General features: G+C 37.0%; 1 long non-coding RNA gene and 1 pseudogene across 1 annotated transcript; one reads left to right on the top strand and one right to left on the bottom strand.

The window, feature by feature from the left end:
* Positions 1 to 27,444: 27,444 nt before the first annotated feature.
* Positions 27,445 to 45,407, bottom strand: LOC113967047. Its single transcript, XR_003534071.1, has 3 exons — positions 44,634 to 45,407; positions 44,427 to 44,435; positions 27,445 to 27,455 (listed from the first exon to the last, which is right to left on the bottom strand). It is a non-coding gene; the product is annotated as an uncharacterized LOC113967047 (long non-coding RNA).
* Positions 45,408 to 45,444: 37 nt separating this feature from the next.
* LOC113967001 lies at positions 45,445 to 46,339 on the top strand (annotated as a pseudogene).
* Positions 46,340 to 72,089: the final 25,750 nt, after the last annotated feature.

Genomic DNA, 72,089 nt, shown 5'->3' with positions numbered 1-72,089 from the left:
GCAATTGATTCCAGGTTGCAAAAATCTCTTGCTTCCCACAACACACAGGCACTGAGACAAAATGCAAGGACTTACCAGCCTTCTTCCTAAGTTATAATGCAACTGAAGGGTATATACTGCTTTTAGATACAATAAATTTTCTTCATGGTAGTTGTATGGAGGTGGCTGAACACCTGCCTGCTGATGGGAAGTAATGAATTAATTCCTTATTTTACTTTGCTTGCAAATACAGGTTTTTTGCTTTACCTATGTAACTGTTTTTATCTCAACCCACAAGTTTTCCACTTCTTCCGTTTCTCAATGCAACCATTTGAGGGGAAGTGAGCAAGCCCTTTTGTGGGGCTTAACTGCTACTGGAGTTAAACCACAGGAGGGGTAAAGTGAGTACCTTGATTGGCATGTTTGAATGTCTGAGTATCATTATCTAACTCTCTTCATTTGAGAATTTTCAGAAAAACATGGAGATGGCCTTGTGACTTTGAATGTCCATTAACAGAATCAGATCCATACTCTGAGATGGGAGGGACCCACAAGGATCGAGTCCAACTCTGAAGTGAATGGCCCACACAGGGATCAAACCCACAGTCTTGGTGTTATTAGCACCATATTCTAACCAACTGAGCTAATCTCCATCAGAATATTGAAATAGAGGCATTAAAAGCAATCTAACTCAAGACTTTATCTGCCAGATTTCACTCTGCATCTTCCCCTAAGTCTTTTTATAAAGGAAATAGTTGTATATTCAAATATGTCTTTTTCTCTAGTACTAAATTAATCAAAATTAAATTGTAATATTTTTTAATTTAATCAATTTACTTTCTCTGTTCACGAATGACAGCTAATACCTAGATTTGAAAGCAACCATCTTTGCTTGTGACACAGAACCCTCCATTTTCCCCCTCCATCACCGTTAAAAACTTTTTCAAAGGCAGCCTTGAAGTGTAAATGTTCTTTGTGAACACTAAAATGTCATTTCAGTGCTTGTCTGGGTATTATTGATTTCATCTAACAAGTAGGTGAAAGTCTCCAGGGACCAGTGCTGTGTAATTGCCACTGTGACACAGCCAGCCAACACCACCCTGGCCAGAAGCTTTTTTATCATAATCAATACCAAGTCTACTTCTTTCATACTCAAATTTCCTTCAATAAAATATGGACATGGATGACATCAAACTGGCAGGTGATATAATTTCCACTTTGACAGCCAGACCCTCATATCACCTCATTAAGAAGTTTGAAATTTGAAGTGACATGTGCCTCTTTTCCCTTACATCAGCCTCACTTTTTAACTCATTGAAAGCTTTGTCTTTTAGCCTGCATGTTGTTTGATGCCCTAAATTGATTTCATTTTCAATTTCAGCAAATTACCTGAGTTTCCATTTCCTATTTGGAAAGAATGGAAGAAAGCAGTTTCAACAGCAAAATATAAAACCGTAAAATCAGTGGTAGTTTGGCATCTTTCCACAGTGAGGAACAGACGAAAGACTATGAATTTCACTTCTATTACAGTAAGGGGTTAAATACACATATGTATGTATATATTTGGGAAGCTAGAGTAGTAGGAGGGTGCTAATGAAGTTGTCATATGTATTTATGAATGAAAGAGGGAGAAAAATGAAGTGTCACAGTTTTTTCCAGGATAGAGATTGGAGTAAAACCAGTGTATATATTTGTGAGAAATAAATTCTTAGTTTTTCTCAGTAAATATCTGCTAAAATATTTTATGTATTCAAAAAATCTTTTTTTCTTCAGAATTTCACATTGTCTCTCCTGAGTCAAACTTGCATAAACACACTTGTTTCCAGGCAAGCTTTTAGAATAAAAATTATGTCCCTGAAACAAAAGTAATGAAATGAACCCATAATATCCCATCTGTTCACTGTCCATCAGAAAGTCAAAGACTGAAAAACAACATAGCAGGATATACAACCCTGCAAATTCTAATCTTTTGATCTAAAGCACTCATGATAGATTGGTGATGAATCATGGCCTTTGTCTCTGGATTCAAGCTGGACATATCTTAGGCTGAAGTCTAAAGTTAGGATTAACTTTAACTCATACTCAGCTCTCACTGGAGTCAATGGAGAATAATGAAAATATGTGCTGCTCAAGATACCCCTGACTTTGGCTGTCTTGACTAGTAAAGGAGCTTACCTTGACATTTACCCTACTGTAGACAAGGAGGGGTGAATCTAGGCTTTTCCATTGCACCAACTGCAGATTTGGCTGGGATGGGGATATGTGGTGTCCATATTTCAGCTTTTAAAGGATTATCTATGGTTATGAAAACAAAATTAATAGTGAATTTACTCCCTCCTGTACTACACATTACTTCTAGAACAGGGAACAGATTCAAAACCCTCCATGTGATGTGGTCTTCCAGGCTCCTTTACCTATAGCCATGAAAAATAACTTGTAAAAATAGGTATATGTTACAGTATCACATGTGACATGTGTGACTCTGTTAGAAGAAAAAAAACGTTTTTTTCTGCTACATCTCAACATTGCATTTAGGCTATCAAATTGAAAAGAAAATTATGAGACTTCTTCCTTCTTTTTGACACATACAAATAAGCTTACGAAGTGTCTTTTTCTTTCTTCACTTTTAAGGATCATTAGGCGTTCATATTGCACATTTTGTTACACAGCTCGGCAAGATTAACAGGTCTAAAAAGAAAGAAACTTCAGACAGAGAGAACCATAGCTTTTCTAAGATTTGATGAGCATCCTTCTGACATAATACATTTTTTGTCAGCAATGTGAGAATCTCAACAGTAGACATTTCTTTTCCAGTTTTTTCTGGAACTTCAGTTTTTTTATTCTCTGTGTTTTATGACTCAAAATCTGGCAAGATGCTGGGTTTGTATGGGACTGTAGAGGAAGTCACTATTTAACCTATCAGTGGGATGCCCCTAATAAACTAATGCCATACTTAATGCTGAACTTCTGTGAATAGGTGGTGGATTAAAGGCATTCCTACAAATACAAAATCCTACGTGCAATGGACCTATTTCTGCTTAAAAAAAATTTGGCTAATTTCTTTGACAAATTTCAAGAGTCTGACAAAGCTGAGTACGTACTTCTTTTATATACAAAACAATGAAATTATGGCTTTAGCATGTCAGGTTTCCAACATTACAGATACTAATACCAAGTTGATGTATGTATATGAGATTATGATACTGCTGAAAGCAATTTCTAATATTTACAAATCAGTAAACAGTCACAGTGCTTAAAAGGGCCTAGTTGCAATTCTTCTTTTTTTGATTCAGTTTTAGCTTCTAACTTGGCATTTCTTTGTTCAGTATCAGCTAGTTGGAGAAATAACTGTATTGTCTCCTCTTCCCAAAAACTCTAGGGAAACTGGCTCAGAAACTTCAAACTATGTGTTGTATTCTAACCGTCTTCCAAACTAACCCATCCAGCGACAAAATGCTGCTCACAACTGAGTACTCTTTAGTGTGTTAATTCCATTCGGGATTGTTGATAATTATATCCCAGTATGATTTCCTCAAAGATATCCTATAGACCCTTGATATATAGCTAAGGAGAAAAATCAGGGATTAAGTGTAATTATAGCAAAGTGGTTTGCTATTAAACTAATAGAATAAAAAGTAATTGGATTATGTATGATCTGCAGCAGCTCCTAGACTTTAAACATTAATTAAATTACCATACTTCTCATTCAAAAATGGACTGGTTGAACATTAGCTATTTTGACACTACTAAAGCAAGAGAAACAGTACAAAATATTTGTGCTGAATGTAATGCTCAGTGTTACTATAGCACAGAAACAAAGGCCCAGTTTAGTTATGATGAACTTATTTTTCATTTACATTCTAGTTAATTATTGCTTACTGATGGGAAAATTCATGATAATTGGCAAAATTTTCTTCTTGTTAACCAAATAACACTATTACATCCAATAAGAAAAACCTGATTGGTTTTTCAAAAGTAGGCAACTGACTATTGGGTCCAGCTGCCTCATTTCCAGTGGGTAACTTTGTCCAGAAGTTTTTCAAATGGAAATATGCAGAAATTACACTGTGTGTTGGACCAAATAGAGACATAAATTTGGTTGTTTTACTATACTATTAGACAATGAATATACTATGTATAAAATACTACTATTTTAAAATATACTGTTATTAAAATATATATATTTAATTAATTTTCTCCAAAGAAATAGTTTTTGAAAACACTTTTTCAATGTCAAATTGACATGGAGGCTTGATGACATATACTTCCTTTAAAATGATACCATTAAATACAATTAAAATAAATGTTATTTGAGGTAAGATAAATATTAAGAAAAATTCCTGAAACAAAAATACATTTCTCCCGAATACCTTGAAGTAGCTTTCAAATAATAATACTGATAATTATGATGATGGTGATAGTAATTAATAATAAAAATAATAGTAATAATGTGATTGCATTATTGGTTCAGACTAAATAATCCAACACAAATGCAGAAAAAATCTCAAAGAAAGATTTAACTTGAGCATTCAGAGAAGTAAGTATTTTGTGTATATACCAAGTTGTCTGTAAATTTACAGGTACTGAGGTTAGGGTTTCGTTATATCTTTGTGCCTTTCTTTATGGCTATCCCTAAATGCCAAAGTGTGTATGAAGTGGGTTATTCTGAAACGATTGTAACCTCAGAAAAAAACTCTCTTTCATAAAGACTCAACTTTTTTCATATTATGGGTGTTGTAAATTCTGATGTATAATCAATAAAGGCGAGGGGAAAAGGTAATATTGTTGATGACACTGTCTAGAACAGTTAGACAGGGCCATTGAGGCACTGTTGGAAAAAAAGAATAAAAGATATAACACACTCAAAGGATTGTTCAAAATTTACGTTTTGATCTCTGTATCTGTGAAAGGCTCTAATGACATAATGAACTGTCTTGGCTGAAGCAGTAAACAAAAACGGGATGGAAGATAAAGGCATTAGTCATAACTGAAAGTGGAGGCAATCAGAATTTTTGGATTATAACATTTTTCACTGTTTCTGCCTAGTTCTGAGTGGAAAATGCTCTCTGAGGTGGACTCCTCGTGATTCAACTCGAAGTGAGGCAGCTGGACCCCATGGTCATTTGCCTACCTCTGAAAATAATTTTTATGAATCTAAAAGCAAATCTAGTATATACAGAGCCTGTGCTCAGGCTCATATTCTAAGCTTCCGTGGAGGGATAGTCAGCCCACAATGCACCTATCAACATTTCCATCACATCTATTAGGTGGTATAAAAAAATGAATACAAACATTTAATTCACTTCATCATTACTTTGCCTTAATTGATCCATATTTCTTCTTTTAATGTCTCTTCAGCAATTTCAGCATTATAAGCCCAGCATTCACCAGGCTCATGGAAGTTCCCTAGAGTTGACCTGGCACAGAATCCTCCACAGTAGTTGCCCTAAATAAGGGAGCTAGACCACAGCAAGCAGGTATGCTGAGCTTCTTAACCAGGATCCAGTGCCCTAACAGGGTTAAACTACCTAAACTGTCAGCCTGATTTATTCATCCACTTAAATCCATAAAGTATTTTACAGATAAAGTCTGTATAATCACTGTTGAGCTATTCCGTGTCATCTCCACACGTGGCTTAAAGCCCATCCACATCCTTCTAACACTTCATCACAGGCCCCTAATATCTGAGGGTTACTGACAGATAACACTGTGTGGAAGTGGAAGTATTCCATAACTTGGGAACCATTAAAAATCCATGAAAAATAGGTCTTAGAAAAGATTGCAGAGATAATGAACACATATTAAAATCAAGCAAGACCTTAATAACAAGAAAAGGAGGTGAACACATGCAATCAGTTCTGGGAAATGGAGCAGTTAAACTGATTCAAGAGTCAATCAAGTTTACTGCATAGAGATAATGAGTAAAGATTTCTCATTGCATGATACATATTATTTTATAGGGGTTCATGTTTCAATCTGAAGGAAAAAAGAGTTAATTTTCCTGCATCATTTACCTATATTCTCTGATCACATAGCTAGGGGAGTGTCAATTTGGCCCTTTTCTCCAGAGAAAATTTGTCTAGTACTTCTAACACGGGCAGTAAATTTTCAAAGTTTATGCCATACTCATATGGAAGTGAATGTAATGAGACCCCCAAACTATCCAAAGCATACCGATCAATTTGTCAAGCAGAGCTGCTTAGAATGTTACAACAGATTGAGACATTATAAAAAAGCCCATTAACTTTTCAGAAGCATATTTGAAATACAAGGTAAGACCAACTCAGTGTTTCTCAGACAGCAGAAGGCAGATTGAACTGGTACTTTGAAGACCAGTTCAAAGATGAACCAAGAATAAAAATAACACATCTGGATAACAAAAAATTCTTCAAGGTGTCAAACATAATTCATCAAAATAATTTACAAAAGTAGATACAGTTCCAAGCTTTTTAGAGCCACATGGAAGTACTTCAGGTGAGTTCAACCCTTAACTTTCTTTGTTGGCTCCTTTGATGTTTATTAAACAAAGCCTCAAATATCATCTCATTCTACTGAAATTGTCATTAGCATCTGATGCAGGACATCTGATACCTAATCAACAATGACTAGATCAAATTTAACTTTTAAAACGTGTCTTCACTCTGCAATATTCTGATTTTACATTTGGGAGGTTAAAACAGAAAGATTATATATTTAGCCAGTACCAGATAGTGATACATGAAAAGTTGTGTCCTAGTACAAGCACCAGTGGTTAGCTTCCATTCAGAAGTGAGTTTTGTCTGGAAGTTTTGTAAGTGGCGTTATTAAGAATGAGTGAACTTTTCTGCTCTGTATTTAAAATATGTAATAATATCACAGTTATGAAAAACATCTGAAAAGGAAGAAGCAAGTACAATAGTTATTTTTCAATTTCTAACTATATGTTCTTTAGGAGCAAATATAAACATTTGCATAATTTGTATTACTTTCTTTAATTTGTCAAATATATTGATCATTTAAATTGACTGGCTTGGAGAACTATGACCTTGCTGAGTTTATAGCAACTTTTACAGTTGAGTTATCACCTCTTGAAGAATGGCATTATAATGAAACTGCTGACACAACCTTTACTATAGCAATGCTTCTGCAAGAAAATTTATAGTGGGTAATCATCCCCTGGGATGTCTCAGGCACTGTCATCTCTTGATGCATTTCTTGGTACTAAAACGGATCAAAAGGGTGACGATCAGATGATTATATTATTGTAATCGCTTATCAAAGCAATGCTGGAAAGAACACTGAAACGATTTAATTTTGAACATCTTTTTATTGTTTCTTTGAGAAATACAAAATTATGTAATTCTTATTGAAAAGAAAAGGTAAGAATTGAACTGAGGAATGGTGACCCATGAAAACTACATATTTATCATTACCTCTGATTCTCACCAAATGTCATGGCCTAAAGTATTAAACTACCAATAGGTTCTTTAGAAAATAGTAATCAAAGATGTATATAATACTGAATTTTTACTTAAAAGGAAATAAGTACTAGTGCACAAAGGAGGAAAATGTTAATCATATGGTGATAGCATATCCTCTCAGATACTTCATTCAATTCATTCCAGAGAAAGAAGTAAGGAATACATTACTGGCAGTAGGAAATATATGAATTGGGAAGGTAAACATTATGTCTTCCTTTTGAAGTAAGATTGTTAGGAGATGCAGACAGGTTACTTAGTATACAGTTTAAATTAAAGAACATCATAACAATAAATGCTGACTGAGAATAATCCCATTTGCTATTCAGAATAAAAAAAAAAGTAAATGCATGAAATTTGTGTATAAGATGAACTACTAGAAAGATGACAAAGAAGAGTTCTCTTTTTTCGGAAGTCAACTCTTAATATATTTTAGGTTCCTCCTGGACACTCTCCTGTAAAATTTCCTATATATACTTATGCATTCAGTTGGAAGCCTGTATTTATGAATAAGAAGACATAAAACTATAATGTCCCACATTTCGTGTGGTTGAAAACAAACATCTCTACTACCATAACTAGTATTGGAAAGCTTTTAATGTCTTATATCACTAAGAAATTAAATTACTTTAAGCATAATTAAAGTACTAAACCTCAGATTAAGTACATTTTCAATTCCTTGAGTGCTTGAAGAAATCCACATTTTGTCTGTGTCCCTTGCCACATGTAGATGGAGAACTGACAATTTTTCTATGTAATTTAAAAATGCTAAAAGAAATAAAGTTAGTGAATTAAATGATAATCAGACAAGATCAGAATTCAGCTTATCTCAGGAAAATAGTGGGTTTGCACTGTAAAATGCAGTGGGGTCTATTAAAAGTCCTTTGGTTTCACTGAAAGCAAGTGCAGATTAGCTGTTGATGAGCGTCTTACTGAACAGATTTAGAGTTTCTGCGATGCTGCTCTCATCTGAACATATCTTTGATTAATGGTGAAGATCTGATAAATCACCTACAACCAAGCACAGAAAGTCTACTAATATGTATACATACATTTTGTAGCATCATGTATATGACTCCAACTTTATACTGTAATCATGTTCAAACAACAGTTAAAACAACTCCAACATAGCTCCAGACAAAGGGTCCATGTAGATCAGTGTTTGGTGTTGCACGATCTGCACAGAGTTCGTGCTGAACTAGCTGGTGAATTCTGAAGACACATCCTTATAGGTATGTCCTTGTCACAGATGCTCAGGCTGAATAATTTGAACACATCACTGAACTTCTTATAATACCCTGAAAGGTCTGCAAAATTCAACCTCGTGGTATCCTTCTTGGCTTTTATACCAGATCCCCACAAACTACAATCAAGAAATGTTGCTACTTTTTCTGAAATGCACATATTTTTTGGTTTTGTGTAAGTACACAGCTTTTAATCTAGTGTGTTATGTTGCATGTTTTGGGTATGATGTGGCAGTGTCTGCCTAATGAAGCCGCCAAGTATCAAGTCATTGTCATATAATTTATGAACTAAATCAGCATATTTCCATTTCTAGTTTGCAAATCTTATCAAATTCCTGATCGTGAAGTAGATCCTGAGGGAAAAACAAAAACAGATCTGCACCAAAGATATTGTATGTAACTAGCATGTTGGGTTTTCTACTTTGATAAATCAATTTTTAAAAAAGTTGAAAGCCATCATGTTAGTAAATTATAAACATTCACCATGCCTGGAAGTTAAGATGACAATAAGAATGACAATTGGAGGGAAATAATAAATGAACAAGCAAGTAAATGGCTAGTGTAACATGAGTGTTAAGGGTTGGGGCTTTTTGCCATGCACTGAGAAGCTACAACAGTATGAATATTTTTCTCTGAAGAAACACTAAAATGTTTCTTAAATCGTTAATTTATTATGTTATTTGAATATTTTTTCATGCATTCATACCCTAAGGAATGAATATGTACACAGTGATAGAAAAGACAAATTTCCAGAAGTAAAGTTCTGAGATTAATCCTCTCTTAAAGAGAAACAATATCATAATTAGCTTCCTAACTTGAGCTAAAACACTCCAAACCATGTATTTTATTTATAGGAGTGTGGGGGATAGAATTAGTACAATCAAAATTACATCAGTTCCTAAGACTGAATCTGAATGAGGTTGTTGAACTAAATAGAATTCCATCTATGAAAATTAAATCAGAGAACTGACAAATATAGAAGTAAAAGATCTAAGCTTTGCCCATTGGTATTCTGTCTGTTTAAAGATGAGGTAAAGTACCTTTTTCAACTAATGCATTTCAAGGGGTAACTGAAATTTCAATTCAAAGTTAAAGGTTCAACAAGAAAACCATTTTTTGTAACTGAAGAAACAATGTTCAGAAAAAGAGACTTACTCTTGTTTGTCATCTTGGTGAACATTTAAGTTCACATTTGGGAAAAACGTTGCAGTAGATATGTTTTGTACTTGAGCTTTTGCAGTCCCTGGGACATATCAGCATTCCCAGGCATGAAGAAAGAAAAGAAAAGAACCACATCTGGTTCTGAAATAATTTACAAAATGTTAGTTTTCTAGAAATACTCATGCACTTATAGCTTCTAGGATGGTCATGTGGGAACTCTTTCAACTCAGAATGAATAGCTCTACCTTGCAATCTTCACATCATATAGACCTTCAGGGAGAGATTGATTGTCCTTGCGTGATTTGCAGTTCACAACCTTTTCTACAAGACTGGAAGAACAGATTACATTCTCCTTCCAAAGCAGGGTTGAATGTGTGATGATGAGAACAAGAGAGCCAAGCCTGTCCTTCCCACAAACAGAGATTATAGGGCATCTGTTGACTGAAACAGAGACTGTCTATGAAAGCAGCTGTTCTATCACCTGTTTTGGGGAAATGTAATACACAAACATAAAACACCTTGAACATAAATCATCAGAATAGGAAAGTAAGCCACCACTGATGGTGGGTTCAGATAAGCAGTTACCCATTTGAAACTATTCCGCTGCTGACATCTGGTTGAAGGATTATCTAAGAGTTTGCATATGAAGTTAGATGCATTCTAGGCAGCAGTTTGGCTACCTCTTTGTCTGTCACTCTCCTTCTCCAATAACTTCTGTTAACCCATTGGAAACAAATCCAAGAAAGGCATTTAGGTGTTGAAAAATGTTAAATTCTCATACTTTTCTTTCACAGCACAGTGAATGAAATTAAGAATTATCCTTTTTAAGCTTCCTGTCTAGAATAGCCAGCCAATAGCACAATTCTTAGGTTTGTCACTAGGGACGGTAGATTGTGTCCTTTTAAAATGTCAGCTGAGTAGAAAAAGAGAAGGTGTCTTCTTGTTTGTCTACGCTGAAGGGAATGTGGTTCAAGTGGAGAAGATCCTTTCCGGAACAGATGGCTCTTTCTCTGAAAGCAACAAGGCTGAGAACAGGCAAGCCAGACTTCTCCAGTACGACATAGACTGAGAGACTATGAAAAGGGCAGGGGGCAGACATATGGTCTAACTTAACACTAGGAGAAAACAGGTGATTTTTTTTCAAAAATCCAGATGCGATTGAAAAATGGTTGCAACCATTTTTGAGAGCTTTTCAAGGACCTAATAGAAGAAGGAAGGATGTTTTTCAAAGCCTTTCTATCTCATCACAGCCTTTAAGTTATCATTATTCATAAGATTTTCTTGTACAGACTATGTTAAATTAAACCTATTCTAACCTGTAACCTGTAACTCCTTTCAGTGACCTCAGCATGCTCTAAAAAGGCGACCATGGTAGTGATTTCATTGGAAACCCATGGAAAAAAATAGCTTGAAAGATGTACAAACTGATGTATTTTATAATACTGCATCTAATGTTGCAGAAGGATTTGTCGATTAAGTCCTGGCAGAAAAACAGGCAGAACATCTAGAAAACTGTAATATGCAACATATCAGCTGGTCACAATTAAAGAATGTAAATAGTTATGATAACTATCTGTCCTTCCAGAGCTGTGTTCATTTGTGTCTTGGGACTATAAGAACTAACAACAGAAAATGAAATACCTCCATAAAGTATTAAGAAGAGAAAATATGTTGCCTGAAGTAGGGTTAACTAGTAGCTCTTGAAGAGAAGTATGGTTAGCTGTACATGCACAAGTTTGTTTGTACTTGAGAAACAAATTTTGTCCCAAGTAGAAGTGCTTCAGTGAAATAATAGCCACCAAATCTCTGCAGGCTCTTTTCAGTGCCTTTGACAACGTGGCAAGATTGATAACAATTCATCTCACCTTGAAGAATGTTCCCTGTCTGTAATTCCCTTTTAGGTATCTCAGAGGAACTGCAGAGCTCCTATTTGAAGGTGTGTCCGGAGGCACTTCTTTTGGATAAAAATATGAGTTTTTCACCAGCAGATATAATGGCAATGTTTGGGTACTTTTTGAATCCTTATTATTTTTTCTTTTTTTTTTTAATCCCGATATAGTGCAAAATATTGTTATGATAAGATCTCTAGCCATTTCTTTTATGTTTTGGATATAATCTGTTGATCATCTAATAGTGCATTCATTTCTTTTGGAATCTAATTGAATCTTTGTCACATTTTACTGCAGCAATATTCTTGTACTTAGGCCAGAAATGGATACTTTGGGTTATGTTTTGTCCCAATCAACACAATCAATTTACAGGACTTTTACAACTCAAATTCTGTCTCTAACTCCTCTTTAACTGCTAATCAATTCTTCTTACAAAGACACAGGATTTGACACAAGTTTTATTTCAAACAGCATGCCCCTTGTTCATTCAATCTTGTGACCTGGCATTGCCATTGGGCCGTTACCCTTTTTCTGTAGTTCCCCTTTTAACTCATGTCATTCAATGTATTGACACCAGCCTCCATCCCTGGAATTGCTTGCAAATTCCAGGGCTTAAACTCCTGACCAAGTTACTGCAGCTTAACTTTGTCTAATATGCAGTAACTGTTCATTTGTACATATTTTGTATGCAGCAATGCAAGTTAATGCATTTCAGGAGCTGTAGTACTAATGTTTCATCCACTTTCATTGTTAAATTAAGACACTTTATTCCCCATTGTTAGTGATCTAAAACTCTACGCATAGGTTATGTTCAACTAATGTATGACAAAGTTTTAAGCATAATAACTGGATCAAGACTTTATTAATTTATTTGAATCAAGTATCTAATGAACTTACCCACCTTATTTGAATGGTAATCTGTATCTCTACTCCACACTTCAGTTCTGCTCCATGGGCAAAACTATTTAGGTCAGAAAGACTAAGTTGTATACAAGGGGAACCAGATTTTCAGTCCTCAAGAACTCATTGCCATTTTCATTTTGATGACCACAACTGAGATCTAACATTTTTAGCTGCAAGATCTGTTTGTTGATTGCCTTAAGTAGATCTAAAGAAATAACCATAAAAATTGACATCAGGACTTTGAGAAAAATGAGAACAAGAATCTCTGTATTATTAATAGTCTGATTTTATAAATGATAGTTCATGGTTGATCCTGCTTCTGACATACAGGTCCTTTCCTGTCCATCCCTTACAGCTTCCTAATAGTACAGACTTATTCTTTAACCTCCCATATCTTTCTGTCAAATGTTGCCTTACAGGAAAATAAAGCCACTATTTTTAACTCTTCCCACTCTTCTGTTCTCATTACCTTTATCAGCCTCCTTGCTGTGTTATGCTAAAAAGGCTCTCTGCCTTGTCTCTGACAAGAAATGTAGTTCTGCATTAAATCATTAAATTTTACGTTAGAACATTTAATGCATGGTTTCAAAGTGCTACTTTGATTATGTGTATCAGAGGTTAAAATACAGAAGAAAAGGATAAAGGGAAAAGAAGGATTTTTTTGTCAGCTTTCAACATACACCTTACTAGATATCTTAAAGAAAAATATTTCTTTTCCATTTGAATATGCATGCAACGATAAGTCATAGGCAAAAAGCCTATGCAAGGTAAAGTCCTTTTGAAAAAGGTCAGTCTTAAGTAGAAAACCCCACAGTTTCAAATCCTAAAACTGGAATTTTACATCTTTATTTACCAGGAAACTAAAATAGCCATTCTATACTTATCTATTTGAATATATGACAGTGTTGAAAAAAATTGCACCATTAATTGCACAATGGAGAACTGCTATTTAAATCACACTGAGATCTCTCATGACCCTTCCTGCAAGAGTACTAAAAAAAAATACTCTTTTTCTTTTTAGTAGAAGGAAAGTCTTCAAATCTACTTACACATAAGAAGTTTCAGCTCCATGATATAGCATATAGTGAAGGGTAAAGCATTGTTTCTCTTTATTCTGAATTTCTGGAAACCAGGTTCCATTCTGCTTTATGGCTCAAGTTTCTGCTGAATTTGCTAAGCAAAATTACATTTCAAAACATTGATAATTAAGTCTATTTTCAATGCAATATGCCTCTTAATTCCATTTCCATTTGAAAATTATTTAATAGGCCACTGTTTAGCAAGGTGTGCAATAGTTCATTGTTTTGCTCCTGGCCTATATATACGTTATTTACATTCATCTCTGTAACTATAGAACTGCAGTTGCATAGCTATATTTACAGGGGAAAAACAAATTATATTTGTTACTTCTGCAGACTATTAATTAACCTTTGACGCACTTTGTGAATATCTGATGGCATTATTTGGTTTCCAAAAGTAACATACACATTAAGCATTGTGAGACCAGAAAGATGCATACCATATCTTTATATAAGTTGTCCACTGTCGTCTTATAATCAGAAGTATTCACATGAAATATATTGTCTGGAAAAACAATACAAACTTGTTATTATCCTAAATGGTCATTAGGTGCCATTATCTTTGTTACCTGGAAATATGGCCAGCAATAGCCTTACATGTCTTGCAGCAGCTCTTATTTAAGACAGTTTTTTGTTCCAGATAAAATTTATGAATTTTACATTTCCAAAATTGTATCTGAGCAGATATTCTTGGGACTGATCCAAAAAGGCTAAAAACAGTTAACAGGAATAAATCAATGGCACAAATGGAAGAGAAGAAAAACAAGGAAATCCTCATGCCATACCTATAATTACCTTGATTTGTATAGACTATGGATCGCAGAATCGCAGAATCGCAGAATCACAGAATATACTGAGATGGAAGGGACCCACAAGGATCATCAAGTCCAGCTCTTAGCTCTGCACAGGAGTACCCCCAAGAGTCACACCATGTGCCTGAAAGTATCATCCAAATGTTTCTGAACTATGGCAGACTTGGTGCTGTGACCACTTCCCTGGGGACCTGTTCCAGTGCCCAACCATCCTCTGGGTGAAGAAAGAACTTTTTTCTAATATCAAATCTAAACCTCCTCTGGCACAACTTCAGGCCATTCCCTCAGGTCCTGTCACTGGTCACCACAGAGAAGAGATCAGTGTTTGTCCCTCCTCTTCCTCTCACGAGGAAGTTGTAGACTGCAATGAGGCCTCCCCTCAGTCCTCTCATCTGTAGGCTGAACAGACCAAGTGACCTCAGCCACTCCTGATACGGCTTCCCCTTCATCATATTTGTTGCCCTCCTTTGGACACTCTTAATATTTTTTAATATTTTTCTTATATTGTGGTGCCCAAAACTGCACAAAATATTTAAGGTGAGGCCTTCCCAGCGCAGAGCAGAGCAGGACAATCATCTCCCTCAACTGGCTGGTGATGCTTTGCCTTATGCACCCCAGGACATGTTTGGCCCTCCTGGTTGCCAGGTCACTGCTGACTCATCTTCAACTTACCATTGATCAGAACCCCCTACTGAGACAGTGGATCAGTAAAAGTATTACTTTGTTATTGGGTTGCAACCAACTCCTGTGTGTATGTGGAGAGAAAGGCAGCCCCAGGACCCACACAGCAGACATGGACCTCACATGGGTGGGTTGGAGCCCACAGGGAGTAGCTGCTCAATCAAAAGGGCAACTTGGTAGCCCGCCCACACTATGCCTTCTGGAACTCCTAACACCTCCTCTCACTCCATCTGCGAGGCACTGAGTGGTCAGTGCCAGATGTCCCAGCTGGAAGGATTGGCCACAGGTGGCCAAAGCACATAAATACACTGCACAGGGTCTCCACTTCCTCTTTTTTCTCAGGAGCCTGTTGTCACCATGTAAGAATCTCGGTGGTAGCTCTTATTCTAATCTCTTTCTTGACTCTTTTTTCTTAATCTCTTTTCTTATTTAATATTTTGGGGAACTTAAACCCCTGGGTTGGATTCTGCTAAGTTGTGTGTGTGTTGGCGTGTGCTGGAGTAGTGCTTTGTGGAATGCTCTACTTGGCTGTTTGTTACTCCTTTTGCCAAAATCCTTGTTTCCTCCTAAAGCTAAAAAATATCTCCTGGGAAAACATGTGGAGCATTTCACTGTTTACGCTATTTCAAGGTATATAACAAGTAAAGGATCTGCAGATGTTTGGTGGCTGAAATTTTTTGGAGTCTTGTATATTTTTAGAAATAATACCCCCAGTTAAGCTTTGTCTTAAGGACTGGGGTCTTAAACCCCTAGGTCCCTTTCTGCGACCCTGCTTTCCAACATCTCATTCCCCAGTCTATAACAAACACTCAGAGTTGCCCCATCTGTGTGCAAAATCTGGCAGGTGCAAAATCACACCCAGGTGCAAAATCTGGCACAATCCCTTGCTGAACTTCATATGGTTGGTGATTGCCCGGTCCTCTGATTTGTTAGGGTCTCTCTGCAGGGCCTCCCTGCCTTTGAGGGAGTCAACAGCTCCTCCCAGTTTTGTGTCAGCTGCAAACTTGCTTAGTATCCCTTCCAGTCCTGCGTCCAAGTCATTTATAAAGATGTTGAAGAGCACAGCTTAAGATGGAGCCCTGTGGAACCCCATTAGTGACAGGTCACCATTCACTATTACTCTCTGTGCTCGATTCGTAAGCCAATTGCTCACCCACCACGTGATGTGTTTATCCAGCTGTGTGCTGGACATTTTGTACAGAAGAATCCTGTGAGACACACTACCAAAAGCTTTACTGAAATACAAAAAGAACACATCATCTGACTTCCCTTGATCAGCTAGGTGGGTTACCTTGTCATAAAAGGAAATCAGGTTTGATAAGCAGGACTTTCCTCTCATGAAGCCGTCCTGGCTGTGACCAACGATGGTGTTGTCTTTCAGGTGTTTTTCAATACTTTCCAGAATAATCTTCTCCATAACTTTACCAGGCACTGAAGTAAGACTGATAGGCCTGTAGTTTCTGGGGTCCTCCTTCTTACCCCATTGACAATCAGGATAACATTTGCCAGCCTCCAGTCAGCTGGGACCTCTCTGGATTCCCAAGACCTCTTAACAATCAGCAAGAGAGATTTTGCAGTGACATCAGCCAGGTCTTTGAGGATTCTGGGATGAATCACATCAGGCCCCATAGATTTGTAGGGATCCAGATGGAGCAGCAGATCCATACAATTTCAGGGTCAGTTGATCATTCTTGCAGTCATGGTCCTCCAGCTCAGGGCACTACGACTCCCTTGGTCCATCATCTGTGTTGAAGACAGAGGCAAAGAAAGCATTAAACACCTCTGCCTTGTCTCTGTCCCTGTTTGTGAGGTGACCATCCTCATCCTGTAACGGGACAATGCTATTTCTATGCTGCCTATTGCCACTAATATATTTGAAAAAACTCTTTTTATTGTCCCCCAAGTTTCTGGCCAGCTTCTACTCTAGTTGAGCTTTGACCACATGGATTTTCTCCCTACAGTGGCAAGCAGCATCTCTGAATTCTTGCCATTTCACTTGACCTTGCTTCCACTGGGCATACACTTAAGCCCATTAGACCACTTCTAAGACCTCAAATAATGACCTTAGTTCTTCTTTTAACATGGAAAACTATTAATTTTAATTTTATACATTGAGAATAAAACAAAGAAACAAATGACAACCAACTGAGCAACAAGGCTTGGAATAGTATATTTCTCTGTAGAGAAACTTCTCTGTTTGAGATAGGAAATTTATCTGTAAATTAAACATGGAAGGTTGTTTCAGAAACTATCTTGGGACCCTACAACTTCTCTGAGGAAAGTACAGACTGACTGGCCTCCCAAAGCAACAGCCTGCTGCCTCCATGTACTTTGACATCCCTTTGAGCTCTACTGTCCCTTTCTCAACCTGTATGTAAAATTAAAACAGCACTCAGCTAAGCCTCTCCAAAGTCTTTAGTAGAGAAAGAATGGTTGAATAATTTCACAACAGCAAACCATTCCTTATACATATATTTTGACAGAAGAATAGAGTTTTTTTATATTATGTATGAGTATTGCACCTCTTCATAAAACAGGGGAGTGACTTTCACGCTGTAAGAATTTAAGCTCTTGAAGAGAATAAATGGATTATCTCTCCAGTTGTGTCCAAGAATGAAACATTTCCAATAGTCATCCTTTCTTTTAAAATATAGCAGTGTTTTAAAGCCATCCTTAAAAAAATTATATTAAACATCAAGTAAGCTGTCTTTTAAAACAAAACCAGTGACAGAATAATTTTGTAGTTTTTCCTGCATAAAATCTTTCCTCTATGGCTCTGTTTAGCCACTCATGACAAAAGAGGAGGGATCCAAACTGTTTTTCCTAGATTGTAGCATTCTTTAAATCTACATAAACAGAAAGCACACAAACTCTTTTTTTGTTTGGCAAAGTAGAAGGGAAAAAAGTATGATTACAGGCAGTGTCTGTGATGATATTGCCAGCAAACTCAGAAAAAAATTGAATGGGCACAGAGATTACTCCCACTGCTGAATGACCTGATCAAAGCAAGGCTGAGGTCCACTGGAGGAATGACAGTAAGCCATGTGGATTTGGGGTAGAATCCCTGCAAAGTCCTTTTGTGACTTTGGGATACTTAACTCTAAAAAAAGAACTCCAAACAAAGAACTCCACAAACCTGAACATGTCTGTGTTCTTCAGAACTAAGTTCACCAACAGTAATGAATTGTTTTGCTGCATGGATCCAGAACTATTTTCCACAAATATGGTAGTATTTTCAGATGTACTACTTCATGGTGCTTAAAATGTACCTAATATATCGTGTGCATGATATATCTCCTCAACTGTCATGGGAGCACAAGTCAAGAAATGGGAAAAGTAGATATTTTATTTCCCATATATTCCTGCTTCCAACAAATTGCTATTTTTCTGTCTCTGCAAGAAATAATATTTGCCACCATTTCAAGGTGATGATATAAAATTATTTTTCCTTTCATCCTCTGTCTTTTCAAAGGTTTGGTTGTTGCTGGAGGTTTTTCCCCTTTTTTTAAGCCCATGTGGTACAAAAATCATATCTAATGCTGGTGATTAAAACTGAGACATTTCATAGTGAAGCTTCTGCAAAGAAGGAAATTGCACAAACAAGCAGAGTTATCTGTCACCACATGACAAAGTTCAAGTCTAAGAAGCTTCTTATCAAATACAATCGAGAGATAGATTAGATCTTAATAGCAGAAAAAGTCAACTATAAACCATAGCCTTCTCTTACAATATAAAAGGCTCTCCTTCTTTACACTCTATTATAAAATGCAATAAAAATTGGTAGTGGGAGAAACAGCGATGTTTCTTCTTTACTCAGAATACAGTGAAGTGGTTAATATTTTTATTGTTCACTTTCTATCAAGGTGAATTTATTTTTATTATTGTTGTTATGAAAAGGCAACCTAGACAAAAATATATCTGGCCACTTTCTTGATTTCTGTAAGGTTAGTAATGTTTCATAACCTCTCTCTAATTCTTAATCTTGTAAGTAGCTTTGACAATAATTGCTTTGTATATTTTTCAGTTAGGTTATTTAAATGTTTCTCCTGAATGATGTTAAATATATTGTCTTCTATTGGAAAAAAAAATATATAGAATACAATTTATAACTAAAATGCGAGTTTAGAGAAGAATTGGATTTCTATAGTTTAGGAAGCACCTATTTTTAGTTTGCCCCCCCCACCGTAACCGCGTGGCCCGAGGAGGGGTCACCCCCCCTGCCAGAACCACGTGGCCTGGGGCCGCCCCTGGGCCTGCACGGGGCCGTCCCCAGTACGGGAAAGGAGAGGGGGAGCCTCACCGGCGCGGCTTTGTGCCGTCGTGCGAGAGAAGAGGTGAGGCCTCAGAGCACACAGAGGTTTGCCGGCCCGGTTTGGAGGAGGGGAAGGGTGCCGGGCGGGCTGTGGGTGGACCGCGGGGTTCCTTCGGACTGGTGGGCAGGCAGGAGGGAGGGTTGGGCAGCCCTGCATGAAGTGTCACAGGTAAGTGGTGCATGGGAAGATATGAGGTAACACGGTGGAGGGAGGACAAGGTCAGGGTGGATAATGGTTTCTTCTGGGGGGTTGGGGGTATCGACTGGGCTAGGGCCTTGAGAAGTACTCGAGCCCTGGGTGGGTATGGGGGCCGAAACGGTTTTGTTCGTTCGTTTGGTTTTGGCTCACCTGCAGCTACTGCCAAGGCTCAGTATGTTCTGGATATATTTGTTACATTCGCAAGGGCGGTCAGGACAAAGGGTTGTTCCTGGGTATTTCCTTGAGATTGAATATAGATAGATGGCAGAAAAGTAGGAAGTGAAAGACTTGCCCTAATTGTTTTAATAGTAATGTAGCCTGTGTAACCCTATATTTTTGCGAGCTATGCTGGCGATGGTACATGCCTTCGGTAGGGTCACCCATACCAGACAGGTCAAAACCGTAGGGTCAGATGCGATACATACTTGGGCAGGATGAGCTCGTTCGCCTTCTGGCAGTCATCCTAGGAGAAGGACAACTCTAATCCCAAACCGGGGCGGATGGAGCTCGCTTAGCCCTGTAAGGCCATCCATCTAAGAGAAGGACACTCTAATTAAACCTACATCCTGAGGACCTCGCTGCCACCATCCAAACTCGCTCAGCCCTGGCAGATGAACCCTAGGATTAAAGGGTGGGCCCAGTTCAGCGCATCCTGCGTCTCACCTAAAAAACCCACTGCACAGGCTCAAAGGCTTTACCCACATTCACAAAGCCCGAGGGTTGAAACGGCAGGTGAAAGATGCACTGGAAGCCATAGACCTACCTCTGCATGCAGGCAGTTCAGGATATTGGTCATTTGAGACTGACCGGAGATGACAGTCTCTTGGGGCAGCACCCTGAACGTCCAAGCAGCCTTTTCAAGGAGAGTGCTGCTTGTTCCACTTGGAGAGGGGCCTAGAAAAGGTGACCTAAACAAAGCTCATCTCCACCTTCACCCGGTTGGTTAACCACAGACCAACAGGCATCTTCTTCCAATGCGGTCACACAAAGGTCAAGAGACAAAGGCATACACCTGCCTCCAAAGGTGTAACCAAACTGACTCTAGCATGCTGGAACATCAGAACCATGCTTAATTCTGCGAATAGTGGACGCCCTGAGCGTCACTCTGCCCTAATCGCTCACGAACTATCACGTCTCAGCATCGACATAGCTGCTCTCAGTGAAGTCCGTCTTCACGAGGAAGGCAGCCTTAGAGAACATGGTGCCGGTTACACACTATTTTGGTCAGGTAAACCTAGAACCAAAAGGCATCTCTTGGGAGTAGGTTTCATGATCAAAAACTCTATTGTTCCTAAACTCAAAAATCTGCTGACAGGTCATTCTGACCGCATTATCTCCCTACGCCTTCCACTACAAAACAAGCAACATGTTGTCATCTTTAGTATATATGCTCCAACTCTCCAAGCTGACTCTGTCAAAAAAGATAAATTTTACACTGACCTGCGCTGCCTTACCCAAAAGGTTCCTGCAGGTGATAAGATCATTATTCTTGGTGATTTCAACGCCAGAGTAGGTAAGAACTTTGAAGCCTGGAAAGGAGTATTAGGCAAGCATGGTGTTGGAAACTGCAACGATAATGGTTGCCTTCTGCTAGAATTCTGTGCGGAGCAACAACTCACCATCACTAATACTATCCTTCAATAGAAAAATAGTCTGAAGACAATCTGGATGCATCCTAGATCTAAGCATTGGCATCTTATTGATTATGTCTTGGTGCGACGGAGGGATGTTCGCGATGTCCATTACACCCATGTGATGCCTAGTGCAGAATGCCAAACAGACCATCGACTTGTGCGCTGCAAACTTAATTTCAATCTTAAGTTCAAACCAAAAAGGGGCAGCATCCCAAGGAGGAGACTCCAAGTTAACAATCTCCAATCAGCCACAGTGAGAGACAGATTCCAGGCAAATCTTCAAACTAGGCTTGAAAATCATTCTATAGATTCCTTAGATCCCTCTCCTGAAACACTCTGGCACCATATTAAAAACAGCATCCAGCAGTCCTCCTTCAAGAAGAACAAGGACTGGTTTGATGAAAACAATCAAGAGATCCAGGAATTGTTGAGGAAGAAGAGAACTGCTTACCAAGCACACCTTGCACTGCCATCCTGTCACGTGAGAAAAGCAGCCTTTCGTCTTGCATGCAGCAAGCTCCAACAGAAACTCTGTGACATCCAGAACAAGTGGTGGATCAATCTAGCTGAGAAAACTCAATTATGCGCAGATACAGGTGATCACAGAGGATTCTATGAGGCCTTGAAAACAGCACACGGGCCTACATACCAGGTCCAAAGCCCTCTACTCAACACAGATGGTCAAATGCTTCTGACAGATAAAACCTCCATTCTGAATCGTTGATCTGAACACTTTCAGACTCCCTTCAGTACTAGCCGTATAGTTCAAGATTCAGCAATTCAGTCCATCTCCCAACAACCGGTGAAGAACTAATTGGATATTGCCCCCACTTTAGGAGAAACCCTTAAGGCCATACAGCAGGTGAAAACTGGTAAGGCAGCTGGGGTTGATGGAATTCCACCTGAAATCTGAAAACATGGGGGCCCTGCACTCCATGCTAAATTTCATGGGTTTGTGGTGTGCTGTTGGGAACTAGGCGAACTACCATCAGACCTTCGTGATGCAGTCATCATCACTTTGTATAAGAAGAAAGGAGTTAAATCAGACTGTTCAAATTACCATGGTATTACTCTGCTCTCCATTGCTGGCAAAATCCTGGCAAGAATACTTTTGAACAGATTAATACCTGCTATAGCAGAAGGAATTCTGCCTGAAAGCCAATGTGGTTTCAGAGCCAACAGGAGTACCACAGACATGGTATTTGTTCTCAGACAACTGCAAGGCAAGTGTAGGGAACAGAATAAAGGTCTCTATGTAACCTTTGTTGATCTCACCAAAGCTTTCGATACTGTGAGCAGAAAAGGTCTCTGGCAGATTTTGGAACGTTTAGGATGTCCCCCACAAGTTCCTTAAAATGATCATCTCACTTCATGAGGATCAGCACGGCCAAGTCAGATATGGTGATGCACTTTCTGAGCCCTTTCTAACTACCAGTGGTGTGAAACAAAGCTGCATTCTTGCACCAACTCTATTCACAATCATTTTCAGCATGATGCTCCAAAGGGCCACTGCAGACCTCAATGATTAAGATGGTATCTACATTCAGTACTGTACTGATGGAAGCCTATTCAACCTAAGGCGACTGATGGCCCATACTAAGACCTTAAATCTTCTTGTCTGGGAGCTGCTTTATGCTGATGACGCCGCCTTTGTGGCCCACACAGAAGCAGCTCTGCAGCATTTAACATCCTGATTTGCAGACGCTGCTGAGCTCTTTGGGCTGGAAGTCAACTTAAAGAATCTATCAACCAGTACCTCAGGAAGTCTTCCATCATCCCCATATCACCATTGGCCAATCAGAGCTTAAATCAGTCCAGCAGTTTAATTGCCTAGGTAGCCTCATCTCCTCAGATGGTAAGATTGACGGAGAGATAGACAACAGGTTAGCAAAGACATATAGTGCTTTCGGAAAACTCCATAAAAGAGTATGGCATAATAAACACTTGAAGAAAAGTACAAAGATCAGCGTTTACAAAGCCATTGTGCTGTCTACTCTTTTATATGGTTCCGAATCATGGGTCATCTACCGCCACCACCTGCGTCTTCTAGAACGCTTCCATCAATGCTGTCTCCGTACAATCCTTAACATCCACTGGTCAGATTATGTGACCAGTACATCTGTTGTAGAACAAGCAGCAGTCACAAGTATTGAGGCCATGTTGCTGAGAACACAGCTGCGTTGGGCAGGACACGCCTCAAGGATGAAGGACCACCACCTCCCTAAGATCTTGCTCTATGGTGAACTTGCCACTGGCTGCTGCAAGAGAGGTGCCTTGAAGAAAAGATACAAGGACTCCCTGAAAAAACATTTCAGCCTCGGCCATATTGATCAACATAACTGGTCTACTCTGGCCTCAAATCGGGAGGCCTGGAGACACACTATCTGTAATGCTACTGATGCCTTTGAGATAGCACGCAGGATCACTCTTGGGAGAAAAGACAACGCAGAAAGAACTGTGTCTTGCAGAATATACCAGCTAAGGAGTCTTTCTGTTGTGCCTTTTGCAATTGTACATGTCTATTTCGTATTGGCCTTACTAGCCACCAGCATGCTTGTAACAAATGTGGATAGAGCCTTTCCCAAATCTTTGTTCGTGAAGTCTAGCCATGATGATGATGATTTTTAGTTTATTTCCATTCTGAAATGTAAAGAATGTTTTTCTTCAGTTCTTCAGAAAAATAAAATCCCCCAGTATCGTATCAGGCAGAATATATTATTTGAAACTTCAAAATATTCCTTCTTGATTAACATACATTACTATTTATAGTATGCAATAAATATGGATATATTATACTGTTGTCCTAAGATGTTTTTTAAGAACTCCTGAGTGGTCGTTTAGTTCATATTATTTTCTCAAGGCTCCTTTGACAAGCACTTCAAAGGACAGTGAAATGTCATGTAAGCATGAGGTCACAGAAGGTATCTCAATTCCTTCTTATTTCATTAATTTAAATTTTATTATCTCACGAGATTTATATTATTTTTAGCATTATTCTTTGATTTTACTGAAACGTTAGGCTGTGACGTTTTTACATATTTGCCAAATATATTACCAAATACATTTCTAACTGAAAGAATAAATAGCATACTGTAACTTAGATGTCACAAATTCAAGTTTTAGGGGAGATTTTGTAGCCTAGTCTGTCCTTTTACGCATCAGCGTAGCTCCGTAATAACTTCTTGGTTTAGTATTTACAGCTAGAAAAACATCTCTAGGCTCAAGCAAAATGCTTGCCTCTAATTGATCTTTGCAAAATGCAGGAAGACAGTGCAGTCTGAAGACTGGAGTGTCAGACTAGTACTCCTGGTAACTATTCACAACTTTGTTATGGATCTGCGGTGTGATGTTGAACAAGCTCCTTTCTTGTGTTCCTACTGCCTTTACACAAAAAAAAGTATGAAGTAACAGCTACCCCCTTTGAGAAGCTGTAGTGGTTTGAACCAGGTTTTCCCCCTGAAGATAAGAAAGTGGTAATCCCCAGGGGGTGGTGACCCTTGAGATTTGAACCAATCTGCGCTTCTGCAAAATATAAACCTATCTCTAGACCGGAAAAGAAGAAGTTGTACTTGTTGTTGAAGAAGAAGTGGCCATGTTGTAGAGCCACGAGGAGCCGGGGCGGGAGCCCCTGGGGGCTCTGCCCCCCGCCCCAGCCCCCAGCTGGGGTCATAGAAACTCAGAAACAGTGTCACACTGGACTGAGGTCTGTGACTTGAGAAGCTGAAGGAGTTTTCTCCACCGTGAGTGGGCAGACGGAGCAGCAGCAGAGACACCAGCGTCCGAAGAGCAGTGGCAAAGAGCCAAGTAGATAAGAGTAAGCAGCAGAGCTGCCGAGCAGGAAGACACAGAGATCTCTGATGGAGAGAGACAGAGAGAGGGTTTGGGTAAGAACTGAACAACCAGAACTCCCCAAACTCCTTTGAGACCCCTCCGACAGAGAGGAGGAGGTGGTGGACTCCCACCTGAGAGGAGTCCTAAAGTGCAGTATGCACTGCAGAGAGGAGCTTAAGAAGCTCAGACTGCCCTGGGAGCTGAGCCAGGACGGCCAAAGGAATGTGTGGAGGGGGTGACCTTGGGCCACCCCCCCTTGCTGCAGCTTCAGAGGAGCTAGCAGCCATCTTGGGGCAGGGTACAGAAGCTCTGTAAAGGGGCTTGGATCCCCTGAAGATACCAGACCGTCACGAAGGCTTCTGCACTTCGTTGATATGACCATGGTGGAGCAACCTTTATCTGGGGTAACGCAGCCCACGGAAAGACCGAGAGAGACTTGGAGACTCCCTCGTCTGTACTGGCAAAAGTCCAACGACTGCTGCTTCATGAAAGACACAGAGAGACTGCTGCTCCAGAGTGAACTGCTGCTCAGAGACTGGAAGGGGTCTTTTCTTCTTCTTCCCTCCTGGGCTTTTATTTGGAAGGGAGAAGAGATTTGGCCCATTGTAAATATATTATGTCATGGTAGAGATAGAGTTAAGATTGTATGTAGTGTATTATAGTATTTATTTATGTGTACACTCACTGTAATATATACCCTTCCCCCCATATTGAGTCTTGTGTTTTTGTCTGGAAAACCCATCTCACACTGGGTTGAGATGTGGGAGAGGGGCTAAGAATCAGGAATTGGATTTTTGGGCTCTAAAACCATGACAGAAGCATTTTGAAATCACTGGCTATTGAATAGAGCAGTAGATCTGGGGATTGATTCTTTACCAAGACTTTATGGACCTTCATAAAAGTTGGCTAAACATCTGGTCAAGCATTATTACCCCTGCAGTTGTGAGATCTGCCCTCCCAAGCACAGATCTTCTGAGTGATATGGGAAGAGCTGTATGAGCTCTGAAGGAAGAACACAGAGTGGGCACGGGAAGTTCCAGGTAAACTGCTGGAATTAATACTGGAACAGAAATAAAAGTAATTGAAAAGACTTATCAGAATTTAATTTGAATGTTTCTTAAATAGGTTAGAATGACTGCTTATAAAATTGTACTAATCTCAATGTTTGGTAAACTATGTATGCCATTACATTTTCATGTTTGATACTGACATTTCTGACAATGTTTAGGGACCTTAAAAAAAAAGATGTAGAAAGGTCACAGTTATGAAATGTAATTCCTCTTTTGAAAAGGTGTGAGAATTCTACAACTCCACTATACTTCTAGTACCTCCTCTATATGAACTCCTAGGGTCTTATTAGAGATACAGGAGAGAAACAATTTGCAGATCGTCAGATATTATCCCTTCTATTTGTATGATAAAGCTCCAAATAAAATCTTTTATGCAATAAACAAGTGTTATTTGAAAACTGGTCAAGCTTCTTCTAAAACCCTCTGAAGATTAATACTCATAAGTTTATTTATATGCTAAATTAATTTATTTCAAGTGTATATTTTTATAGCTGTATTGGTTTTGAGTGTTGAGCTCTTCTGTATCTTCAGCCATTTTTCCCAGTTGGTAGACAACAATTACATTTCTGCTCATTTTTCTATTGCCGCATCATATGAGTTTTCAGTCCTCTTTGAGAGAATATGCTAAAATGGTCTTCCTGAAATTAATTTTGCACACTTTGTGAATGTCGTCTTTCTGCTTTTTTAAGCATTTACTACCTGTCACGTAAAGAGTAGCTCAGATGAGCTCTCATCACCCCTTTTTCAAAAGTATTGATGATTTCATTCACCAAGAAATATTTACCTGGTAAATCTTCACACTACATTTCCCTTTTTCATGGTAGCTTTACAGTGACAGTACAACATCACCTGTTCTCTGTGATATCCTATTGATGTATCGACAGTTAAATCTTTTCATTTTCCAGGTTTTTGGGCTTTAGGGGTAGATTGGTTTGTTTGTTTTTGCTATTTGTTTACAGATACTTAACCTTGCACATTATATTCTTATCTCAGTTCCCTTATCCCTCGAGAAGCATATGTTTCTGTCTTGGGATTTAAGCATTACAAACACTAAATTAGAAGAATCAAACTTTTTTACCCTTTGAGTGCATTCCCTTTCTAACCTGTACATCAAAACACCCTTTTAATGCATATAAAAACATTCAGTAACAAAGCAGAAGAAATTTATTCTCCCATGACAGAAATTACTGTGAAAACTGGGTCACTGAACTATTATTCCATATTTATATCCATTGAGAAGATCTTAATAGAAAAATGTCAGGAAGAAGTTTGAGAAGAAAACAGGGGGTGGGGTAGGGGGTGGGGTGGTGAAAAGTCATGTTATTTCATTCCTAAGTGATGTTATTTCTGTATTAAAAGATGCCACAAATGAGCTACTGTAGACTACTTAATGGTATTCCTGCCATATTCCATTGAAACTTAATAGGGCAAGTTGCTAAATCAATGAACCTTCAATGGTTTCCTGGAACACCATATTAAATGAAACATATAGAGCTGGCACAACTAACCTTGTGTGGGTATCCAGACACTCCATGGCTCTCATTTGGCAACAACAGTGAATAGTTGTTATGCTTACAGATTCAGAAATCTTTTTATTAAATCAGGTCATCATTAGTGTAACATGTGTGGGGAAGGTCCCGAGGAGAAAAAACTAGCTGAATTTCAGTGATTCTGGTCCTTCAAGTTGAGCTTTTAAATGGATTTGCAGCCCTGAACTTTTTGTCATGACCTTTTTCCCAACTGCTATGGAATCTACAACTTTAGGCTTTGCATCAGAAAATGTCTGCATTTTATGCCATCACAGAGCACAGCTACAGTCACATCTGACAATATCCGCTGAAAAATCTGAATTAGAATGCATGGAGTTCATATGAAAACCTGACAACTTGCTTAAACAGTGGTGGGGATTGACAGATTTTGCAAAAACCCCTTTCCCATTCACACTGAGAGGTAAGCTATCAAATTGTTAAAGAAATTGCCAAAGCAGGTAAGTGCCGAGCAACCCTATAGTGGATTTACAGAGGTCCTACATAGGCTGGAGTGGCTATATATGAACAGATCAATTGTAACACCAGGGACCTTGTCCTCACAACTCCTGGACATACCAGTGTCAGCATGTCTACATATATATTCACTATCGTAAGCCCTAAAATGCACTTTAGAGTTGTTGTTTCTTTTACAGTTTCATTTTCTGGGAACACAGTAAGACAAATGTTGGAGGTATAGAAAATCTCAGTCTAATAAATTTATAGAAAAATAAAGAAAGGATTAGCTTTATAGCAACACAACTAGAAACACTTTAATCAGGAATAGTTTCAACACAAAGCAACAGGAAGTATGGAAATAGTTCATATTCTTTTTGACCATGAACATTCTATCCTTGTCACATCAGCTGGTTAGAGTATTTGGGCTTTTGACCCAATAGGAATGGCATATGGGTCACAAGCTTCCAATTTTTCACTGCTTGAAATATCTTCATTCCAGTAAAGAGAGTTTCCTCAAGTCTATCATGAATAGAAACATGGACAGATTAGCCTCTCATATGCATAACCACGCTTTGATAGAAATAGGATGAAGTGTGTGAATCTGAAGTGCTCTGAACAGACTTAAATCTGCATCTAGAACATCTAATGTGGTTAGCGACTTCCTTAGTGAAAAAAACAAATAACTAAACAAAATAAGAATAAAATTGTGAAAGAAAACAAATCCAGAATAGCAAATTATAGAAATAGGAATAAATTGGAGCTACAACTTCAGACATGATTAAAATTTTTTAAAAAATCTTTCTCATCTGTCAAAAGGGAACGGAAACTTGCATGCACTGAGAACACTATCTCTTTGTGGCATCTTTTGTCACTTTTCTACACTTTTAGGAATGATGGCATAATATACTACCATTAAGTGTTTTAGGAAAGGAGGCCGCTGCAAATAGATGCATTAAATTCACCTGCCAAAGCGATGGTTTCATATATTAAAATGTCAAGACCTTGCACTACAGCCAAATGAATTCACAGTAGATTAGTGACACCTAAATTGCCAGTTGCAAGCAATTGTGACATATTTTCCCATGATTTTTTTTTCCTCCTACAATAATGAACATGCACATGATTTGTAAAAATTATAAAACATCTTAGTAGTCTATCTTGAAATTTTTCCTGAAATCATGTTCTCTATAGAGTGATTTAGTGTGAGTTCAGGATTAGATTAGGTCAGAAAGGGTATTACCACTGGGGTAGATAAAATATGCAAGAGCAAGCCCTCTGTTTGCACTACTTCCTTATACCAGACAGACTCTGACAGAATCATTACTCCTTTCAATATTTTCTAGTCAGCTTCTGAGCTCTCCAGCAGAGGTAACCTTTTAAAAAAAGCCAGTGGAGTAATGCAACAGATGGTGCTTATCTCTGTCAGAAAGGTTCTCTAGGCAGTGTTTCAGCACTGTCTTTTGCCTCTCTATAAAGAGTAAGGCCTGGAAAGAAGAGTTGGCAGCACACCTGAACATGATGAGACTGAGAGGGGTCTGGAGAAGTCAGGTGCAACAGAAAATGTGACTACATCCTCACAGAGAAAGTTATTAGCTAGCAAGGCTGTGAAAGAGATTTAAATTATCAGAAAATAGAACAAAATATGGCTGTCACAGTTAAGACAGAGTTGCCATATGTGAATTGTAGGTTTGTTATATGTTTGACTAATTAATGAAATGGCCTTTAGGATTCTCTAGTAGACTTCTTCAGTAAAAAAAAAACCCAACCAACCAACCAACCAAACAAACAAAACAAAAAACAACTCATAGTGAAGGACATCCTGAGCAAGACTTGCTGAAAAATTATGCAAGTAATTTGCTTTGGGATTTTCACAACTAGTCTCCTCCCACCTGAACATCTTTTTATCCAGCATGTGGAAATGATATGTCAAAGGTCTAACAAATATTTGAAATGTCATCTGGGAAAGAGGAACACCGAAATGGAATATATATCTAGTTAAAAATTCTTTCTGAAATAAAACTTTTTTTTTTGTTATATTTTTTTTTCATTATTATGCCATCCACGTTCTAGAGCTGTCAGGGCCCTGCAGATATTGAGTTCCATGTGAACAATAAAGATAAAGAGAGGTCTGGGAATCTAGGTATGCCAAGTATTGTTAATTGTTTTTATCTTCAAATAAAAAGTATTCAGGAAAAAAGCAGGGATGTGAGGTAAATTTTGTGTCTGTGTATGTTTGTGTGTGTATGTAAACTTATTGGATTACTATTATTAGCAACTGGTTACTGCTTCTACAAATCTAGAGCTGCAGTTCTTATTCACCTAACCCAAACATACAGTAACTACAGCAAGAAGAAAAATAGAAAATGGATAATCCAAATGAATTTTAAGGTGAGTTTGCAGCATAAAAACTAGACTGAAACCTAAGAAGCAAGGTGCTCTTAAGGAAGTCAAAAGATATCACATGTACTTTCAACAAACTGCTTTTTACTTACCAGCCAGTCTCAGGGGATGATAGAGGTGAAAGGGTTTCAGAAAGGAGAAACATAAATAAGTGTATAGTCACAGAAGAAGAAGAAACAAAACATATGGTGAAGCAATGAAAATAAATCCATGCTGTAAAATAACACCCAAAGAAAGCAGACAGCTAGGAAAAAAGAATAATACCAATATGATTTTCAAGAGGAAAAAAAAAGCTCTCTAAAAGGAAAGATGTTTGTATGCTGTTTAAACAAAAAAAATCAACTTCGAGCCTGCCTGTTTTTTTCAGTAGGGTATGGTGGTTAGGGTATGCTAATTTCTCTACCAAATGCTACCCAAACTAGTGATGCAACAAAGGTTAAGTCTTTGAGTTACAAAGTGATCTGACTAGGAACCCATTTAAATCTGGGAGCTGGAAACAGAGTCTCAGTAAGACAAATAGATATTATGAAAAAGATTTTTTAAAGAATGGTTGTGAAATATTATTATCTTTATAAATATTAAAAAAGGGGCAGGAATACTTTAAAATATTATGTCATTTCAAATAGAACATTTGATCATTTAGTCTCTATATGATTTGTAAATAATACTGTTTTACATAATTTGACAAAGAATATCCGTGTTGAAAATTTCTGTATTTGATGTTCAATGCATATTATTAAGAGGGGGGGGAAAACATATAATTGGAAAAGAAAAACAGAGGAAAATGCAAGAATTTTACTGAAGTCCAAATATAGAGTTAACTTTCAGAATGCAGATGTCTGAAGTTCTAATAAAATAGATTTAATTACAATTTTCAGTGTTTATATCTATATGTCTAGACTATTATTCTATTAAATTGGATTAGTAGGAAAAATTTTTTGATTGTTCAGCCCATGAAATTCACCTTTGCCTCTGAAATTTGCTATTTGTTGAGTGAAAGGGTGTTCATCTTTTTTTCCTGTGATAATTTCTAACTCACACATCGTGATTTGGTTTACCCTTGCCTTAATTCTAGGAACAAGTGGTTGGCTAATACAGTGACATATACAACAGCCTAAAGAAATCAGCCAGTCTAAGGGGGGGAAAAAACAGATCATTATGATCTGGACCTCCAGCTGAGATCATTGTAAACATGTATTTCACTTCTTTTCTTGTACAATTCTAAGGTATCCCATTAATTCCCTATAAATGGGCCAGTCTTCTACAGTCTTCATTGTAAAGTATATTTTCTGACTTGGAAAGATCAGCATGGTATTTGGCATTTTTAGAATCTCAGAAACTTCATCATGCACAGATACTCAAATGTTAGTCTCTGAAAGCACTTCCTGAAAACCCACTGAATGAAGTGCAGCAAGGCTTAGAGAGAAAAGGTTTAGAAGAGTTCCTGAGAAGAACATTGTGTAAAAAAGACATCATTAACAGAGCAAAACTAGCCTACAAGTTTTCACATTATTTTCCAATTTTGTGGACACAGTAACTGAAATGCAGCAACAAATAATATATATTTTCTTATACATAAAATAATAAAATATCATTCTTAATTTTATTTTACAACCATGGAGTGTACACAATCTGAAAGTTCAGAGAATTTAAGTTGTTTTTCCTAGTTATGACTGCTGTAAGACATAAAAGACTTTAAAGTCTTTGAAACTTTGTTTCCTGACAGTTTAGAATGTTTGAGAAGTAATCAAGAGAACATTAAGTTGTTGTTTTACCACATGTAAGTACCTGCACTGAAAAAATATTGTATTTTATGATAGCATAGCAATATGTTATTTACAATAAAATATAACTGCCATATAGTTATATCTATATAAAGATAAACTTTATAATAGTGTGATCCATAAATAATGGAAAGTCTATATTGTGAATACTGCATCAGAAGAGCTTTTTACAAGAATAACATAATCCTACACTAATCTCAAATAACTACTGAGAAATGGTGTGACAAAAATTATCTGTAGTAGCATTTTTATTTTGGCTCCTTTTGAAATCAGTAGTTAAGTACTCACATTGATAAATACAGAATATTACAGTAACACGAGAGTTGGAGCGGTAAACAAGCCTCGGTGGAGACTATTAAACACAGGTCCCTGAGACACCAGCACATCGTCATCGTCTCTAGTGCTTCCCCGGGACAAAACACCAACACTTTTAGATTTCACTTTGACCTCATGGTCTCCCATCACTGTGGATGCAGAAATATTTGGCTGTACTCCCACAGGTGAAAAATGTTTCCAAAGAGAGGCATACATCCCTCCCAAGCACACACTGACTTCGCATCATTCCTTCAGGCTCATCCAGAGAACTACTAGTTCAGAGAGGTGTGTCTCTCATGTTTAGACGCCGAAAAGTTAGACATTCAGTCTAAGATAGCCAGGTGGGCTCCATGGGCAGCTGAGCCAGAGACAGGGCAAATTCAGCACTTTCTAGCAATAGTTGCCACAGCAGGGGCATTCACTGAAAGAGGGTTCTGGGGTGGGAGGGTTCTGTGCAGGGGTTCCCAATACCACCAACACCCAAGCAGCAACCTTGTGAGGACTCGGGAGCCCTTATCAGACAACCAGGCAAAGAGAGGGTGGTGTTGAGAGCAATTGAGGGACTTTCAATGGCTCCAGGGAGCGCAAGTGACCCCAGGTGCAATGAAGAGGAGTGGCATGTCAGTGACACAACAGGTTGCACAGCAGTTCACACAGCAGTTCGTGCAGGCAGGGCGAGCAGGAAAGGCTTTTCTCTGACCATCTGGGAGCAGCCAATAGAGTCAGAAAACAGATTCAGTACCTCATAAGGAAGAGCAAGAACATCCTTCCAGCCCACATCTTATTAGCATACTAGTTTAAGCTTCCTCAGTTATAGTTTTGGCACCGTAAAGCTCAATCCCTTGTAACTGCAAGGGTCACTGAACCAGCCATGTCAGAGGCCTCCGGACAGACAGATCTTCTGATGGCAGACACAGCTCTCCAGGTCACAGGTTGCCAGAATACCCTATGTGAGACTGGGGCAGACAAACAGGTATTTTGCAGAAAGTGTGCTGTGGTTGAAGAGCTCTGTCAGCAGGTGAAGGAGCTACAGGAAGAAGTGAACAGGTTTCCTAGTGTTCGGGTAAACAAGTTAGAAAAAGACCAATTATTTTCAGAGACACTATAGTCTCAAGACTCCTGGGAATCTCGAACTTCCATTGTTCTCCAATGTGGAGAAGTGGACTCAATGTGGAGAAGCAAGTGGACTCAGAACCCTACAGGGTGATTAGCGTCATTGACACTGTTAATGACATTTCCCCAAGTTCTTGCTCTAGCTAGTATTCACTGCTTTGGCTTTTTCCACATTACACTGCATCATTGGGGGGGTGGGGCAGGGAAGAAAAAAAAGAAAAAAGTTGAATTGCAGAACTCTACTTTTGATCTGAAAAATTTATCAAATAATTTGTTTTATGAAGCCATGGAGTTTCTTTTCCAAATAAGCCTGCCAATCACACCAAAAATGTCTTGGTGTTGGACTAGTGGTAATACATGAAGAGTAAATGCCATAGGAAAGCAGAGAACTTTTTTCTTTTTTCTTTGCTTTTAATGAGCAGGCACTGAAGTAAAATAAAAAGTCCAGAGATATTAGCACCTCTCTAGCAATAAAGGTACACAGTTTAAATTGTGCTTCAATGTTACCGAACTCCTTCTGAAATTACTATGGCTGTGTATATGAAAGGTAGAATGTCGTTAAAAATAAGTCTTCATTTTATCTGCTTCTAGCCATTCATAGGTGTTCAGTCTAGGCTGGTTATCTAATCAATTTGCAGAGTCAGTAGAACAAGTTAAACACTTCCAGAGGGGGAGTCAGTCCTCTTGTGTAGGTGTCTAAAACAGGGTGGGGATAAATTACCAGCTAAAGATGCCTTGCTTTTTTGAATGACAAAACCAAGAAACGAATGAAATAGCTTAGACCGGATGCCAAACCTTAGACAACTAAAGTTAAGTCAATCTCACGCTGAGTACCTGTATAAACAGGAAAAATAAATTGAGGAATCAGTATTGTTATGACCAAATTTGCTTTAATTTAGTGAGTTTTTTCCTCTTCCAGGTCTCTTAAAAGATGTAAAGATGAACAGACTTTTATTTTACTGTGCACCTTATGTTTCAACCATTACTTCTTATAACAGTAATAAAGTGACAGGAAGAGTTTGTTTTGAGTTACTCACTTTTTTTTACTGAAAAAATCAGATTTTGCTTTGGCCATGTTACTCACTGATCTTATTCACACATTTGCAAAAGCCCACCATTACACTTCAGAACTGCAGCGAGAAGTCTGGAATGTTTGAAGGTTTCCAGGAATTTTTGAAAACGTGTTCTGGTGACCCCTTTCCAGAGCCTACGGGAGTCCCTGGAATTTTTTGCATGTACTTCAAAAGGCTGTGGATCAAATCACACCCACTCCACCTCTCATACACATAACTATGCTTTTTTCAAAAAGAATTTTGTAATATAGAATTGAAGGAAAATTTAAATAGACTACAAAGAGATACTAAATGTCCCCAGACTCTCTGATTAAGCTGAGAATATATGAGCTCCACCATGTCTCTATACTGAAATTTGCTTTGCTATTCCATGCTAGAAAGAAATGTATGTTTAACATTCTGTAGATGTCTATGCCATGCTGATCTTCAGCCAGAATGAATAATTCTAAAAGGCTGATGTTTGAACACATACTACAGCACAGCAGAATTAAAGGTGAAAGTTCAAGTGCTGCAATTTCAAACTATTGATCAATGGTAATTTTTGGCACCCTTGGGTTACTCATGCTGGCATATGGCAAGCAAGCAAACCATGAAGGTTAAATATGAATCATCAGTACTGATGTAACTCACCTTCTTCAGTTTCCTTTCTTTACTAAACTGTTGCTATTAGGTGGTCTTTTACCTGCATGCTTTTGTGTACCACAGCAGGGCATATTTTGTAGACCATGTCTTCTGAGCAAATCAAATTAGAGAGAATGTTGAAAAGGAAAGCTGCTTGTCTGTTTATTGTCAGATGAAGAACTGTTTGCTCAGCTGGTAGGGAAAATACAATGCTTGTTCTGGTGCCTCTTCGCCTCTAAACAGATTTTCAGCATAAAAACTAGTGGCTAAACAATGTCCTTACTAAAGCTGAAGATTAAACCTTACTACTTACCCATTAATAAAAATAATGGGACACATGTACACTAGTTATACGATTTTGTTTCTAGGAAATTCACTTTACCTGAGAGACATCTCAGTGACGCTTTGATTATTTCTTCACTTGTCTTACAATCATCATGCTTTAGGGGAAAGATATGCTGTGACAACATGGCATCCAAATACAGTTTGAAAGAAAAATATCTTTAAACGTATATTGAGTGGCTTTATTTCAGAGTTGCAAATAAAAATGGAAGTTTTCATTGCACCTAAACAGGAGAGATATACTGTTTATAATTACAAAGCAACAGAAGTAGGTTTAATATGTGTCTAAGAGAACTTTTAAGTCACAATTTATATTTCAAATCCCATCTGGAAGTTTTAGGGAAGGGTATTTTTTCTTTTGTTCTGGTTCTTTCTTAAAGAATTGTATGTGACATCAGCAAAGAATAGTAATTGACTGAAGCAAATGGAATGTGGGATAAAAAAAAGTATGCATGGGAAATGAAAATAAAATTGTTTTGTCTTTCCATAGTTCCACCAGGGAGGGGAAAGTAAAAAAAAAAAAGAGGGAGAGAGAAAAAGGAAATGCAAGTCCATTTTCATATACACAGACTTGTCTTACATAATTTTTTGCATTTTAAGAAAAATATCACTAATGGTAGCAAAAAATGGATTTTTACTGGTGTCAGAGACTGAAACGGTTAATGATTTATACGTTCTAGGATTGCCAAGGGACTTTTGCAGGCTTCTACAGGACTTTTGCATTATATTCTACAGGACTTTTGCATTATACCTCTGATGGACAGTTGGGCCCATCCCTCTCTCCAGTGCTGAAGGTGTCAAGCCCTGAAAAGGCAGGAAGAGCCCAGTTTCAGGCTTTGGACTTTTGCATTATACCTCTGATGGCCCATCAAAGCCCATCCCCCCCTCTACCAATCTTGTAAGGCGGGAACCAGGCCAGGCACAAAAACTCTGCACAGGCCCAGGGAGAGGTTGGAGGCTCAAGGCATGGCCCATGACACTAACCATAGATATAATAACTCGTAACTTCTTGGAGTGTGGGGGCTTCCCTCCTTCACCCCCAGCAGATCAAGGCCACCACTTCAACTGACAGAAATGGAAGTGGCAACTACCAAGTGTCATCGCTGGACCCCGTGGGCTGTGACTATATACATCTTTCCACTCTCATCTTTTCTTTCCCTTATTCTCCCTTACCCTTATTCTGTCTTTCCTTTCTCTCTCTTATGCATTTTCCCCCCCAGAGGTTATCCCCATGCCATATTGCTATAGATGATATAGATGATAACACCCAAAATGCTAACATACTTGTTGAAACAGAATTGTTAAAATGAACCCTACCTATATATGTTTAAAATAAACCCTTACCTATATATGTTTTCAAACACCAATTATTCAGTGTCGTTTCACTCTAATCCACCCCAAGGGAATTATTGATCAGAACCTGGGTTACCCCCTCCCCTTTTTCTGGGGGGGTCGTAACAACTGGATAAAAGTTACAATTGTTCATGTAATGGGATAAGTGTGGACACAGGAAAGTCAAAACCCCAAATTTAATTTTTTCAAAGAGCCAATGTATTCATCATAGTTACTTGACTATTGAAGTCTCTGGTGTCTCATGTGCAGTGCCTTAACAGTGTTCTTTTCTACATCATAATATTAATTATTATTAATTTCCTTAATTCACAAGCACGCTCTCTCTCTCTCTCTCTCTCCAGTCACATGGTCCAAGATGGAGAGAATGCCACTTCCTCTTCAGCAGCCAGGACTACTGGCATGCACTCCTTCTCAGCCCTCCCCCTGCCCCTCACCCAGCTCCAGCAAGGGGTTTCCTCTTAAAGGAAGAGTTTCTCCAAAATAATGTTGGAAAAAGGTAATAAAATACAAAACTGACTATAACTGTGACCGACACATTTACCTAATGAATGTGATGACATAGGATTGAGGTATTATAGCTCGATCTGGAAAAATAAAAAATTAAATAAATTAAAATAAAATACAAAAAATTTCAAAAGATTGAAAAAACCCTATCCTTTCCTTGACAGAATTCCAAAGACATATACCTAAAGTAACACATTGAGTAACTTTTTTCATAGGCATGTAGGAGAAATAAATTAGAAGTTATTTTTAATCTCTGTGAAATTGTTTAGAATAATTTTTCTCCCAATTCTTGGGAAAAATTTCCTAACAATTTCCTTTTTTTCCTTTAATCCTTTTCCTTTTTGAAGAAAGAATTTACTTATCTTTTTCCTTTCATTAAAATCTTTATTCTTCAAGGATTCAGCACTACAATTCCCCTCTCTTTGAAGAATGTCTTCATTACTGTGTTATAAAACTTTCTGAGCAGATGAGATGGGGTGAGGAGATGTTTCTTCCTACATCACCACAGAAGTGTACAAGGAGGATAAAACTAAATCCAGATGGTGTCTTCTGCCAAAAGAAGACCACATCTATTGAATGTTAAGAGTCATATACACTTGCCTCCCTTCCTTTCTCTCTTAATTCATATAACGTAGAAGAAAATCATCTGTGACAGTTTGTTCTACTACTGCAAGCCTAAAGGTTAGCATATACTGGTTAAAAAAGTGAATCAAATCCTATCAGGAAGAAAATTATATTAATCCCTACATTCCTGTACTGTGGATATGTGCCCTAGCTCAAGAAGATTATGGCACTAAAGAAGATGTAGTAAATTACATGCTAGCAGCAGGTGCAAGTCTCAGGTAGGTTCATAACTAATCTAAGTCCATATCTCTTACTCTACTGACTTTAGTTTGAGAATTCTACTTTCACACTGGGTAAGTATTTGAGGTCCTGCTCAGTGCAAGGCACAAATCCTTTCATTTCTACACACAATGCTACCTGAACAGCATTCTAGTTACTTAAAACACTTTTTCATAAACTGTCCAAGTGGCTAACATACTGACAAAGGCTAAAAGTAGCTGCTGCTTAGACTCTATTCATGAAAGTCTCCTTTCCCATTTATCTGTATAATCTTTCCCATAAATACAAAGAATCCAAAGAAAGAGATTTAACACAAAAAGAGTTAGCAAAGATAACAGCAATCATCTCATATTGTGTAGGATGACTGTTGAAACGGTATGTTTTATTGCAAGTTATATGAAATCTCTTTCATTGTCCTGCAGTGAAACAAATGGTTTTTCATCCTCCTACTAGGAAAGATCTACAGCCAACTCTCTCTTCCATCTCTGTCCAAAGCAGTTAGTAGAGAGAGCACAGCTTGCAATCTTCCTAGGCATTTGGAAGCCTATATACATTGTAACTCTCAAATTCTTCAGAACTTAAAGGAGGCACTGAACAAGCACAGACTATAATCTGGAATATGTTTGACACATTCCTATGATTAACGTATTCTGGAAGATTGTGGTTTCAAAGGGAAAAAATAAAAGGGAAAAAAATGGAAAAAAAAATTGAGAAAAAGATGAGGAGGGAGAGAAAAGAAAAGAAAGAAAGAAAGGAAAGAAAGAAAGAAAGAAAGAAAGAAAGAAAGAAAGAAAGAAAGAAAAATATCAGTATCCTTGTTTTTCTTTCCTGTGAATGAAGAAGTCCTTAGGAGTATTTCTGTCTGCTGTACTCTACAATCATCCAGGAACTGAAGGTTTTATAATGTAAGATGACTCCCTAGCCCTAGTTGATGAATGGCTACAATTTTCCATTGGACATCCTGAATCATCTAGCTTGCCACGGCAAGGAAGCTCTCTAACTCTGAGTTGAAGCTATAATTCTAAAATGTAAGACTCCACTGTGGAAGAATCCTTGTTCATAAATCCTTGACATCTGAGCACTGTTGAGGAAAAAAACCACAACTAATATTATTTATCTATAGAAAAGAGGATCCTGAGTGAACTTAGTCATTTTAATGCTGAGCACAAAAACCTAATTGAGGTTCAAAAGAAGATATACAACAGGACAGAGCAGAACCCAGCAATGTGTAGTACCACAGATCTGCAATGTAAAAACATTATCAAGCATAGACAACACTAAACAGGTCAAGAGATATTGATCTACATTAATAACAAGGGAGTAGTTTTATGGAGCTCTAAAATCCAGGTAAAGAAATTCCTACTCTCCTTCTTCCCCAGAATTGGGAATGTGGATGAAAGAGGCTGAAATAAAGGGATCACTCTGAAAAAATAATTAAAGTTTACGTATAAAACACTACAAAACTGTAGCATTAGCAGAACAAAATACAAAAAAACATTGTTCTTCCTAACTGAAACTTGTTTTGGAGATTGCAGTGGGACTTATAGTTGTAACTTAGTGACAGTAACCAGAATAATATCTGACAGAGAAAAAGAACAATGGCAGTACTTTGTGAGATGAAAATAAAGATGAGGACTACGGTGACATGCAAATGTGTAATCAAGATAACCTTGTGAGAGGAGGGAGGTATGGTATAGTTAGGTCACTGGACTACCTCATTGAAGATCTGAGTTTTTTTGCTGGAGCACAACAGGCTAAATCTTCTATACCCTGACAATTGCTGAAGTCCATGGTCCATGTTCTGTGACTGTGACCAATGCAGGACAAGTACCAAAATCTCTCAGTGCTTCAGTTCCTAGCTCTACAGTAAAAAATGCTGCTTTTCTATAAGCTGCAGGTGCACCTGTGACCATGTGTGTGTTTCTGGGATACATGTTCACATTTGTTATTGGTTAGACCTGAAAACAGGAATACAGCAGTCATATCCCTAAACCTGGTCAGATGTCCTCAGTTCCTGTGGCAGTGGGCTGGACTCCAGCAGCCAGGCAGGATGTTCTGGGCCAGAGTAGTTGGAGATATTTCCTATGAAATACAAATCCCCATGTAAACTACATGAGAAATCCTGAGCCCACTAAAATCAGTGACAGAGATCCTATCACATGGCTTGAACCAGGATTTTACCACTCATGTATTTTCCATTAATTTAAAAAGCTAGAAATCCACACAGAATTAATAGAGAATAAAACAATCCAGATTTAAGTGGATATGAGTTATTTTTTACCAAGTAGGACAGTGGTCTTTTTTGACTACTAGTCAGCTGGTCAACTGTTTATTGATTCACAAACTAAATGCCAACTTCAGCTTGGTAAGTATTGAATGCCCCAAGATCCTGGCAAGCAAGTCACACTTGGCAGATTTTCAATCTGCCAAATCAGGCAAGTGAGAAAATAAACACTAAGCCTACTTTTTCCCAAGTACTAACTAGATTTTTTAGGAAGTGTAAAGTGTTATTATCAATTATAAGCCTTAATCTAGCATGTTCAAAATACAGTTGCAACTAGAGCTATGTGGTTGGACTGCCAAATACTCATTCAGTTTCCATTTGAGGGCAGTGAGAAAATCTTTTTTTCCTAAGTGTCAATAAATTTGTGGCCAACTCTATAAATAAGCACCAAATGGATTTTGTGGGATGGTTCGATTTCCATTAGGTTCCATCTTCAAATATTAGTGATGTCTGATTTCCTTATTTTTAATTTCAACAAATGGCAGCTGCTATGAAATGTAGGCTTGTGTAAGTGCTGGACTTTAAATGAAAAATTAACTGCAGATGAAACCCTAACAGCAGCTTTCTGCTTTTAGGTAACATTCAAAGCTGCATTCCAGCAAGCATCATTTTAGCTGCACTGCTGTAACAGGGACTAAAACTGTCATTCAGGTTTCCTGAAAATAGCAATACAAGGAATTTTAAATAATAGCTTGACTCTTTATCTTCAGAAAATTTGCCAGGATGTAATTGGATTAACTTAGAAAAAGCCTAAGCATTATTTCTGTCTTTTGGAAACATGTAGGATTGAAAAACAGACTAATTATTCTCAAAATGGATCTGTGCAATTTCTGCTGCAACCTGTAAATCACAATTAATGAATGTTTAAGGAAAAAAGAGCATTGGAAATCTACATGGAAGGCACACTAAAGTGAAGATCTTTAACATGGTCTTCATTAACTGCATTAAAATATAATTATATGAAATAGAGAAAAGGTATTTCCATCACTTTTAATCATGTGTCTTTAAAGATGACATGCAGTATTCAATTTAACTTATTACAAAAAAAACCAGTATGTGCAATATATATTTCTCAATATATACTGATTTACCCGTAAAAGTTTAAAATATGGATTCTGAAATCTGTTAAACTACAATGGCTCTGCTTCAGTGAAGTACTTTAACGGCTTAACTACCATAACTACAGAAGATCCCTGCATGCATTACTGTCAAGCTAATTTATTTGAATATTTCCTATTAGGTAAATCCAGAACAAATAGTTAGCACCTTCAAGACCCAGGCACAGTATTTTCACATCTCCCTTGGATCACCATTTGTGTAAAAGTGTGGGTTTACGCTGAAAGCGGCTACGTAAAAATCTGAATAATATTTTTCCTTTGTGTTTCAGGTTGAACAATATGAATTATTTTTGACCTCTCAAGTCTGCAGATAATGCTGTGAAGAGGAACATCTGCAAATTATTCTCTTTCCTTTTTTTTTGTGTCCAACATCAACAGAATTATTTGGTACATTTCAGTGGTACTGCAGATCCAACACAAATGGCCTCAGAGTCTTCGCATCTTGAGTTCCTGAAGTGGGTAACGGTATCATATGGAAGAAATATCAGCAACATGAAGCTTCCTGATTTCTTTTTCCCACATCAGCCTCCCCTGGTTGGAAACAAAGTTTGCATATATCAAAGGATATAAAATCTGAAGAAAGTATGAAGCAATTTTGCTGATTACATATATATATGTATGTATGTACACAAATATATATGCAAGCTTGATGACAGAAGCAGTGTTATTCAGGTCATGAAGCTTAATTTTTGTTTCATTTGGGAAAAAAACCATTACTGTGTCCAAAATAATTCATTCAGAGATTGATGGTTTTTAAATGGATTAATTCATTCTATACATGTAGGGGATAAAGACCATATTGGAGAAAATTTAAATTCAGTTCAATCTTTCATACATTTACACCTTTATGACAGAACTGGATCTCAGTATTTGGGTTAAGTCTGTATTCAAACTAATTTATACCAGAAATTCTGTTATCACTCTGATTTTGTTTGTTTGTTCTCAAGAAAGGAAATGGGGAAGACATATATAATTTGAAAGTGTTTTTTCACATAACATTGTAAGATTTTGTGTACACTGGTTGTTAGGTGCATAAAACTGAATGTGAGCCCTTCATTCTTGCTATTTAGATCACTTTTTTTGTATCTATTTTCTGTGGCAAGCAGAAGGAAAAGGAGAGTGAAAAACATTTATTCCTTTTCCATGAAATTTCTCTATCTTGGAGCAAGCAAAATGCTAAAACAAAAATTAAAACCAGAAGAGCTATAAACCAGAAAAATTAGAACTGTAAAATAAAACAAAATACGATTGTCGCAGGCAAGATCTATTTCAGTACTCTAAAAGCTAAAATTAGGCAAGGTAATATAGTGGTGCTGTTAAAATGACACGTTTGCACAACAGTTCAAATTTTGAATCTCAGGAGATACATGGTATTTCTATTGCTTATGTGCACAGGGATATCTCCCAGTCAGAGAATAGAAAAACTCTGTATCGCAGACAGAATCTGACATATGCCTATTAAAGACTTGAATAATACATGCAAAATTAATATTAGAAATCCAACACTGGAAAGATAAGAAGGCTTGTCTGAGCCATATGATCTGTTAAACATTGCAGAACTTCTTATAGTAGGTTGGGATCAAGCTGCCGCAGAGCTGTTTGGAGGACAGACTTCAGAGGTCTAACTTCGAGTTATGAATCCCTATCTTATGAAATATGGTTTGGATAACAGGAATCGTAATTCTTCCTGCGGCCAGGTAAGAAATGTATAAACAAAGTATACAGTTTGGGGTTTTGTGGGTTTTTTCTTTGTTTGCTTTTATCTTATTGCCATCTCTGTTACATATATTTCTAGGTCTTAGTTTTCCTGTACAAGATGTGCATCTTTTTTTATGTGGTAAGTTCTCAGAGTAATGGAATTCTTTAATTTATTTTTTTATTTTCAGTCTTAAAATACAATCAGTGTCACATATGCAGAAACTGGATGAACACAACTGGATCAAAACATGACTCACTGCATTAATAGCATGCTTCTAGGCATTACAGCAGTATCTTGGAAATTTGAATGAATTCAATCAACCCTACCAACAGTCAAAATATATTTTCAGTCTAAACTGTGTTACTGTGATACTCCACAGTTACAGGAGTCTTAAAGACAGATTAAAAATGAGAAAATTGAAAACTGCTTTTCCATATTTTATCAACAAACCTACAGTAGTCTATATGAAAACTGTTATGCCCTACCTTGTATGTACAAAAACCAAACTCTGCCGTATTTAACTGCAACGTTCCAGATTCATGCTGGTATAGCACGAGAACAGTATTTTACTCTTTAAGGAGCCCTAGTAGGGCAGATGTTCTTATTTCAGAATAATATATTGCAGGAAAGTTATCATACTCATTGTTTTTTATACTTACAGATGATGATTTTTGTATTAGTTCTCCTCTTTTTATTAGTTCTTCCTAAGATGCAGATAATTTTCACCACAGCAGCTCTCACAGGGCTGTGCTTTACATTGGTAGCTAAAAAGGTTCTGATAACTGTTGCTGTTGTGATGGTCAAGAAAGACACAAGCAGTCTAGTTCAGAGCAGAATACAGCTGGTCTGTTGACTCCCTAGCCCCCTTGGATGAGGATGTCGACCTTGCAAACTTTCGAGTGTATCCTTGAGATAAGGAAGTCATGTACGCAGCCCTGAAGAAGGAACAGTCTTGGCATAACAAAGTGATCCATAAGGAATATTCACCCCTTCCTGCTGTAATTTCCAAACCAAAGGGATCTGCTTGTTTTATTATTACATGTCTGTATCATGTTTTTTTTAATCTCAGACAGAAATCCAAGTTGTCAGGTGAATTTTCTGTTGAACAGCAGTGTCTCTCCAACATTCCTGCTGAAGTTCCAACTTGGAAAACTTTGCTGCTGTTAATCACTGGGAAATTTGAGTGACATACCTGGAAAATACCTCCACAGCCTTATATTGTCTAGTAAATTAATTGCAAAAGCCGTGTTGTCTTCAGTGGATGGAAAATGAGCCCCTGGATTGTGCTCTAAGGGGTATCAAAGCATCCCCTGACCCCCCCTTGCCTTCACTGCTCATTAAATGGTTAAATAACCCCAATTAATGCCACTAATAATCGATCACATGAACTTATTGCCACTAATATTTGCTCTAAGAACAGGAAGAGATCACTGCAAGAAACAACAAGTAATTGTCCTTCCCTTTGTCAGAGCTCAACAAAAGTGCTGGTGATTATTTTTCAACATTATTAAACACATTATTTCATTAAAATTAAATAATCTGGGGAAACTGCAGGAAGATTAAATATGATTTAAATGCTTTCTGGCCAAACAAACATTACTCTTAACTTACTAATGCTGATTTATCATATAAACAGTGCTTTTTAAGGTTACACTTAATGTAGTCTTGAATTTATGTAATGTTATTTAATTTAAAGAAATTCTTTATGCTACAATATGTGGATAATTCTGTGTGACAAAACAGCACAGGGACCGCCACCATGTTCGGAGGGCTCGGCAGGTGCTTCGAGGAGGGATCCCTTTGCTGCCCACCACGAGGACATGAGGCAGATGATGAGGAGCTTCTCAGAGCCCTTCGGGAGGGAACCATTGCCAAGCCTGCCGGAGGGCAGGGACAGAGCAGACAAAGTGCTGGAGCGGAGAGCGCGCCCGGACTCCTGGCTGGCTCCCTAGGGGAACCACAGGGATGCAGATCTTGGGGATCCATTTTCTGCCATGGACAGGATGATGTCAAACATGAGGAACAGTATACTGGAAATGCACAGGAAACTTGATGACCTGTCCATGCACCCCGATGGACACATGTTCAGCTCCTCCTCCATGATGACTTACTCCAAAGTGGAGGATGAACCTCCAAAGGTTTTCCAAGCCTCGGCCCAGACTCGCACAGCCCCAGAAGGTGTTAAGGAGACAAGAAAAGCACTTAAGGATTCGGAAAGTGGCCTGGAACAAATGGCCATTGGTCATCACATCCAGGATCTGGCTCATGTCATCAAAAAATCCAAGAACTGCAAGACTGGGGATAAGGAGATAACCAAGAATTCATCAACCTGGATGAAAATGAGGCCCAGAGCTTTGATGAGGAGTGGCAGAAGGAGGTCGTAAAGTTCAGGCCAGAACTAGAAGCTCTTTAGAAGCTCCAAAATCCAGAAGTATCAATTACAAGGAGAATGGATCAAGAAGAGAGAAGCTACTTGGAACTGGAGGTTCCAGAGTGACCAAAAATTCCTTGTAGTCTCTCAATGTGAAAGGAACACACGCACCCCTCAACAAAAGCAGCAGGAAATAAGTGGCCTCATTCCCCTGAGATGGAGTGTCTCCAGAGCAGATAATGGTGCTCATGTTCGTACAAATACACAGGATATATGACCAATCTCTGTTTGTGTTGTGCCTTTGCTCCTCCTGAATGTTCCTCAACCTTTAGCTCCTCAGTTAAACCCTCTCCTTTCAGTGAACTAAAAACCCAGCAACTTTCTGCCTGAAAGCACTTCATGGATTATCACCAATTCTGTTTAAAAAAGAATTGATTTGCAAAGTTTTTCTGCTACAACTTTATCAAGCCTGGCAGTGCAGCTACTTTTCCCCACTCTATAAGTTGCACAGAAAATAAATTCTCTTCAGTTTGTGTGGCTGAAATGGTTTTTAGGTGATACTTAATAGGAATTGGAATACATTAGACCCAACAGACCAGCTGTGCACCCCCACAGATAACACACCAGCGCTCTGACTACAGCTGAGCAGTGCTGGCACAGCATCAGCTCTGTCTCTCCAATATTCCCCCCTCATCAGTAGGATGGGGCTGGTCCAAATCCTGGGAGTGGACATAACCAGGACAGCTGACCCAAACTGACCAAAGGGATATTCCATACAGTATGATGGCTTCTCAGGTATAAAAGCCAAGAGAAAGGAAAAAAATGGCAAGAGGAAGATGGGGGGGGAGCATTATTATTTACATTTACCTTCTGTAGCAACAACTACTTGTGCCAAAGCCCAGCTTCCAAAGAGATGGTGACATCGCTTGCTGATGGGAAGTATACAATAAATCTTTTGATTTTTTTCCTTTGCTCGCATGCACATGACCCTCATTTTTGCTTTAGTAAGCTGCCTTTATCTTGATCTGCAAGGGTTTTTTCTGATCTTATTTTCTCTCGTCCTGCCCCCCATCCTGTGGAGGAGGGAAGTGATAGAATGGCTTGGTGGGCATGTAGCATTCAGCCATGGTCAACACAACACAGTCTTAAAAATCTGTTAATATTTGACAACAACAGGATTTTTTGAATTATAAATTTTATCATATCAGCTTTTGCAAATACTACTTCCTGTTACTGAAAAGAATGAAGGCAGAAATATATTCATCTGAGGGTACTTCCTTCTCTAGTCTCTTAAATGTTTACTTTACTTTTGTTTAAATGCAATGTGAGTAACATTGGAAAGATTCACTGTGGCTGAAGTGAAATAACAATATTTTTAACCCTAAAAAGAAACTCAAAATTTCACTGTCCTAAATAACAACGAAAAGACAAGGTTAAAGAATAATAAAATGAGGTAAAAAATGAAGTCTTAAAAATCTTTTGCGAAGAAAATTCCAAAAAGAGGTGTAATCGTTTATTTATGTACCAAACCTGAATGTTGTATGAATATGTTTTTATCTAGTTGATGAAAAGTTATTGTGAAATCAAAAGAATGCCAAATTTCAGGGGTAATACCTGTGTGGTAATCATAAGGAATTTCAATATTGTATTCACAGATATTCAAAGTTTCAAGGACCACGGGAATGAAATACGAGACCAACAAAATCTTGCTGATAGTATAAAGTTCATGGGGTAGAAAGAGCTATTTGCTCAGCATTTTGTTGGAGGGTAATGTACTCAGTATATAAGAGTGCATCCCTTATTACTATGGATATATATCAGCAGTTTTTCATAGAGACTGAAGTAAGAGAATAATTAAATTGTTAATGTACACAAATACAAATGTGTATAAATATTTAATGTTCATATTAGTCAGTATAATGATGATGATATATTAATTATTGCTTTAATTTCTTTACTGACTGACTACTGTTTACTGTGAAAAGTTTAATTGTTACAGATGGTCTCTTCTGTTTAATTCTGAATTCTCTCTTCCTTTCTCTGTCTTGCAATCAAGTGTTTTCATTTATTAAATTGTATCTTACAAATAGGTTCAATCATCTCATCAAAACATATTCCCAATTTTAACTCATCACAACAAAACAGTGTGCATACATGATCAGCAGTATTCCTCACCATTTAGTATGTGAGTAGATACAGCTATCATATTCATAACAATCCACAGTCAACGGCTTTGACTATGCAAGCAATGCTAAATTAAATAATTTATATTTCAGTTTTCTGAAATACAGAGAAAAAAAGATGGAAAAACTTAATATCTGGAGGATAATAGGAGCAGATGTCTGATAGAATGCTTCTTCTATAAATAACTAAAGACACCATATGGAATGACAAATTTGGGATGTTTTTCTTTGCTTCCAGCTTATATTGTAGAATTTATGTTATTTACAGAGATGAGGTATTTGCTCTTATTTTTATTATATTCTTTCATATTACTCATTTTTCAGTGTAAATTATACTAAACTAGATAGCTCCCTGGGATATACTAGTCATCAGAAACCAGTCATCATGAAAACTCCAATGACAATGCATTGAGCTCTTTGCAGTAGAAACTGTATGCTGCTGACACTTCTCCCATGCATTTCATAGGCTTTCTCAGTCACTCTGTTAGCACAGAGAAGCTAACTTTATTGTAAAGTTTTTATTTGCTTTTTAGCTACCTTTCCTTTAAATTCAGAAGAGACTGGACTTTCTTCTGGTCTGAGAGTGGTAGAAACCAAGCTTTGTCCAGCTTCAGGAGCTAGCAGCAGCAAATACTAATGAAACACTGCTGGCCACGTTGGCCAGTGCTGCCAGTGCAAGAGGGAATTTTATTTGCACAGATAACCATTACATATTTTGTGATGGAAGACCACATTACCTGATATATATATGCAGCATAAGGGGTCGTTGTATTTACATTTTTATCTAATAGGTCATGCTGGACCGGAAATTTAGAGTTTAGGTTTACACACTTTTTTATTTGGTAATGTAAGATGAACCAAAGAGATAAATGCGCGTGTGCCTATCTCAAATAGGTGATATAGGAATGATAGACGAGCAGTATTTTCTGTTTCTGCCTGACTACAGCAGCCATGTCAAGTTCTTCTGCACTTCTCAGTTCACTGTTGTTTTGGATGAATAGAATGAACTGTCTTTAAATTATTGTAGGGTATTTATTCAAACATAATTCTTGCACACAGTGTTGTACTACATCCCAATATGCAACACAGAGTGTGGTGCAGCCACTACCCCTAGCAACGCTGGCAGGAGTCTGCTGGTATTGATGCCCAAAATCTTCAGGAGAAAAAGAATCTCCAGGCAAGTTAGATAAGATAGAGAACAGCTCTTTTAATACAGGCCTTCTGGCCACAGAGTATGAAAGTTGCACACTCACATACAGAATTCTTACATGTTTATATTATTTACTAATTATCATATCTAAAAGGCACATTCAATCCTAAGACCCCTTTTGCCCTGGTGCCATCATCAGAACTGCCCCACTAAAGTCCCTGCAACAGTATTGGGCCTTCTATCTTGTTTTGTCTACCATATCTCTTGCTATTCTAGTCGAGGTGCACATCCCAATGAAATCCAATGGAATGTTCTTGCTAAATATCTATTGCCTTGAAAAGATGATTAAAAGACGGTTAAACAGTTAAAACGAAGCTTCAGGAATGTGACACGTAAACTGTGAGAAAGTAACGCTCTAAAGTAAAAGAAAACTACAGCTACATTAAAATCCACAGAAAGCTAAAAATCTTAAAAATTCTAAGGCATTGGTTCAATGACAAAGAAGAGATTTTTGCTGGTTTTCCATGTAGTTATAGAAGTTAAGATCATCAAATAAATAGACAATTAGAAACTTTGAACCTGAAAAGTCAGAACCCAAGTGAAGATTTTTTAAGTGCAGAATGTTTAATTTTAGACTTCCACATTTAAGTTTTTAGGCTTAAGTTAGGTATCTGGGACAAGCCTAAGTCTCAGTACACTTCGGTAGATGGATCTGGATAGAACATTCAAGTTTTGCTCTTCAGAGAAGAGGAATAAGGAGTTAGTTAACTTTAGATGGCCCCTGGGAAAACCTAAAGCTTCATCAAAATTAATAAAACATAGTAAGAATCACAGCCAAAGCCAAAGTTGCATAAGAAATGAATAATGAGAGTTTCTATAAAATACTCGATAATGTGTTTGCAAACAGAAAAGATAGACTATTTTGTTCATAAATACAACATGAAAAGGATGAAGGCATACTTGTCAAAGAAATCTTCACTTAATTCACTTGGTGAAATGTTTACATATGAGCATGTGGAAGGAGATGGAAATTTTGTAAGGCACTATGGAATGTTTCTTTGCATTGTGGAAACATTTATGCAATATATTTCTTCCCAGCGGGGAAATACTTTGCTAATCTGGAATATTTTTGTTTTTTTTTCCTTCTTAAGTACAACAAACTCTATATGGTACAATCAATACCAATCAATGTAAGTGGATGTTGATTATCAAAAAAACCCCAAAATAATCTCCAACTGCCCCTAACATAGTGTTCTAGTTTTAGGAAAGGTTGCTATGCCCCTACAGACTTTCACTGCAACCCAACAGACTGCTCTGCCCAGGGCAGAAGAGCCTTTTTAAGTGGAAGAGGAAATTGAGCTTGGTTCTTCCAGTAAAAAAAACAACCAGGAGTATGTTTCTAAATTCTGGTCCCTCAAGGATGCAGGTGCAAGCCACAGAACCCTTTAATTAGGTACCAATGTCTTTCAGCTATTTGGCATTCCTATCAGACTTTTGTGCTGTTCTTTTTAGATAAATCAGACCTCCAGAGTGGTGCGCATGAGAAACCATGAAGTCCCTTCAGCTGAGTAAGAATAAAAATTAAAAATCCCTGTAAATCGCTTGCTTGATATTTTAATTTGTGCTTCATCCTAACATAGGCACTCTCTGCCTTAGCTTTTTAACTTTTTTCCTAACTCATTTATGGGTGAAACATATATATATGTTTATTCGGACTTTGAAACCAAGGAAGAAACCATATTATGATTCCATGTTGAAAAGCAGTGACAACATACATGAGTTAGAACCTCAAACTAATTCAAAGCATCCACTGTGATCCTTTGTCCACTGTAAAGAATGAAGATGCAGAATTGCATTTATAAACCAAGGGGTTTCTCTTAATACATATCATTAAAAAAGGGAAAAAAGTTAGCCCAACTCAACACAGTGTGGTTGTTAGCCTTGTTCAACACACTACTGTTTCTTGCCTTTTGCACATTACCTTTCTGGAAAAAAACATTCTTTTATAAATGATCCTATTACTTTAATAGTCTCCATTTACATTCTGAATTTTCATTATGTCAGTCATCCGATCCCATTTCAGTGGTGAAATCTGTGGGCCTCATGGCTATTTTAACGTGATGCCTTTCATGTCATAAGTGATGCTTTCAGAGGAAACTCAAGTCCTCCACGAACATCAGCTAAAATGTTAAGAGTGCCTCAAAGTCCCTCTGGTACTATATTTTATAACCATGAAAGAAATGTCATCATTGTAAATTCTCAGCCTTTGTCTGAAAAACTTGTACCAGTTCCCTTGAGCATCAGTTCAGTTAATTAATTCAAACAATTTCCCCTCTAATCTCTAAAACATTTTCATATTTAAGACTATAAATTGAACACTTAAGGGGCTCATTCGTTGCTGGTCATTAATGTGCCATGGAATTAAAGGAATTATTGCTGGCCTTTGGTGACATGAATAATTTTAATATGTTTTGGACTGTATAAGGTTAAAATTATGACCTCTCAGTGCTCTGAGCAAATGAATATAATGAAATCCTTTGAATAGGACTTGCCACTCCTTTTCCTTTCTTGAAACCTAATTTGATACTTAACCACATGATTTATGCCAATTTTGGAATCACATTATTCAATGATAACTTTAAAATTAGTAATTAATTTAGCAGTGGATTCATTGCATTTCCCTTGAACCAGTGCATAAGGTTAATGCAATTGGAGTCTGATGGGTCTGGTAACTTTGACAGTAATTGGTTATTATGTTATATGTTAAGATAAGGAGTCAGCAGCTGAGAATCCCCATGGGATTTGCAGGAGACAGAACTGTATGTTTGCAAATCTCTATTCCTCCCTTCAAACACTTCTTTTAATTCATAACAGAGTTATTTTTGACCTTCAGGGTTATATTTTACAAGGCTTAGGTCTAGCTAATGTACAACACCAGATTATAGCAATGCAGCAAAAAAAATCTCTCATAGGAAGATCAACAAAGCAACCAAAGGTTTCCTCTTAGTGCTCAAATGCAGTATTTCAGTGCAACTGCCAAAATAACATGTTGTCACCATGGAAAGATATCAGTTTCTTGATGTTATCTGATATTCAGAATCAAAAGCTTATACTAAAGTCCAAAATCTATATTAATGTTTTGGTCATTATTTACTAGAAACCTTTTCTATAATTTTGAATTTTATTATTCATAGTTATAAAATCCTGAATAAAAAACTTTCAAACAATAAGTTGCATTGATCATCTTCTGTCAAAAACTAAACTTAAGGACAAAGAATGAACAAAATATTTGTGTGCTTATTAGCTCATTTTATGAATAAGATACCTATGGAAAACTTTCTGTTGTGACAGTACATAGTTTAAAACATGTTTTCAACATTATAAAATATTAAGAAGATAATAGATAATGATAATACAGTTTAATCAAATATATTATCCAAGACTCTTTTCATTCAGTTTCCCTTTGCAGCCAAATCATTAGAAAGCTTTTACAGCTTATGAATTGATTTACCAGATTTCAAAGAACTCTTTAAAGATACAACATCTTACAAGTATGCATGAAAGAAAACTGTCCAGAGTACATATTTGTATCCTGATGTTTATATGAGCATAATTTATCACATCTAAACTTTTATAATTCCGAAGGAAAAAAATAATTCCACTTCTGCATTTCTGAAAAATTTATAGATAAACTGTTTGGGTGATTGCAAGATGGAAAAACGTTAAAATCCTGTTTCAAAGACTGTGGAAATTAAAAGAGGTTTCTGAAAAGGAGTGACACCAAATGCATTGTCATGACAGACAAGCCTCTGAGAAAAGTCTGCAGTCAGGTCAACAGAAATTAAATGAAAGGTTATATGAAAATATTGCATGTTGTATATCTCAAAGTACATCTTCTGAAGGTCACGTTTTCATGTATTAGATTAGGCACTGTCAGTTACTTCTATTTCTGAGGCATAGCATCAGTCGCATTTGTTTAGACAATGTGCTACAAAAGGACTTGACATGATGCACTGGAACACATGGCACTTCAACTGGGAAATTTAGAAATAGCATTTGAGAATTTTCCACCTGTCTGAATGACCAAACACCTAAACATGATTTTCCGGCCCTTGCTTAAAGTTGGTCCCAAGTTTTCAAAAGTCGAGAGTACAAGAAATTTGGACTGATTTTCACTGTCAGAGCTATGTGAGGAACACTGCATGCTATCTGTTTTGGAACAGTGCATTCCTGTAAGCCACAGACATGCCCCGTTCTACTAGCATCCAATTGCATTACAAAATCACAAATATACTTCAGATTAGGGTCTTAGGTAACTATTTGGATTTTTTCCAAAGTACCAGTGAGCACATGTAGAAGGGGGCTGGGGAATTTTAATTTCCCTGGAATAGAAATCTCATCATGGTTGAAGGCAGAAGTCACAGTTCAGTTCTACTAGAAAAACGCCCAAGAGGATCTGAACTTCACTGCTTGCTTCTGTCATTAGCACCTGGAATGAAATGAGCAAATTTCATGTTACTGTGAAACACTGTGGGGGAAAAATCATCTGTCATGAAAAAATTCAATCCAGAATGGGACCATGTGCCAATTCAAAGTATGTTTCTCATGCATGTATATTGAATCATAATAAATATAGCCTATGACCTGCCTATCCTGAACTTGACTTATTACCCAGTAAGGCAATGCAAATTAAAAAGTTATATTATATAATATATATATAGTTCATAAACTCTCTCTTTATCTAAGTAAATTTTCATACTATTTCCAATACCAAGACAACTGAGAAAAATAGGCACTTTAAAAAAATTTGCCGTCATTGTCAACAAAAATTACACTCATATTTTGACACTTTTTATTGAGGCCTGATGGCATGACAAGGCACTTAAAACCTCTTGACTTCATGTTCAAAAATCCTAACACTATTGAAGAAAAAGAAAACAGATTAAAAGGGTTATCTTAAGGACAAAAAAGGCTTTAATAACCTACCTTAAAGCGTGCAATTGCTTTTCCTTAGATCAGGTTTTTACTCTAAGTGCATAGATCTCTCACTATGTTCCAGAATGTTAATACTCTTGTGAAAGTGAATGTATTCTCATCCTTAGATCTTATAATCCTTATAGTATTACATTTTATTTCATGGCTTATGCCACATGCTTTTCTGCAAAGGTATAAGGTAGAATTTTCAACCTCAGATGATATTTGCTGATCCAGAGGGCTGCAGCCAAAATATGGAATAAAAGGAACTAGTGCTGCTCCTCAGCAGTTTCAAAGAAATCTGTCATCATTAATTTTCTAAGACTGCAGATAACAGATAATCACAAAGAATATTTTCCTTTCTCTTCCTCTGCCTCTCCTCTTATCTGTTGGATGTTACTTTATGGGATTTCTAAAACTGTGGGATTTCTAGGACTGGTGCAAATGTTAGTGCCACTAAGTTATCCTAGAATATCAAATGAAACTGAATGTAGAAAATCTGGTCTAAATACCATTAAAAAAACCCTGAAATGTCCAGAAGACATGCTTTCAAAGGGAGAGTTCAAATCGCCACTACAGGATCATTTATTTTGCACTGGATGGCATGCACGAGAATACAAAAACAATTCTGAGTTGGAAAGATAGATAGAGGCACTATTGTAGATCTTTTTCACCTCAAACTTACACTAATTATCTCATTTATGACATAGTTTACTAAAAATTCAAGTACCAATACACCAATGATGAAAAATTCTGCTGCATTTTGATAAGGATAAATTGCATCTTCATAGCAACTTCCAGGATGAATTTGAGATTATGTATTTTCATGTTGTAAACAAAAGTCAATCCTTTTGGGCAAACTCTTAAAACTAAATTTTTTCCATTAGTGTATGAAGAGAGGGCATACCATCAATTTCGCTACTCATCAATCCAGCTTCTTTTTATGGTGAAACTGTTTATCCTATTCATGCATAAGAACTTGAGCATTTTCTCTTTAGTAGACATGTTTCCTTTCTCATGGTCTCTGTTTCTGTTTCATTATGCTGACTATCGTTAACTAGTGTTTAATTTGTCAGTTGTTCCTGACAACACTTAGCAAATACCCAGTTCTAAATGATAAAGGAGTTCTTATCCTCACCCTTGCAACTTCAGCAACACTATCACATTTTCTTCTGCATCTCACTGATATCTAAGTTTCTGGCATGTAAATCTAATTTTCTACCTTTTACTAAATGTCTACTTCATATATAGACTTTGCTGTTAGAAAATATCCATATATAGAAACGTTGCAGCTGAATTATGGTTATTTTTTTCAACATTAGAAACTTAATTTATATTATTTAATAACATAGATAGTTTTCTTTACTATACTTCTACTTTCATGTGCAAATGCTTTAGTGTCTTAGCTCTCTAACTTTAATGCTTCTTTGCCAAATTTTCTATATACTCCTTTACACTCTGCATTAGATACGGCATTCATGGTTTTGTTCATTCACATAATATGCTTCTACCTCTTTCCCTCAGCACCTTTAAATTGCCATGCTGATACTACTGGTTTTATAAGTCCTGTAACAACATGTAGAACTTCTCCTTACAGAGAGTCTGTTGAAAGCAAAGATGCTAAGCTATCGTCTGAGAAATGTTTGCTGTATTCTTTGAAGAAGACAAAATTCTTTCCTCTACAATACTGGTATAAGTACCGAAATAAGTCTCATATCACTCTCCTTCTTCTAAGTAACACAAGCATCTCTGTGAAGGTCACTTGTATTGCCTCTAGCACAAAATGCCTTTTTTGGTCCAGAAGTGGGTTTTAATCATATCAGGTATTTTTGTTTGAGTCCTTCACTCATATTGCAAGTATTTTCTTTCAGATATCCAGCAGTATTACTGAGACATCATTTTGCTAATATGCAGAGGGCAGTATATTATTCTATTTAATTTATCTAAGACTCAGACATCTAGCTGAAATGAAATCACCATAGTTACTTGCTCTCTTACTCCTTATCTTCCTTCCTTTAAATATTCAGCTCATGGTCAGTTGTTCTTCTGAGTTCATTGTGTTCTTTTTTAATTTATTTCACTATTTGTTTTCCAGAACAAAAGGTTAAATTACCGTACATTTCTTTCTTTACTCCTTTTCCTACCTCTTTGCTATACATTCCACTGATTTACATAATTTTCCACCTCTGTATTATTTTGTGTAGTGGTTTGTTGTGTCTCTCCTTTAGAGTTCCCCTTTAGAGCACAAATTCCTCTCAGGTATCTCTACAATCTCATTAGGATTCTTTTGCCTTCAGTGATTACGTGTCATTCAAACTTCTGTATTGTTCCATATCTGTATCTTTTCTTACAGTGTAGAAAGCACTCTACATTAATTCTTGTGTTTTATTCACAGTCTCCATCCAATAGAATCTATAAGCATTTCTTCTGAAACTGTCTTGCATTTTTCAATAGCAAACTTAATAGTTACAGTGTTTTCCTGCATATTAGAAAGCTAGTAGGAAAACAGTTTGGTAAGCCAAGATCTCCTGCAGTTTTAATCTACAACTCACTGTTAGATCATGTAGACATTATTCATGGAACAAAACTTGAAGGGGACTCCTGCTTCTCCAGATGCATCTCTTGATAGCAAAGTTGTGGGTTGCCATTAAGATATTCATATCCTATCACATATCTCTCCAAGAGAATCAATCCTCCAATCCCTAACTATAACATTAAGTAGCTTAGTCCCAGAAGTATATAGAAAAACATGAATTTAATACCATCCTACCTACTGGAATACACTGTCACCAGTAAATTCCTCCTTTCGCTTCCCATTGACCAGCATTTACGGATTTCTATTCAGGTTGCAGTTTTTTATGAATTTCCCTTTCAGAGATATAACTCCTTTAAGGCACTCAGCAGGTACTTTTTGCAGAAAAGCACATTGAAGTCAAGCATCAAAACACTTGGGTGCATTTACCCGACACTCACTTTTCTTGATATACTGGAGGATGGGCCATGCCATAATTTCTATCCAGACACAAACTCGTCAGAAGAGAGAAATGGCTAAAATTTTCCCTCCTGAAGGGAATATTATGAACAAGCATGTCATAATAAAATATTATAAAAATAATAAAATAAAATATAATAATAAAATATTCTCATTATTTGTATTACATAAGTACACTGCACCTGTATAACACTGGAGTATAATAATGTGAGTTTTTAAGGAAATAACAGATTTAAAACTTTACGTTTCAGTTGAGAAAATAATTGATATTACATTTTTCTTTACCCTCAGGGAATTTTGGATAAACCTGAGAAATTAAGAGAAAGATCAGAGAACTTAGTGATAAGAGAATGCAAAATGTTTGTTAATTTTTTATTGTTACTATTTTAAATTATTTGGCTGAACATATATATTTCATTATAGTATGGTTCAGTATTCAAAGGAGCATTTTCACTAACTGATTCCTCTAGGGCTAGTCATTTATTCAAATTAAGATGAGAAGAGCTTAAAATATTTTTATCATCTAAGTAACTGTAAAAGGAGGAGACAACATTGCACTTTCACAAGGATTAACTAACAATTCTCCAGTAATATTTATTTACATTCCTTTAGGGAGTCTTTAATATTGACCCTTCTCTCATAAAACAAAGCAATAGGTATGAGAAATAGGTTTATGATGGCATCACAACAATGCATTCAACATTCATTGAATATATTTTTTTCTTGTAATGTAGTTATTTCATCAATTTACTTCATTAACAAGGAAAAGGATACATTATATTTGGAGGAAAATGGGAAAAATGGAGGGCAAATGATCATAAGTACTGGGCTATGTCTGTACTTGTGAATCAGGATGCATAGTACACATTTAGAAATATAATTTTAGATACAGTTGCATTACACATAACAAGCATCTGACAGATCTGAGATTAGAGCTCAAGATTAAAGGGCAATTATAGTTCTTGGCAAAGTACAAGGTAAAATGCTAACAACACATGTACAGTAAAGTGAGATAATTCTGGTCTGAGATCTGTGCAGCAACTTAATTTATGCCATGATTTTTTTCTCAAGAACAAGGGCAGAGGCCAGTTCTAGAACTTCAGTCTTTACAAACAGTGACTATACAAAAGTGTATATAGCAAGATGCTGATACACTTCCTTTTATGCTCAATGGAAAATAAACATAACATCCCATATATGCTAAAGTGGAATGTCAGTAAAGACTGACCTTTTACTTAGAACTGTTGCAAGGAAAGTCTGTCATCTATAATGAAACTGTTATATTGAAAAGAAAACATTGAAGACTTGTCTCCAACTTCTGGACAAGTGGGTCTAAACTGTATACTGAAGTAATTAGAGAGGACAACATTGTGTTTTGATTGTTTAATCATTCTCTGCATGTGCAATTGAAATACAGTTAAATTTCTTCTACCATCCTGATCAAATTTAATAACAGAAAACCATGGTCAATATCTGTCTTTCTGAGGACAAGGAACAAGTACCACTCTGCACTCATTCTGTTGTCATTAAAGAGCTTACTCAATCATGATAGATTACTTCATCCATCAAAATTCTCTGAATGCTCAGCCAAGATTTCACCTTCCTGTCTGAAACTAAGGATTTAGTTTAGGTATGAAGTCCTAATTGATACCATATAGGAAAAAAGATTAAAATTTTATTTATGAAACTCCAGTGTGAGGATACCAATTTTTTGTGCAGCGCCAGCATACAGATTGCTTCACACATTAAAATGTGCGAAATTTTCTTTTTACAAATACACTGGTTACAAATTAATGTATTTTTGAAACTAAAGGTAGGACTGTTGCCCATTCCCCTGCCCTGGTCATTATGCTACTCCACCAGGCCCAGTCACATGTCTTCTTCCTACCCCACCATGCCATCAGGGTCAGAGATCTGCCATGTTCCCATCCTATCCCTGTAGTCTTGTGGGATGGTTGGGGATCTGATGCCCCTGGCACTATCAGGACCAGCCCTGAAGCCCAGGATGGGTGCCCTGGTCCTGTGTCTACCTCTGAGGGCCTTGTAGTACCATGGCACAGACCCTCGACACTCAGGTATGGCAGCCCTCATGAATTAGAGTCTGGAGCACAAGTCTTAGGAGGAACTGCTGAGGCTACTGGTGTTGTATTGTCTGGAGAAATGAGGGCTCAGGGGAGACCTTCTTGCTCTCTAAAATTAACTGACAAGAGGCTGTAGCAAGGTGATGGATGGTTGGCAACTAGGTGAAACTAGAACAAGGCGAAATGGCCTCAATTTGTACAAGGGGAGGTTCAGGTTGAATACCAGGAAAAATTTGTTCACTGAAAGAGTGGGTAAACATTGCAATAGGTTCCCCAGGGAAGTGGTGGACTCACCATCCCTGGAAGCATTCAAAAAAGTAGATGTGGTGCTTCACAGTATGGTTTACTGAGCATGATGGTATTTGGTCAAAAGCTGGACTTGATGATCATGGAGGTCTTTTCCAACTTTAATGGTTCTAAGAATCTGTGATTTTATGAATCTACAGTGTCCTGGCTGTGCAAGCAGGGACCAAAGCCCCATCTCAGCATCACTGTAGGTGGCCTGAGATGACACGATGGGATGTTTTTTGATTACTAAAATATATTCTGGTTAGCAATATTATTTATTCCAAGTTTCTGCTACTTTATGTCAATAAACTATTATTTCAATAAATATAAGCTGTTAACTCATTATTGTATTAGAAATTAATTTTTAACCTCCATACTTTAAATTACTTCTTAAATGGTTTAATGTTATGTTAGGATTTATTTCTCTGCGGATTTTGTTTCATCTTTTGTCTTTGATTAAATTTCATTTGCAGGAGTTTGGTAGGATTCAGGTTTCCTTTTAAAATAACAGCAATTATTGCACCGAGATACTTTACTGATTTATTGCCTTTAATTGTAGGAAAGTCATTGTGATTTTCTTACCAGAGCACAGTGGCCAATGCTTTGGTGATTTCATAAAATAGATCCAAACAAAAAAATGTATCAAAAATAAGGAAATAAAGCACAGAAGTTTTAGTTCAGAAGGAAAAAGTATGCGTATGACACAAAGAAGACCATTTGAAGGTAGTTCTTTCATAACTATAAATTAATCCTTCTGCTATCAAAAATTGCCATAGTTATATCCAAATGAAGGCTGTTTCATATGTCAATTGATACATCAATAGAAGCTTAAGAACACAGCCAACTTGTTCTTTAAAAATATACAGAATTCAGTCTAACTTTTCCTAACTTCAGAAATCTATAATAAAGATGTCTATGTGAACTAGGTGTTGGGTGACAATATGGAGAAATAGGCAAATCTGAATTACAATTAGTCTTATATTAAAATCTTGTGTAATTTATCATAAAGTGCTGTTAGAACAAATGTAGATGTTTACAATATAAACAGCTAAAGTCAGTTAATGTCAGTTATATGCCAAGGACCTAAATGAAATTTGTGGAAATCAGGTAAATGTTATACCAGTAGCATCAGCTTATAAAGGGACAAATAATAGGGCGAACACTTCACTGTAATTCCTGAGCTTGCTTGCATGAAGGCTGTGCATCCAATGCACTCATAGAGCATGCTGATAAACACTTTTCAAGAATATTTTCTCCTCTATGCAATTTTCTTGTAGTCATATTCTCCAAGCACTGCAATGGTCCATTAAGACCAATGGTTTCATAAAGTGGAAAATCTTGTTTATTTGACATATTTCCCCACCATAAGGAATGCATCACAAGCAGTCAAGATGAGCTCTTGCACAGTAACCCAAGGTCCAGAATTTTCAGGAGATGCAGAGGATGCAGATCCCCAAGAAGGGTCTATGAGAGCAGTATGATCACACTGGCATATTGCTGAAACCAAGCTGGTAAGCTTTGCTGAAGATGACTATCTTCCTCCTGGATGTATGAATGTTGCTTTCATGATTCTCTGCTTTGATCAGCAGACTTACTGACTTAGGTCAATGGTAGTTTAGACCACACTGCAGCATCACAGTTTTTTGCCATAAATAGTTCCACTTTGACACTGCAGGAGAAGTAAAAAGAAAATGAAAATATTAACAAAAGAAAACATTTCACACCCTTCTGTGTTAAGAGAAAAATGTAATATTAATGCTCTTGTTTATACTTACAACTACTCTCATTAGAGTGTCAGTACTTTTTAAAATCTCGGTCTTTCTTAGAAGCTGCTACAGTCTGGATATTTAATTTCAGATGCTAATTGCAATTTGAATGGAAACAACAATGCGCACTCACCCCCACTTTATTTTGAAATGGCACCAGACAAGTTAACCCTCTTGTTTTTCAAGACCTCTTGAATCATAATGATTCTTTACAACGTTCAAAGATATAAAATGGATTAATGATTTCTAGTCAACTTCACAGATAGTACCCTAAAATGGTACCCAAATTCAGATTGCTATCCAGTGTTAGACAATTCTTAAATATAGGTATAAATTTAGCCTGATGACCAATTCAGCATATTTTTGCCATGTTGATTACAGGTCCCTGTATGGATGATGTGAATTAAACTATAAGATCATGTCCGTTACCCGGTTTAATACAGTTCACTATGCTTTCATATGTGTTCTAGCTTGGATTTATAGATGCTTAAATTTCCCTCACTAGAAAGATAACATATCATGATTATATGTTTTCAAATTATTGTAACCTTCTCTGTACGTCCACAACCAGCCTGAACATGCTATGCAAGTGGTAGAGAGGATTGCATATCTATATGGCTTGTTTTTCAGAGCCAAACAGACAGGTATAAAATTTCTGAAGTCCAGACTGAGGTGCAATCTGAAGACAGCATTCCTGCCACATTAAAGAGTAAGCTCTTTAATGACAACAGAACGAGTGCAGAGTGGTTACTTGTTCCTTCTCCTCAGAAAAGTCAGTACATGTGAAAAGAATGTCTCCACCTGAGGTATGTGATGGTGTGGAGTATGTACTTTGTATTATACATATAAAATGCTGCCCATGATGAGGTATGGGAACACACACTATTGCTAGTCCCTGAATTCAATTTGTCACATGCCTCCTTCAAAAGATCCAACAGTTTACTCCTGCTTTCTGTTTGTTATCTTTTCCTCAATCATTTACACAAGCAGGGACATTTCCTAATTCCTCCATTGGTTCTGCTTAAGTTTCCCAAAAGCCTCTGATCATGGAATTTAGCAAAAACCTGACTGAAATCCAATTATATGAACCAAATCAAATTTACTGATCTCTTAAAATAAAAAACCAAGCAAAACCAACCAAGAATTCTGTAAAGTAGGAATTTTCTTCACCAGGCCATGCTGATTCTTTGACAATAATTGCTATTTTAGCAGATGTCCCTTAATTATTTTTAATCTTTTTCCAGTCTCTGCTAAATTGTCTTGTTATGCATCAAGTTTACAAGTCTTTTCCACAGGTACTCTATGGAGAATTTCTTAATACCTACATACACATTTTCCAGCCAGATGCCAGCTAGTCACTAGATGGTAAGGAAGTTTGCTGTTGTTAGTAACTCAGCTATTGAATCCTCTTGAGACTTTTGAGTAAAATCCAACTAGAAATCTTTAGCTTTTATTATGTCATTTTTTGTCACAGTCACCTCGATTTCAGAACGATTCTTCTGTAAAGCTCGTGCCAAAAAAATCTCTGATAAGAGAACATACCTTATACCCAATGCACCTTTCAACTAACTACTTACTAAATTGAGTAAGTTCATTCACAAATGTTTCTTTGTATGACAGTGCATAATACCATGGAAATAGGTCCTTGAAGAAAATAAGTATGTTTCCCACACTATGGAACATATCATCAGAAATACTGAGATATATATCCACTGAAATACTAGAAATAATTGTCTAGATTATCAAACACAAATTTAGACATTTTAGACAATTAAGAGATGAAAAAAAAAACTTTAGGCACCAGAGTCAGTGTTTTTTCCAGCAAAAATGTAGTTAAATTGAAGCTTCACAAATGTACTTAAAGTAAAAATCTGGAAAGATGTTTTCATAAACAGTTTCTGAGTTTAGGTCATAAAGGTGGAAATTTGAAAACATTTTTAAATTTATCAACAAAGCTCAAAGGAAGCTAAAATTATGATTTCCACACGAGATTGCTTACAAACCATGGAGAAAGTTTTCCATGTAAAAGCTGTCAAAGACATGAATTTACCTGTTATTCTGTAAATCTGACTAGAATTAAGGTTCAGCACTTAAAATAATAGACTTTTAGTGTTAGTGTTTCTCCAGGTATATAAATGATTCTCCTTCATAAACCTGGTCCTTTTTTTCTGCATATTTGTTATAATTACCTGACAGGGATATTCTGTAGTTAAATAAAGGATATATGCTTCTCCTTAAAAGGATCGTTTATAAGCAACTACAACAGAGTAAAGGCCAATCATAAAACATCCTCTCTATGGTATTTGGGATCTCAGTTCCAGTAGGCAAAAGTGAAACTAAAGGCAATTAGCGTAACTGAAATGCTGGAGCAAGGAACCTTTACCTCTGCAATTATTCACAGAAGTCAATAATGTTAGAAAGTACTCATCAGAGTACATCACAGTGAGTAAAGGTTCACAGTGTGCCCGTGCATAAGAAGGTGATTGTTCCTCTTAAGGAATATGAATGACCCATTTAATTAATCCTAGTTGTACAATGAAGAAGTGGCCATGTTATATACTAGCAAAACATTTATGTTCAGGTCAGGGTCAGGACCCGATGTCTTTGCTCTTAATTATACATCTCTCTCCAGATTTTGCTGAGTACAAAAATATTTGAAGATCTGTATTGCTCTAGCTGAGCAGGTGCTTCCCTATGGTAAGAATGACAGAGGAGTTTTCTGTGGAACGGCTAAAGCTTGTCTTCAGAATGAGTCTCACAGCTAATCTGATTCCAGCACAGTGCACATTCAATTCAAGATTCAGGTTATAAGAACCCCTCCTCTTCACTAAATTATCAAAGAGGAAATATAAGCCTGATTTCATAATCATAATTCATTTAATTAATGAAAAAAGAATGTTTACTCAGCCTTTTTTTAAATTAGTTTTTATGTTAGTGAGGTGAAGACCTTTTATGCTCCTAAGCTTTCTTGTACATTGCCACTGTAGCTTGTTGTTCTAATGCTGTCCTAACATAAATTATGCTACTTGTTAGTGTTAATTTCTTATGCTAGCATATTAAAAAAAAAAAAAAGAACAAGTGACATCAGTAGACAAGAGTAATATATGCTGGAGTCAACAGAACATTTACATTCCTTACTAGAGTTTGAAACACTCAAGAGTATCATGCCATCTATGCTTTAGGACACAGTAAAGCAAACATCTTTCAAGCTCACTGCTGAAAGAAGGTTTACACTAATCTGTTCCAGTCATGTTTCTACAGTGAAAAGGAAATTTTAGTGCAGAAAATATGCTGTGTAGTCTCATGATTACAGTTAAAATCTAATAAAGAGATTAATTACCCAAACATGGTTTTATAATTACCTTCTAAAAAGCTCTCAAAACTACACAGAGCTCAATACATTGAGTGTCACAACATGAAACTGCATCCTAAAGCCAAACTGAAATAAACAAATTTCTTTCCTTATGAATTCCTTTCTTTAAGCCATTTATGTTTCTGTCTCCAAAGACAAAGAAAGTTGCAGAGAATACAAATCAGTAGTGTTTAAAAATATTGCTCCCTCTTAGGCACCTACATTCCCATTGAAATCGCTATGTGGTGTCACAAATAACACACTCAACTGTAAAACCTAACAAAATGAGCTTGTTCATTTTGCTCAGATAATATGAATGTTCATTCCTCCTTATCTTAAATTCTCACTCCTAAAGGTACTTCTCAATTAGAAGGACCTAGTGAACAAGAAGTACCTAGTGAGCAAGTTAAAGTAATCAAAGACAGATGACTGAACCCAAATACTTTCTCATACTTGAAATTTCCCATACAATAAAGAGCTACTTCCCAAATACATATGTACCAAAGTTTTCACATATGTCCTAGCAAATCTATTCTCTCTTGCACTCAAAGAATTATCAAACTACAGAATTGTTGGTTATGAAGGACTTGTGAGGGTCATCTAGTCCAGCACCCTCCTCCAGCTTTTGTCCTTACATCCCCGAAAGTGTATTCCAAGAGGGCAGACCCACTCCTTAACCCTTCTAGATAAAGCCGTGAGGTTCCCCAGTTATCAAATTCCACAATTTCTGCTCTCCATATTTTAAAAGATGAAATTTTTTCTGGAACCTCTCTCCATACTCATGCTTTCTCACAGATAGCTGACACTAGTCTTATAATCATATCACTGAATTCTTTCAAGCCCTCACCCGGATCTGAATTGAGCCAGCTTCTCTGAGTCTATGGGAGGCCAAAGAAATCTTCTCATCTCTTCTATAGGCAGTGCATTGAGAAACAGTTTATGTGGGCCTTACATACAGGTACACATGCAAATTCAAGGAGGGGCTTGGTGTACATGTTGATTTCTCTACAGATGAGAATTTTAGATTTCAAACACTCCAAAGAGAATCTTGTATCATGAGTTATACACATCTAATGAAAAAAAAATAAAAAAACCCTAACCCAAACAACCAAATAAGAAAACAACTGAAAAAAAATCCAAAAACCCAATAACACCCCCCCCCCGACAATCCAACAAAACCACAATTGGGATAAAAGCTAATATCAGCTGGCAACAATTTTCCAGATGACTGATGGTGAGGTGTCTTGTGTGCCAAAACACTGTTCCATAGAAATCTGCTCTCTGTGCTAAATGGCTGCTATTGTCAGTATCTTTCAGCTACTTCCCTGTAAATAAATTTTAGCTGGTAACAAGGAAAAAATGCCTATTACTTTTTTTATGAAGCTGATGGCATCTTCAGTACAATTTCATACACAGCTGCTGAGGATGAGTAATGCTTTGCCAAGTGTGTCCCATGATGTCTTGTTTCCTTTTTTTTTCTGCATTGTTTCCTTTCCTTTCTCTCTCCAATGAAAAGAGAAATCACCAAAGTTTAATAGAAAGGACTTGTTCTTGTTTTTTGCCTATGGACAAAGAGAGAATGATCCCACCACTGAGAACGGATTGCTGCAGACACACAGTTTCCATTAGAAGAGCCTATCTAGGAAAGAGAATTACAATAAGGGACACAAACTCTTTAATATCAAGCCTGGTGACGATGATCGGGAGCTTATGGCATTGCAATAGACTTCACAGAAAACTGTATGCAGTAGTAGACTGCAGCCAGTCTGCTGTCACCTTAGAATATATGTTTCATAAAGTTAAAAACTGAAATAATTTGGATGCTGATGAGACAGGACTAGCTTTTGAATCTCTAACTTAAGAAAAGGAAATCTGCACTGATAGTGATGAAGATAGATAGCTACAATAATATCAGTTAAGTCAGTGTTTCCTATAACATCCTTCATAAAACCACTTTTCCCTTTATCAAATCACCTCTGTTTTCTTTTCCTTGCTTTGCTTCCCCAGTCCAGCTCTCTGTGCCAGCTCCTCATCTTTGATAACACCATTTTATACGTCCATTCCTTTATGAAGAAATAATATGTATCATCAATTTTGTCCCTGATATTATTTTCTTAGCAAAAGTGAGCAATAAATTCAAAATAATAATGAAAAAACCATAACTCACATTACTTTAAATTTGCTCCAATAGGCCATGTACATTCAAGTTTTTAAAAAGCAAGTTGAGAAGCCTCAATAAATAGACTACAGAATAGCAATACTACAATGCTACAATATTTTTTCAAGCTTATTTTTCCTGAAGCTTCAGTTTAACTGTTTAACCATCTTTTAATCATCTTTTCAAGGCAATAGGTTTTTAGCAAGAACATTCTGTTGGGATGTGCACCTGGACTGGAGTAACAAGAGATAGGGTAGACAAAACAAGATAGAAGGCGCAAGACCCTTGGAGGGACTCCAGTGGGGCAGTTCCGAGGGTGGTACCAGGGCAAAAGGGGTCTTAGGATTGAAAGTCCCCGTTAGATATGATAATTAGTAAAGACATAAAAGTGTAAGAATTCTGTATGTGGGCACATGCCTTTGTACTCCATGGCCAGAAGGCCTTCATTAAAAGAGCTTCTCTATATCTTATCTGTACGTAATATTGTTTGGAGAATTTTTTTCTCCTGGATCTTCAGGCAACAACTCACAGACAGAAACTGTGTTATGCAGTGACTGCAAGAAAGGCTTACATGGTTGTTAAATCATTGTAATAGCTGTACATACTACTGTTCCAAGGGATATAAAAGGTGGTGCTTTAAAGTACAACTTCCTCCTGTTGCAATCTTGGAGTCTAAACACCTGCCACTTTGACATCCATATTCACTCTTCTCTATGGGGTTTTCAAGATGACAAATCATCAACAGTCACTGTCTTAAGTATAAATATGGTGGATAACAAAGGCTGACTAGTGCCTCCTAGAATATCTACATATCTACTTAACAAAATGAAAATATAATATTTTTCGTATTGTGCTCAATAACTAACCCCTTTGTGATACATGTGAGAGTTATATGAACATAAAATCACCTAAGGATATTTCCATTCACAGCCTCTTATTACAGATATCTTCAAATAATTTGGATATATAGGAAGTGACATATATTTGATACGCTACTTTCAGTTTGTTGCAGTAATAAAGGGAGGGATGTGGAATATTTAGATCATTAGAGCTCAAGTCAATGCTTTCATTTTGGGAATATTCTAGCAATAACAAATAAATATCCATTAAAATAATGTTATTTTGTTTACGTAGGCTTCATCAAATGCCCCACTATGTATAAAGTTTAGGAGGTGGAGAAGAGATTGCCTCCCTGGCCCAAGAGCTATTTGAAGTACAATTTGTCTTCTAATTAACAAAAAAAAGGGATCAGGAAAGCTTCAGTGTTTGAACTTTTTAATGCGATTTTATGTCCACACAGTGAGAGATACTTTTCTTGTTCATATTCAACCCCTCTATATTCATACCATTCTATATAAAAATAGAAGAGAATCTGCCAGATTTACATCCCTGTTTCACTAGAGAACCTCAGAGGATACTGAAATGAAAAATGGGATTGTTCCCATTCACAAAATCATATTTCTCTTCAACAAGCTGCTGACACAGCACAAGACATTGTACAATAAATAAATTCCAATTTTGTGCAGACAAACAATAGAAAGGGTGCACTTCACGTAAGTGCATAGTAGCCAATGCTGTATTGCAAGGAGCATAGGCCTTGTTCTGCAAACTTTGTTACATTTCCATCAAAATTAAATTTTTCCCATTGTTCATTAATACATCCTTTTTATGAGCAGGTGAAGTGAATACACTTGTCTTCCCACTGACCCTCACCACCACTTCTTTGTGCAGGAATCATTGTTTGTTACTAGATTATTATAAATACAATTACAATATTAGCACTAATTCAGCACTATTTGTTACATAGCACATTGTGACAGGATCCCATTGTCTTCAAGTAGTACAAAATTAGTAAGTCAGACTGTTAGTGATGTCACATTCTTAATATTGGTAATAACATCATTACTGGATTCTAACAAAACAATGACCACAGGACCACAACAGGAAGATAGATTGTTGTCACAGCAGCCTGCAAAACAGCACACAGGGATTTTTTGATAATACTTTCTTGCTGAAATCTTTCCCAGTTATTTCTTTTAAATACAAGGGGTTTTTAAAATTATAAAATTTGAACAGAACGCTATGATCCACCATTCATATTTATAAATACAAGTAGGATTTGTAGTTTTAGTAATTAAACTAAATGACCAGAATTTGCACTGGGTTAAATTGATGATTTCTTTGTAGGTGCAGTGCTGGTTTTCTGGATGATTTTCCAAGCACACATACAATTACATAAAACAGCACTAAGAATAATTCTGTTAAATCATTAAATAATGCTAATTCTAGTTGAGCATTAAAGGAAGTTAATTAGAGAAAATTTAACAATATGCCTAAATACGCTTATGAGTGCTGCTAAATGTGGTGAAAATACAAAATTATTAATTATATATCTCACTGGATTTGAAATTATTGCATGGCTTTCAAGGCTTTTTGTTTTTCTAATATGTAGTTGTTTATCTGCTACGAATGAAAAACAATTTAATCATAAATCGATAAAAGTACACTTTCTTCACAAGGACAAAAATAGCTTTAGTAGTAAATTTTTAGTTAAAAATATACTGAATCATTATTTAAAAGTAATTTGTGCATGCTGACATTCTCAGAACACTCCAGTCATCAGCAAGTTTCTGTATTTCAACAAGCATAACAGTCTTTTAAGGTTTTGTAGAATACAATTATATTAATATGGTCAATATTTTCATAGCATGAAAAAAGATTTCCCATAACATTTGTAAATGGTACATCCTCATACTGCCTGAAAAATAACCACCATAAATGTTGCTGATGCTACTTATTTCTCTGACTGTCTACCACCTGTGGTACAGCTGGCAATACTGTGGGCCAAAGGCTCCCATGCTGATATGTTACAGGCTGGAATGCAACTGGTTGGACAAAACATCCTCCCCCTCCCTTGTCTGAAAGCCAATTTCAAACACGTTACACAGTGGCGGTCTGAAAAATAAAACCTAGACACGATTCCAGTATGGGGAAACTGGAATACTTTATTGAACACAAGAACACAATTTAAAGGTATCTGGGGCTGGACATGTTAATGAAGGAGACAACCTATGTTAATTGGGGAGTTACACAAATTTTTGCTGCAGTTTCCAAATAGTTAATTTTTCTTCTAGTAGGATTACATGGGAGATAGAAGGATTACAGAGGTTTAGACATGATTTTAACAGTCATCTCAAAAGTCCTTTCTTAATTCTTCTTGGAGCCAGGTTTATATCTCCAGGTTGCACATTAGCAGGTCTCAGGACAGGGGTCCAACTTCTTGAATCACGAGGTGTTTGCCAGCCTTGTTTTCCAAGGTTTGTGATTCAGATTCACCGGGCCTCCTTTTGCTGAGAGCTGGCTTTTGTCCCCTTCATTACACCATTGCCTCTACAGCATTTTCTACAATTTGCAATAGACATTAAGTCCTTGTTTAAGGCATTACATAGGTAGAAGCCCGCTACTAAGTAGTTTTACAGGTGAAATATAAACCTGTACCAACTCTATTCTTTGACTAATTGTTCTCTTTTCAACTTCCCCAATTGGTAAGGAAAGGGCACCTAGCCCACATCACCTGTTTGGGTTTTTTCCTGTTAATTTTCATTTCAGGATACCTTTACTTGGGCAGGAAAACAAATTTGTAAAGTGCCATATAAATTAATAATCCATAGAATAATTTTACTATTAATATAGATATTTAATTTTTTTAGTAAATCTTGGTCCTGCAAATCTTTCCAATAGTAGATACAAAATGAAGCTTAGCCACTGTAGCAACCAGGTATTGATGACAGCCATTAGCCCAGCATAAGGCAGAAACAGTGATAATATCTCCAGGGAAATGCACCATCTTGTGAAAGTGGATACAGTCACAGACACAGAGTTGCAGGATGGATATCGTCAAATTAGCAAAATTGCTGCCATCTGGTCCTGAGTCTTCGTGTTCTTGTGCCAGCCTAAGTGCCAGAGTGGGGAAGCCTGGATTATGACAGCAGCAGTTCGAGGGGGACTTTCTATCAGGGTTTGCTAGGAGATATGTGCCAGGTGCAGTGCTCACTGATCCTGCAGAAGAACTATGCATCCTTTCATATATGCCATGAAGTTCTTTCTGATGCAAGAGCAGCTTACATTAAGTATTTAGATTCTAAAATATTAATTTAATTTAAAAACATAGCACAATAACCACTTTCTTCAATATCCAGTTCCCTTTAGACCAGAGACTTCTTTTTTAAATTAAAACAAAGTCTCTAATTTTTAAATTCTGCCTTTATATCCTGCCTTGCAAAAAATTCCTTAAATCCCCTGATAAACCACTTTTCATTCCAAAGATCTGGACATTGACTGAGGCCTGATTGTTACTGTTCTCATTTTGCAATCGACTTTTTTCTCTTCCTTTGCTTAATGGAGGATAGAAGACAATTATTTGAATTAAATTTTTGTAATCAAGCCTGATACGATTTTGTCACTGTGACAGGAGCTCTGACTAATGTTTAAAGGACTCCTTATAGCCTTATTATGTATTGAATTGTGAAACACATCAATTTTCGCACACATCTATCTCCTTTGAAGAAAATGAATGCAGCAGGCCTTCACTCAGTTTATTCACCGTTACAAAAATTGCTGTTTAGGCATATCAATTTTTATTTTTTCTGTAGAGTGAAAAATATAAAAATCAAAGATTGTGGTCTGAAATTCTTCATTGCTTTGTCTCATACCTCCTCAGCTACTACTTCTCTGGCTCAGATTCTGTTCCCAGCTATATGACAAGCAACCTCTTGTTCCAGTACATCTTTCAAACAGAATAAGATTGCTTTTAGAACATCCTTCTTTCAACCACCAAGACATCTGCTTGATTAAAAAGTAGGAAATGTTAGCCAGCATAACAGGCTTCCTGTCACTTTGGAATTTTGTCTCCTTTAGCCTGAAACTCAAAACTCTGCTTTTGACCTCTGCTGTATATCCACTGTCACTACCAACTCTGGATTGTTGGCAGCCATTATCCATGCTACACTTCACTGACAGTATAGCGATCTTTACCCCAGCCACTGTGACAGCGGCTTCATGGAATCCGTGGACAGTTCCTCATTGCTGA

This window comes from Neopelma chrysocephalum, unplaced genomic scaffold (assembly GCF_003984885.1).
Source record: "Neopelma chrysocephalum unplaced genomic scaffold, ASM398488v2 Primary Assembly neopelma1_62, whole genome shotgun sequence".
NCBI classification, from domain to species: Eukaryota; Metazoa; Chordata; class Aves; order Passeriformes; family Pipridae; genus Neopelma; species Neopelma chrysocephalum.
This window is presented reverse-complemented; position numbering and strand designations above follow the sequence as displayed.